The following is a 71,097-nucleotide window of genomic DNA, read 5'->3' as shown; positions in this document are numbered from 1 at the left end:
CGTTGAATCCAGCAATAAATATATTAAAAGGATATGACATCATGATCAAGTGAAGTTTGTCCCAGGGCTTCAGGGCTGAATTAACATGTGAAAATCCCTCAGTGTAATTCACCCACATGAGCAAACTGAAAAAGGAAAACCACATAATCATCTCAATAGATATAGAAAAAGCACTCAACAAAATTTGACATCCATTCCTTACAAAAACTCTCAGCAAATCAGGAATACAAGGGAACTTCTTCAATCTGATAAAAAAAAAAAAAAATCGGCTGGGTGCGGTGGCTCACGCCTGTAATCCTAGCACTCTGGGAGGCCGAGGCAGGAGGATCACTCGAGGTCAGGAGTCCGAGACCAGCCTGAGCAAGAGTGAGATCCTGTCTCTACTAAAAAAAAAATAAAAAAAAATAGAAATAAATTTGCTGGACAACTAAAATATATATAGAAAAAATTAGCCGGGCATGGTGGCACATGCCTGTAGTCCCAGCTACTCGGGAGGCTGAGGCAGTAGGATCGCTTGAGCCCAGGAGTTTGAGGTTGCTGTGAGCTAGGCTGATGCCACAGCACTCTAGCCCGGGCAACAGAGTGAGACTTTGTTTCCAAAGGAAAAAAAAAAAATCACAGAAACCCTATAGTTATCATTCTTAATGGCAAGAGACTAAAAATTTTCTCCTAAGAGCAGAAATAGGACAGGAGGTTCCCTCTCACCACTTGTATTCCCCATTTTACTGGAGGTTCCTAGCTGGAACAATCAGGCCAGAAGAAGCAATAAAAAGTATCTAGGTTGGATAGGAAGAAGTAAAAGTGACTTTATTTTTAGGTCATGTGATCATCTATGTAGAATACCTGATGCACTCTACAAAGAAAAGCTACTATAACATGTAACTGGTAACAGGCCGCAAGATCCAGATACAAAAATCAATCTTATTTTTCTATACTAGCAATAAATTATCAGAAATTGAAATTTATAAAACAATACCATTTATAATAGCATCAAAAAATAACAAACACCAAAATTAACCATAGGCTGGGCTGTAAATCAAGTCTCAATGACTTCCAAAAATTTAAATCATTCATAGAATGTTCTACAGATCAATAAAAAAGAGATCATTGGAAAATCCTCAACTGCCTAGGAAGCAAATAATGTACTTATAAATAACCCAAGGCACAGGAAATCAGAATGAAAATGTAAAATATTTTTAACCAAGTTATAGACATAACTAAACTTGTGGGATGTGACAAAAACAGTGACCAAAGGGAGACTTATAACCTTCAATACAGAGAGATGAAGAAAAGCTGAAAATCAATGATCTAAGTTGCTATGTCAAGGTGATTTTGAAAAAAGCAAATCAAACCTAAGGAAAGTAGAAGGAAGGATATGATAAACAGCAAAAGTTTATTAACAGAAAATATAAAATTTAAAAATAAAAAAGCTAAACATTGGCTTTTTAAAAAAGATTAATAAATTTGATAAAAATCTAGCAAGACTGATTAATAAAAAGAAAATATGAATTACTAATCCCAGGAATGAATGAAAAAAGCAACATTACTACAGACTCTGCAGATAATATAAAAAATGAAGTTGTGTTTTGAACAACTTCATAAAAATAAGGAAGCTATATTTTGAACAAAATTTAACAAAAATAAGAGAAGAAATAGAAAATTGGAACATTCTGACATCCATTAAAGAAATGGAATCTCTGCCTCCCAGATCTCTGCCAGGTTCCTTAGAGTCTCATCCTGTGTGTATGCACAATATCGAAGTCAGTTAAAGATTTAAGAGGAATGTACATGCAGATTTGGAGCTCCCTAGTCTGTAGCTTTCTTCCTCCTGAGATCTTTCCTTCTCAATTTCCAGCTGCTCTGGAAGCTCCAGACCCTGACCTCTGTCTGACTCAGTCCTTAGCCCAGTAAGACTCACCCTTGCGTGGAACTCTGGTTCCCCAAGTTCCCCATCCCCTTGAACTGGGATGAGCTCTTGGGGACCCAAGTTTGTTCTCTTCCTTTCAGGTAACATAACATGACCCTCCGGATGCTGTCTGCTTTTGCCTGTTCTCCATTGCCCTCAAAATAGTTGGATTTGTTTGCTTGTTTTTGCAGATTACATATATTTTTTTGGAAATGGTTTCAAACTTCCGGAAGGGTTGCAAGAATAATACAAAGAACTCCTGTATGTACTTTACATAGATTTATCAATTGCTAACACATTTCCACAATTACTTTCCCTTGCTGATAGATGATAGACGGATGATGTAGATGTGCGTGTATATATTTATATTTCAAATATTTATCTTTTAGAACAGTTTTAGATTTACAAAAAAATTGAGAGCATAGTGCAGAGAGTTCTCATACACCCTACATCCAGTTTCTCCTACCATTAACATCTTACATTAGTGTGGTGCATCTGTTACAGTTAATGAACTAATGTTGATACACTATCATTAACTAAAGTCCATACTTTATGAACATTTCCTTAGTTTTTACCTGATGTCCTTTTTCTGTTCCAGGATCCCATCCAGGGTATCATATTATAATTAGTTGCCATATCTCCTTAGGTTCTTCTTGGCTGTGACAGTTTCTCAGACTTTCCTTGTTTTTGATGACCTTGACAGTTTTAGGAGGTCTGGTCAGGTATTGTGTAGAATGACCCTCTACTGGAATTTGTTGGATGTTTTCCTCCTGGTGAGACTGGGGCTGTGTGTTCTGGAAGGACGGTTGCAGAGGTAAAGGGTCATTCTCGTTACATCATGTGAAGGGTACATGCTATCACCATGACTTGTCATTGTTTTGATCCTGATCACCTGGCTGAGGTAGTGTTCGTCAGGCTTCTCCACTATAGAGTTACTCTTCCCCCGACCCCTGCCACACTGTGTGCTCTTTGGAAGGACGCCACTCTGTACAGCCGCACTTAAGGAGTCGGGGACTTTGGCTCCCCCGACACCGCCACCCCAGCTTTGATGGCAGATTATCTATATAAGTTATTTAGAACTCTCGTACATGAGAGATTTGTCTCTTCTCCTAGTTGAGGTTTTTAATATTTTATTCAGAGTTTGTAACTGTTTTCAGCCAAAGGGTTATTCAGAAATAGCATGTATTAGAATAACCTTGGGCTGATAAACAGGTATAAACTCTAAACGCTTCTTGGACACTTAACTTGGTACCATACACTACTTTATGTAGTGTGTACTATTCTGCCCATTTCATGCATAAAGAAACTGGGACCCAGAGAGTCTCTCTACCTGTGAACTTCATTGTATTAATAATATTCCTGTGTGTGCCTTGCATGCCACACTTTAAACACTGCAGTGAATTTCCTTACCTTGTTTGTCTATGCAGGTTTTGTGTTGCGTGGGTGAGCCCAGCTCAGACTCCTTTTCTTCACACATTTCTCAATCTATCTCTGAGGTTGCCCCTCGTCCCTTCCCTGCTGGCCTTGGTCATGTAGCAACTGGGCACTCACTTGAGCTCGCTCCAGAGCCTACCCCAGAACTCAGCTCTGTGACTTCCCATGGGTGCCTGCACTCTGAGACACAGACTGCAAGACCCTGGCCACCATAGCTGTCCTGCACCTCCACTCACACATGAAGTGCTCGGCCACCCAAGGGCAAAACAACACCTCACACCCATGAGGACCTGACAGATCTAGAAGCCTGTTTCACACTCTGAGCAAAATCCCCCACCCAGATGTTAAAAGGTGAGAGGGCAGGGAGGAGGTTGAAGGCTCAAAAGCCACTAGGGTTGGAAAAGAAACCAAACAAGACAACGTCTGGACGTTTACACACCAGCCCCCGTAACGGCCCCTAGAGGAGGAACCGTGGGTATGGTGAGGCTGGGCCGGGTTCAGAGAGTGCAACCACTCAGCGCTCCAGGCTTTACCTCCTCACCACCCCGCTGGGCCTCGTGCTGGGCACCACAATGTGGTGAAAACAGGGCTTGGGTGCAGACTGTCATTTGATTTCTACAGAAGTCCTTGGAGGATACAGGCAGGCAATTACAGAAATTGAGGCATAGGGAGGTAAAGTGATTTGCCAGACATGAACTAGTAAGTTGGCGTGTTGTCTGACTCCACCTTGGGCTTTTACATGGAGAAGGATTTTTTTTTTTTTTTTTTTTTGATAGAAAAGACTGGAGCCACTCCCATTTTAAAAAATCAAGTAGAAGTACCTGATGATAGTGGCTGACAAAGAAAGATGTAGGTGAAAATTGTTGGTCAAAATCGTACGTACTTCCCAAAGTTGGAGCATTCAGGAAGATGAGAATGTCCAGTGTTAATCAAGCAGGGTTCTCTGTAAACAGGGTCGAATATTCTGCAGAAGGGAGAGGGAAGGAGGAAAGAAGCCCGGATGGCTCCACACTCCCAGGCCGTGTCCCCTGTCTCCAACTGTCATCTCCTGGAGAGCTGTGCCTGGCGTGGGGTCCACCAGGAACCACCTGGTGGCATGTGTTTGGGAACCCTTCCAGATCAAGCCCTGCAGGCCACAGAGCTGGGGTGGAGGAGAGGAAACCAGCAGCCCCAGGGTTCTGCTCCCACTCAGACATGTCTCTGAGCGCTGCCAGCACCTGACCGACCACCCAGCACACAGTGGGTCCACATTAACTGTTTGTTGACTGGAGCTAGATGTTAAATGTTTGTTGACTGAGGCACAGAGAGGTGAAGTCATTCTCCCAAGATCACACAGCCAGTAGCCAAAGTGAGATTCAACCCAGGTCAACAGACTATTCAACACTTAAGCCTTTGTGTTTTCCCCTCCACATACAGCCTCTTGACTCAAGGACCAGAGCAACATCCTTTTCTCATCCTAGCCCGCGTAACTGCCACCACAATGTGTGCCACACAGTAGGCTCTTAAGAACTTTGTGTTGACCAGAGCTTAGTGGCCTGCTCCCAACGCTGGGCTAGGGGAGTTTCCTTACTGGGCCACATGCCACTGTGGGTGGGAGGTTGAGGGATGGGCCTGAGTCGGGAGCAGGGAGGAAGGGGTCCTGGGCCACCCCGAGCCCTGCACAACTTGCCAGAGCCACTCATGCCCGGTTCTGCTGTCTGTCCCCTCTCCCTGGAACTCTCTCTTCCCTCTCTCTTCACCTGGTTGCCCCAACTCATCCCTCAGATTCCAACCCAGATGCTCCTCCTTGTGGAAGCTTTCTTGGGCCTTTGTCACGAGGTAATGCCCCAGTCACAGGCTCTCATGGCACTTACCGCAGGGGCAACTTTGCATTTTATCTGGGGGACTATTTGATTCCCATGATCTCCCCTTCTAAACTGCAAGCCCACGAGGGCTGTGCCTTGCTCACAGCGTGCTCCCAGCACCCGGCACACCGTCTGGTGCTGAGGAAATGCTCAATGTCGGATAGATGAACGATTGGATGAACATAGGGGTGAATGATGAAACTCAAGCACCCTCTGTGGTAGGATGGAAGTGGCTCCAGAAAAGATATTCACATCCTCATCCCTTGAACCTGTGAATGTTACCTTAGTTGGAAACAGTCTTTGCAGATGTGATTGAATTAAGGATCTTGAGGTGGTGCGATTACCCTGGATTATCAGGAGGAGCCCTAAATGCAATCACATGTAGGCTGTTAAGACATTTTTATCATAAGAGGGAGGCAGAGGGAAATTTCGCATATGCACACACATGCGCGAGCGCACACACACACACACACACACACACACACACACGAAGGCAAGCAAAGGAATCTGGCAGCTGCCTGGAACTGGAACAGGCAAGGAACGGACTCTCCCCTGGAGCGTCCAGAGGGAATGTGCTTCTGCCAGTACCTTGATTTCAGTCTAGTAAAACTGATTTCAGACCCTCCAGAGCCGGGGAGAATACCTTTCAGTTGTCTTAAGCCGCACAGTTTGTGATAATTTGTTACAGCAGCCACAGGAAACTAATATGCCTTGACCTTCCTCCGCAACCCGATCCCCAGACCTCCTGCCATCAACCTTCTCCATGTTCAGGTGCTTCGGATTTGGGGGACAGGGAAGAATCTAAAAAGAAAAGGAGGGGAGCAAGAAGGAGGAGAGGGTAAGAAGGGCTGGAGTACAGGTGCTTAGGAGGGTCATTTTCTCAGAAGCGGCAGGAAGAAGAGCCCCATGTCCATGCTTCCCCTCCTCACCCCATGAATATTCTTGAGGGGACCTGTCTCTCTTGAGGAGATACTGAGAGTTCTCAAGTTCCCTGTCTGCCTGTCTGTCTGCCAGCCACTAGCCATGGCCAAGTGAGCCCCCCTCGCTGGACCCCAGCCCCACACGGCCTTGCAGTTCCCACCATGCTCCCACTTGGGGCCTTGCACCTGCTGTTCCCGCTCCCTGGAATGCTCAGGATCCAGATGCCCACACTGCTCGTCCCGCGCTTCCTTCATGTCCTCGTTCAGATGTCACCTGCTGGGGGAGGCCTTCCCTGCTGCCCCTCCTATTTAAAATGGCAACGCCCCTCATTCTCTAGACCCCTTCCTTACTTTATCTTCTGTGGCACTTATCACTGCCTACATATTTATTGCATTTACTGATGACTGACGTCTGTCCCCTCCTACTTGAGTGGACATTCCATTCGGCAGGAGTTGTGTCTGCTTTGTCTAGAATGAAGCCTGGTATGTGGTAGGCAGTCAACAGCTATTGAACAACAAACATTCTCCGAGGGCCTTTCTTTGGGGAAATGGAGGTGCTGGGGTGAGAGCTCTCAGGTGGAAATGATGAGAGAGGATGATAAAGTCTTTGCTTCAGAAGTCGTTGGCCCAGTCACATCATCTGCAGGTCCTCAGTGCCAGAGACAAACCCTGGCAGGGAATTTCTTACGGTTTCTAGTCATTTTCATACCCACAGACCCCACCCCTGGCTGCCTGGGGCTCTGGGCCTCTCTCTGGAGGAAGCAGCAGCTCCCAAAGACCTGCCAGCAAGCCCCGTAGCTGGCTCTTCACCTGTAGCCTCCCAACCGGCCCACAGCTGCAACGGTCCCATCTGCATCTCGCCTGTGGCTGGTGCAGGTAAGAGCTGAGAGCAGGGGCAACATGGGGTAGTTAGAGTCAGACAGACCTGGGCTTAAAAAGCTGCACCACTCACTGACTAACCTTGGGAAAACCATGTAACTTCTCTGAGACTCAGTTTCCTTCTCCATAAAATAAGAAGAAAAGACCTATTTCATATAAGATCAGATGACATAATAGCAGCAAATTAACTCAGCACAATAATAAATGTTAGATTTCCTTCCCCTCCACAACCCTGCCCTTTCTAACTCAACACCCTTTAAAGCAAACTTAGTATCTTTTCTATTTTTGTACCCAGGTACTTAGCACAGTGCCTGACACCTAAGCGACTCCTCAAGGAATTATTTGCAGATTCGAGTTGTGGACCCAACATGGAGAAGGAGCAAAATGAGGAAGGGGTGGCAATTGTGGACTTTGTCATAAATTGGGACCGCAGAAGAGCTGTGTAACTGACTTATGCTTTAGTATGTGGTGACCAGAATCAGCCTAGGGAAAAAAATCAAGTGGAGTGGGGAAGGAATAGAGTCCACAGCTCAAGAATGTGGTGGAATAGGAACAGACTGAGCCCAGGAGCTGGAAGAAGAATCTCACTTTGTGGGGGGACAGGCGGTGTCTCCTGGGACCAGTGGATGGGCAAGCACCCAGCAGTCACACGGAAACTCTTGGTTAATTTCTAAATGTGGATACAAGTGGTGACCACGTATAAGAGTTTCATGAGTCTCAGAACATTTATTTACCTCAGCTTTCCATAATTAGGCTTAGAATTTCTACAATTTGTAACACTGAACATGAGTCACCTATTTGATACTTCATACTGTGCATCAAAGTGTTGATAAAAATTGTGTATATTTCTGAACATTTATTTGCTTAAAGAATTCGTGTGGGTTTTGAACACTTATTTACCAATAAAAGTTTTAAAAAATTTAAAAAGTAGAAAAATGACCTCACCCGCCATATCCAAGAACTCTAAAAATGTGCAGAAGAAATACTGATTTCTTTTCATGGGTCCTGGCAATTTTCCACTGGAGTTCCTTTGCTGTCCTGAGAAGAGGGGCTGGGGTAGGACAGAGGTGTAGGTTAGTGAAAACAGAAAGGGGTTGGCTACTGGCTGCCATAGATACCAACAGGTCCTCCCCAAAGAGTCACCCAAACGTTGGCTTGTTTAAAAGAGTTTGGAAAAAGGAGGTGAGAAGAGCATTGGCTGTCTTGTTCTTATGTCCCAAAAGGTCAGATCACCACAGAATGAACCTGGGGGTGGGGTGTGAACCCACCATTATCTAGAGACAGCTCTTCCTCTCTGACTTTCGTTTTCTTATAAATTCTAAGAACCTCCACTCCACCCCAGAGCTGTAGCGCTTCCCTCTTCCATGCCTCCTCCCACATGTTCATCTTCCGGGCACATGCACACGCTCGCCATTTGCGTCCCTGGCTGACCTCCAGTTACCATTTCTTGTATTTGTCATGAATTCTGTGAAAGGGGAAAGAGTGTACTTCCAACATGGCGGGGCCAGCGTGCTGGACCAGAAGCAGGAGGACGGATGAGGGGAGCGCCCTGCAGTGATTCCAGGATTCCAGGGGGACAGTGAGAGCTCCTGGAGCCTGGGGACAAGGAGAAGAGGTTGTCTATTTTGAGCTGCTCAAGATATGCCTAGCCTGGCAGTGAACAGAAAGGAGACCCAATCTATGGGAAAAATGATAACAATAGTACTAACATCCCACGCATGTATAACACCTTAGAGTTTACAAAACACGTTAGGTCTAAGTTGGTTCTTCTCATGTCACAACAAAGTTATTTATTACAGGTCTAAATCCCCTGAAAGTGTGTGAGCCTTATAAGACTTACTAATTCCTGGATCTTAACATGCGTAGGCAAGGGTACTTAACAAACGTTTGCTTACATTAGTCCTCTCAACAACGCTGAGAGGTTGGAGGAAGTGGTATTATCCTCCTTTTGCAGCTAAGAAATCTGAGACCTGGGGAATTCATGATTTGCCCAAATTCACAGAGGACAGACCTGGGGCTTGAAGCCCAGGCTTGGGTCTTCCCGTTGAGCACTCTTGCTGCTACCAGAGGTGTGGGAGAACAGAGACCTTGAAATCTTTGAAGCGAAGAAACTGTAATTCAAGGGTTTACAAGCCATTTCTGCCAGACAGATTAGTGATTAGGATTTGTCTTTATGTGGGGAGCCTCCCCTTCTGCTGGGGGAACGTTCTTGGGCATGTCAAGACAAAGGAAGTGCATGCCCATTGATTTGGAAAACGTGGTGAACATCCACGATGGGGCCAAAGCAATGCCTCAGACAGGGTGTTGCAGATTTCATTCAGCAGTGCTGAGTAGCTCCTTAGTAGAATCACGCCCCTGAGAAAGTAAATGGTTTCCCCACGTCTGAATTTTCACTGTCCCATGCCTGAAAATCACCGTCCTTTACCCAAGTATTGTTCACTGAAGATCAGGAACCCAAAAAGAGTAGGAGGAGCAGCAGACCTGGTCCCTTCCCCTTTGGGGAGAAATGGCTGAGGGGAGGCTCTGGGTGGGGCTGACAATGCCACAATCTGGGCCACATAGCCGCTGTCCCACCCGCACTGTTACTTAAGGCTACGGGACACTTAAGGCAACTAGCCCTGTGCTGTGTGGGCCTCTGGAGCCAGACTAGACCTTCAGGATGGGGCCAGAGATCTCCTTTGAAGGATATTGATGTGCATCTTGAGGTAAAACATTAAAAGAATAAGAAGAAGTCATCTTTGGGCAGGAAAAGGAAGTTGCCTTTGCCCCCTCTTCTCTATGTGGGCAAGAAAGGTGTGCAAAAAGGTCTGTGGATTTCCAAAGGCAGGGAGTTAGCTGGCTTCTTCCCTGCCCCCAACACTGCCAAGGAGGGTTTGCAGGATGAGGCTGGGTTTCTGGGTGCTGCGAGGCTACTTATCAAAGAAGTTGTAAGCGACCATCTCTTTGGTACTTTTGTTATCTGAGAGTCTCCAACAGCATTTTCAAAGGTGAGGGTCCTGTGTCCACACTTGAAGCAAACAGCTACAGCCCAGAGGCCACTGTCACGAGACACTCAGAGGTGAGCTGTGAGCCCTCCAGGACAGCTATGGAACTGGAAACCCATGAGCAGATGGGCTTCCTGCATTCATGGAATGGGGGTTCAGACTGTTGTTATTTTAGAATTAAGGGGAAATGACACCCTTAAAAACTGGAGAAGTCAAAGCCATCTGCACTACAGAAGGAAGACACAACTGTTTCTTGAAATGACACGGGATATTTCTGTCGATGTTCTATTCTTAACCTCTTGCATCCCAAGTTCACAAAGCAATGACAGGTCCACACTGTTCCTGACAAGATGATTTTCTTAAAAATCACTCTGATGGAGGGAGGTGTCCCAAGGACAGTGAAAGGCCCCCTTTGTCCAGGGGTGGCATGGTGGGGCACAGCCCGGAGAGAAGCCAAACAAGTCCAAGCAATGGGAGAGAGGGCCTAGCTCTTTCTAGCCACTCCCAGGTGCTATCTGCTGAACGTTTCTACTGACCACGCCCCCTCGCATTTGAGAAGCCTTCATTGGTTGTCAGGGCAAGTTTGTATCCAGCCTTACCACAGCCCAGAGGGAAGGTTACAAAGATTCTAATATTGCCCTAGGCTAATAGAGGTGAAGGGACTGGTCCAAGGGCACACAGCTGGCAGTGGCCAAGCTGGGGCTAGAAGTAGGTCTCCTGTCTTAGAAGCCCACGAGCTGCTCCCACCTGGGACATTGACTAGGAACAGTGGCCCAGGCAGGTCACAGGAATGAGAAGGCTCTTGGCCCCAGCTCTGCTGACTTGTGGGAATTAAAGGGGGTGGGATGGGGGGAGGTCCTTCACCTGGGAGATCAGTATTTCTTCCCCTTCCCTCTAAACTGATGGGCTCAACAACCTCACACAATCTTCACAGTTCCACAAGCTTAGCTGCTGTGGCAGGACAGGCAGAGAGCTGAGTTTCAGTGCAAAGACCAGGGTGTTCATTCTGCCACTAACGAGGCGCGTCACCCTGGCTAGTCACCTCCATGCTCTGGGTTTCCTCTTCTATTTAAAATGCAAATCTACATGTCTGGCTCCTATCCAAAAGCTTTCATTGATGTATGTCACCCACCTAGGTAAAGTTCTAGCAAGTCCCCATTCAAGCCTGAGCTGCCGTACACAAAGAGGAACATTCCGCGGGGGGTTTTGTCCCTTCCGAGCTCTTTGATACTCAGCTAGGAGGAAGAAGGGATGAGGACATTAGTTGGGCTCTGTAGACAACAGCCAGAGGCTCCTGGGGGGCTGAGCAGGCCCAGCCTGCCCCTTGGGGAGCCCCTCACCTTGCATCTACCATTCTCTCCGACTCACCGACTGCCAAGTTTCCCTAGACCACTTCCTTCTCTCTGTCTCCTTCTTGGGGTTGGTTCTCTCTGGTCTCCCTCCCCATTATGTGTAGCTCTGACACAGTGATCACAAGTCTTGGAACTTCCCTAATCATCAGTCCAGGGACAGAAACTGCAAGTTGTGCTTCTTACCACACTCGAGCACAGACTTCCTACCCACTCGGATGCCTGTCCTCTCCCCCAGCCAGGCCCGTTTACAAGCATCATCCTGAAGACCGAGATGAAGTAAAGTGAAAATGAGACAATGAACCATCCAGAGCTCAAAATTTGCCCAGAAAGTTTCCTTGTGGCAAGATGTTCACCGAGCTCTGCCCACAGGTTCCCTGGGGCTCAGCACACCCCTCTTTCCTCTGCAACACGCTCAGCCTGAGCCGTTCCTCCTCCCCGGGCCCTCACTGTCTCTCTTTCTCTCTCTCAACTCACTTGACATTTGTTTTGTGCAAAATTCTTCCAAGATTGGGAAGGGCATTGTTCTCATGGTAGTAAAAGCATGAGCTCTGGGCACAGCGGCTCATACCTGTAATCCTAGCATTCTAGGAGGCTGAGGCGGGAGGTTCACTTTAGCTCAGTAGTCTGAGGTTGCAGTGAGCTATGATGACGCCACTGCACCCTATCAAGGGCGACAGAGCGAGACTCTGTCTCAAAAAAAAGCAACAAAACCTATGAGCTCTGAAGTCAAACAGACCAAGGCTGAAATCTCAGCTGTGTCGCTTACTGACTGAGTGACGTAGGCAAGTGACTTAGTCTCGGACCTCACTTCCTCATCTGTGAAACATTGATAATAATGTTCGTCTCACTGGGCAGCTATAAGGACTAAATATTAAATGAGACAATGTTTGCAGATTAATCAGGATACTTAGCACTATCTGCTATCACAAAGATCGCAGAATCTCAGAGGCTTGATGTAGTAAGTGTTCACATCTCACTCGACTAATAGGCTGATGTAGACTGGGTGTCTTTCCTGCACAGTTCTCCAGGAGATGATTCAGGGACCCCACCTCCTTTCATCCCCCTGGAGTTGTGGCCAGGCCTGGGAGTGGCCCCCATCAACTCAACTTTACATTGGCCAAAACCCAGCCACTTATTCCACCTAGCTGCAAGGGAGACTGGGAAATACAGCTGCCCCATGTGCCCAGGAAGTGGAAATGGGATTGCTAAGCAGCTGGCCATTCTCTGCGACATTATGTAAAGTATTTAGCATAGTGCCTGATAAGTTGGAAGAGCTCAATAAACAGAAGCCACTAGTATGATTACTTCCTATCACCTGTCCCTATACTGGTGTGGCTACCGGAAATCACAGTCATAGGGTGGACTTTTCAGGACACTGAGAATGAATAACTGAATACGGACCAAACCAAACACGTGCATTTCTTTTGTCTTTTAAAGGTGAGGTAGTCATATGCCTGGCAGGACCCCTATCCTGGGCACACTCTGGAGGCAGCAGGGTGCATTGGAACAGGCTGCAGTCAGATGCTGGCTCTGCCCCGAGTGAGGTGTTCACCTATGCCGGCCATTGTGGTTTTCTCATCTTAAAACAGGAATTCCAATTTACCCACTTCACAGGGTTCTTAAAAAATGCCATATTCCCCCATCTCCAAGTATAAATTTCCCTCTGCCTGGAACACTCCTTATCCTCTCTTCACTTAGCAACCTCCTCCTCCTTCCTCAAGTCTCTGCTTAGATGTCACCTCTTCCAGGAAGCCTTTCCTATCCTCTCGCCCAGGTGTGGGGGAGTGCCTGTGCCCTGTGTCCCCACCTTAGCCTGCACTTCCCTTCCCAGAGCACTGACCACAGCACATTAGAATCCCTGTTCACTCTCTGTCTCTGGCTAGATTGTTTCTTGCAGGATGGAACCTTGCTTTGATCACCATTTTAGCCAGCACCAGCGGTGTCTGGCCCATAATGAGTGTGCTCTCAATGTTGCTCATATGAATAAAGAATCCTGATCCCCCTTTAAATGGTAATGGGGTAAGACTTTTAAGCTCTTATAAGTCAACAAAAAACTAAAAGTAAAAGACAAGTTCAGGAGGAAACTCACAGCTCCTTCCTCCTTAAAAACGTCAGGCAGAACGAAAAGTCATTTCAGAAGGCAGCCACGCCCCTTGGTACTCGTGTCAAAGTGGTCTGCGCAGCCTGGACATGTGTGTGTGGGGGGGGGGCACAGGTGGCGAGGGACAACCTTGCCCCTGCAGGTGTGGAAGGTGGGGTGAGGGCCCTCTGCTTCCTGACTTAACATTTTTGGAAGAGTGTCCACAACATCTTCCAGTCCCTTTTGGTTCCCCTCATTTGCCTGAAATCTTATGTTCAGAGCTATCTCTGCTGGGTGATAGCGCAGCTGGAGGCCTGACACTCACACCTGTGTGTCACTTGGCTCGTCTGAGACTTACCTCCAGGTGCCCCAAAGATGTAAGGGCATGGGAGACAAACTCTGTCCACCTCACTCTTTATTGGAGGTGACACCTGCTTCTGTGTGTGCGCGTGCGTGTGTGTGCACGCTCTTGTAGTCATATGTGATTTGCAACGGTGAGTCTGCTGGCGTTGGGTTCAATCATGCTGTTGAGCATGTGCTTATGAGTTTTTTTTTTTTCTGGTGCATATATGTGCTTGGGACTGTATGTGTCCCTGGAGTCCTGGCCTTGTGCTCAGAGGGCACAGGGGCCAAAGAAGGGTGGCTCAGGCATTTCCAGGCCAAGGCTAGGCTCACCAGTCTCTCCCTGCTCCTGGGAAGTTTCTCTGGCAGTGCCTGGTGTCAACCCGAGGCCTTAATTCACTGATGCTTTCGAGAAAGGGGCCCTAACTTGGGTGTGTTACATCAGCACTGGGTGTGTGGTGAAGGAGTTAGTGAGGCATTGTCCCTGTGGTTTGGGGAGCTCTAATCCCTCTTTACATGTTTTCAGAGTGGAAGTCTCTCTGCCCAGTGGCCTGGACTGAGAGGGTGCTAGGGTGGCTGGAGGGCGGGGGTGGGAGTTGGGGGATCGCAGCCTGTGTCTGAGGTCTACATTGGGACTAGAAAGGCCTCACTGTTGATGAGAGTCTGTGAAGGCAGAGTTGCCCCAGCTGCATGGATAGTGGAGACTGGTATCTGCAGGCTCACCAGGACACATGATCAGTCAGGGCCATCCTCAGGGGACAGCTTTTGTTGCCACACCCTCATATCGGCTGGGAGGACAAGTGCCAGGTTTTTAATGTGTGAAGATGTTTTTTATACTCTCTATTGCTTGACTGAGAAATTAAGATAGCAAATTGCTCAGGAGTACCTGTGCATGACCCAAGGGGTATGGCTGCCTTCTGAAATGACTTTTCGTTCTGCCTCACGTACTCGGGCATTGGTTTGACTCAGAGATCTACGCGGAGGTCCTCGGGCACCGCCAAGACTCACACACATGTGCTCGCACCCCCGCCCTCAGTGCCTGGGACAGTGTCCTTCCCCAGCTCAGAGCGCCCGGCCACAGCTCCAATGCCAAGCTTGCTCGCCCAGTAAAATCACCTCTGACACCCTCACCCCACCTTCCGCACCCACGGGGCAAGGCTGCCCCTCACCACCTGCGCCCCAACACACACACACACACACACACACACACACGTCCAGGCTGCTTGACCCGAGGACACTGAGAGCCTAGGGGCATGGGAAGGGAGAGTTGGTCGGAGTCCCGCCTTCGTCTCCGCCCTGGGACAGTCGTGCGTCTGTCCCCGGAGCCCGCGCGGCCAGCGCTGGCTGCGGGTACCCGTCTGTGCTCGGCCGGGACCCGGCGGCCCGGGGGCGGGGCGCCTCGAGGCCCTGCCCAGCCGACGTCACCCAGCCGGGCGCGGGGCGCGGGCCGGGTGCGCGGCCAAGGTCTCAGTCTCGGCCCTGGGAGCAGCAGCGGAGGCGCGCGGGCGGGCTCCGGCTCCGGACGATGCGGCGCTTACGATGCTGCGGCGCTTGGTAGTGCTGCTGGCCGCGCTCCTCAGCCTGCGCCTCGGCCTGGGCGCGCACGGTAAGGCTCCGGGACCGGCCTGCCCTCCCCGCGCCCGCCCCGGCCCGGTCCTCACCCCTCCGTTAAGGTCCTGCGCGCCGTGGAGAGCCCCTCTGGCTGGCCTCCCGGGGAGAGGGGCGCCCATTACCTCCCCGGCCCGCCCCGGCCCGGGGTGACCTCCCTCCCGCAGCACGGAGCCTCAGCCTCACCTGTTGTGGAGGTGGAAGAGGCTGAGATTGACGGGGGCTGGGGGTGGAGAGAGAAGTATGTGCAAGGCCAATACCCCCCTCCCCAACTCGTCGTCCCCACCTCGAGCCATACTTTTAGCCCTACCTTTTTTGTGTTAGGGTTCAAATAATGGATCTTCTTGTCCCCCTGGGGAGTGACTTTGATCTTCTGACTCTCCTTTCCCGTAGCCCTCTAATTAACCTCTTTCTGCCTTTGTCCCTTGTCACGTCGTCCCTCACTGATCACCCCCATCTGGTCCTCCCTGCCTCTTCTTTAGCCCCCAACTCATTCCCACCGCCACCTGCCTGCCGCCTCCCTCATCTCAGACCCCTAACCCAGCCGGCTGTCCGGGAAGGTTTCTGCAGCTGAGAAGAGTAAACCCAGGAGAGAGAATGAAAGGGCTTGGAGTTGGAGGGACCAAGAGCAGCGTCGGGGAGAGCAGGGCACAGAGAGGGCAGGGCAGCACGGGTCCCGAAACCGCTTCTACGTGAGGTGATGCCAAAATACAAAGTAAAACACGCAGTCAGCTGTTCACATGATCGAGAGCTCAGTCCGGGATGCGCAGCCCAAACACCACAAAGACTGACTGCGTTTTTCACTTGTTTTGAAACTGAGACACAGACTTGAGGATCAAAGACAGTATGTGAAAGAAAGAAAGCAAGAGACAGGGGCAGGTGTGTTTTCTGATGACAGAGTCGGGGTAAAAAAGGAGCCTAATGAGATGATGAGAAGTTAGAGAACAAGGGAAGCAGGAGCAGAGTCGCTGCCAAAGGGAGAGACCTTATGGGATCAAGAGGGAGAGAAGGGGAAGCACCAGCCTTGACCTTGCACGTACTGCACTCTGCTTGATTGGCGAGACGCTTAGGGTTCATGTGTTTGCTGCATTCTTAGAAATGAGAGACCAGGTTCAGTGCTGTGCTAGCTCTTTACAGAGATGTCCTCAGCCCAGCCTGTCTGTCCTCACCCAGCCAGAGGCTGGGCCTCTGGCTATAGGCAGTGCCCTTCCAGCAGCTAGGAAATGGGGCAGGCACTCAGCTTGGGGAGTCCAGGAGCCCTATGGAGAGAAACAGGCAGATGTCAACAAGCGGGCTGTCTGTGTACCCAAACAACCCCCAGGGGTGGCTCGGGCTTTAGCTAGGACAGGGGCCAGGGTGGAGACCAGGTGTGGGAATGCGGGGCTGGCCTGGGATGGTACTGGGATGGGGTTTGGGCAGAGCTAGGGACTAGCTGATCTGACAGCGCGTTGCCCACGTGCCTCAGCCCTCCGCCCCTGCCTTCTTGCCTGGGATGCCCTTCTCAGCCACCGCTGTGGCTTTTGATCACAGCACAGGGCAGTGATTTAAGGATACAGCGTTAGCTCTGGAATCAGACACAGCTGAATTCAAGTCCCCACTCTGTCCCTTGCCAGCTCTGTTGGCTCGGGCAATTCACTTAGCCTTTCTGAGCCTCCCTTTCTTCTTTGGTAAAACTGGGGTTATCTATGCCTACCGTACAGGGCTACATGATAATTAAATGGCATGTATGTAAAGGACTTAGCACTGGTGCTCAGCTTATAGTAAAGTGCTCAGTAAATGATAGCTGTTGTGTTCCTCGCCTTCCTCTCCACTCTCCTCCTCACCTCTGCAGGGAGTGGGGAGGGGACTTCTCCAAGCTCTGGAACTGACACTCTTCTCCCCAGGGACAGAATTGCCCAGCCCGCTGTCTGTGTGGTTTGAAGCAGAATTTTTCCTCCATGTCCTCCATTGGACACCCATCCCAAATCAGTCCAAAAGTATCTACTACGAAGTGGAGCTCCAGAGGTAAGGACAAGGGAGGATGGAGGGAGGAGGGAGGTGGATGAGGGGGTGGATGGCTAGCCCCCTCCTGCCTTGTTATTGAGGTGACACCAGGAGGGACCCTGATGTGCATCCACCAGCTGACAGGTACCCACTGAGACTCGTATGTGCTGAACAGTGTGCTAGGAGCTCTGGAATGAGAAGGCCAAAGTAGTGCCTTTGCCCTCCAGGCTTTTCCATCTTACCGGAAAAGCAGGAGAAGCATCCACAATATAGTTGGAGAACAGGGAAACGCTAACAACTGCAAATGCAGTTGGGGGAAGGGAGAGTCCAGGCTGTGTTGCAGGGGGTAGCAAGTCTTTCTGGAGGGCTAGGACTTGAGCTACTTATATTCCCATCTAAGAATCTTGTAGACCACCAGTCCCCAACCTTTTTGGCACCAGAAACCAGTTTCATGGAAGACAATTTTTCCATGGCGGGGCGGGGGGGGGGGGGGGAACCCCAGGGGGTGCTGTGGAGCTTATGTGGTGATGTGAGCAATGGGGAGGGGAGAGCTGTAAATACAGACGAAGCTTCGCTGGCTCCCTTGCCCACTGCTCACCTCCTGCTTAATGAAACACAATTTTTCCATGGAGCGGGGGGAGGGGTGGGGAGTGGGAGGGTGCAGCAGAGCTCTATGGCCTGGTCCCTAACAGGCCATGGACTGGTACTGTTCTGCAGCCTGGGGGCTGGGGACCGCAGTTCTAGACCGCAGAGAAATTGGTACAGGGTCTCAGAACCAAGAGAGACCCCCTCAAAATTAGATGTCCTGGACTTGAGGAAATACCCGGAGTCCTGTACCAGTTTCTGCTGTCATGGGAACTCTCTCCTCTGTCTTCTTGCTTCCCTCTTAAAGGTGGTAGGTTCGAGCACAAGTTCCTCTCCCAGCATCTACCCTGCTGTCTCCTTAGGTATGGAATAGAGCTCTGGAAGGTCATCCCCAGCTGTAGCCAGACCCTGGTGCTGTCCTGTGATCTCACCACGGTGACCCTGGACGTGTACCACAACAATGGTTACCGGGCCAAAGTCCGGGCAGTGGATGGCAGCCGGCACTCCAACTGGACCTTCGCCAGCACCCGCTTCACCGTGGATGAAGGTGCTTTTCCTCCCCAGGACCTAGAAAGTGGCTTTCAGGGTCCCTTCCAGCCAGAACCTCTAGTCTGGATCATTTCTCTCTATGCCCATAGCTCGCCATGTCGGCCAGGCGTCAGGGCCCTGGGACTAGTTGCCTGAACAGGTCTGGGACAGGACTTTGTAGAAAGTTAGATGAAAATAGCCAAAGTCATGTGAGATTTAAAAGGGAACTGGAGTTGTTTATCCTACAGAAAAGAGGTCTTGGGGTGGGTCTGGGCAGCTGAGTCACGAGGCCAGGCCCGTGAACTTGTAGGGTTTGGGGAGAGGAAGCGAATCCATAAACAGGACAACAGGCAGTAGGCAGCATTTGGATGAGGCCATCTCCCTTTAGGGGTGAACCGCTGGGGTTTATCACTTTGAAACAGGGAGGTGCTAATGAAGAAAAGTTGGGAATCTCTCTCTGGAGAGGTAAGAGGAAAGGGTGAGCCTTGAACTCAGTGGGATTCTTACATTCCACACGTTGGGACTGAGAGTGTTCGGTGTGCATGGTGAGCTTGCTCTGCAGGATTCAGAGTTAGGGCCAATGGTCTAGGAGGTCATTGGCTCCCAAATGCCTGCCCACAGGCCAGTGCTCAGCAGTTTTCCATTTGTGGTTTTAATTTGCGTTTCTTTGATGATGCTTAGCTTAGCAGGTTTTCATATATCTGTTGGCCATTTGTATGTCTTCTTTTGAGAAATGTCTATTCAAGTCCTTTGCCCATTTTTTAATAGGGTTATTTCTTTTCTTGTTATTAACGAGTTTGAGTTCCTTGTATATTTTGGATACTAGCCCCTTATCTGACGTATGATTTGCAAATATTTTCTCCCAATTCATGTGTTGTGTCTTCACTCTGTTAATTGTTTCCTTTGCTGTGCAGAAGCTTTTTAGTTTGATGCAACCCCATTTGTCTATTTTTGCTTTAGTTGCCTGTGCTTTGGGGGTCACTTCCAAGAAATCTCTGCCCAGATCAATGTCATGCAGCTTTTCCCCTCTGTTTTCTTCTAATGTTTTATAGTTTGGGGTCTTAATGTTTAAATCTTTAATGCATTTTGAGTTAGTTGTTGTGTAAGATGTGAGATAAGGGTCCATTTTCATTCTTTTCCATGTGGATATCCAATTTGCCCAGCACCATCTATTGAAGAGACTGTCCTTTCCCCATTGTGTGTTCTTGGCAACTTTGTGGGTATATGAGTTTCTTTCTGGACTCCCTATCCTATTCCATTGGTCGAGGCATCTGTTTTTAGGGCATCTGTATTTTTAATGTGCTCCCCAAGAAGTCCTTATGTTCTGCCGGGTTGGGAAACCTGTGGCCTAGGATTTAGGGTCGATAAAGCTTAACCCTGGAGGCACGGCACAAGCAGGATACCCAGGCCCCCCAGCCCTCAGGCCTCATGGTTTTGCCCCTCTTCCCCACTCAGTGACTCTGACAGTTGGCCGAGTGAAACTAGAGAGGTCCAACGGTTCCATCCTCGGGACCATCCAGCCCCCCAGGCCCAAGATGGCCCCGGCAGGTGACACGTACGAAAGCATCTTCAGTCACTTCCGCGAGTACGAGATTGCTATTCGCAAGGTGCCAGGGAAATACAAGGTATGGGGTTCCCCAGGGCCACAGGGCCAGGGCTTCTGGGGCTTTCCTGTCCCCTGGGCTGGAAGCACCTTTTCTTTGTCACCGGGGAAGTTTGCTGTAGAGCAGAGGGAGGGCCTGGGGGGGAAAGGGGGTAGCTGAAATGACCTCGGCCCTCAAAACTGTGCTCGTGTGAGATGGAGGGGGAGGCATTGCCTACTAGGTGCTGGGCACCATCAGAGACATTGTATAACCATTGCTTCTGATCCGTTGGTGGTGGACATTTTATTCCATTTTATAGATGAAATGAGACTCTGAGAGGCTGTGTAACTTACCCAGTGGCACCCCTGTTAGTGAGAGAGCTGCAATCTGCAAAATCCATCCCCTTTCCTCTCCACCACAGTTGATTCTAGCTCCTTCTGGAAAGATCTTCAGCTCCTATAAAACACTTCCTTTTCTTTTTTAATACAGAGTCAATAGAACAGCAGGAGCATTAAGAAAAAGAAAAAAAAAACAAAAAAAACAATAACACAGCCAATTATGGTGATTACACAGATCTTGGGCGGTGCTGACAATCTCAGAATTTGTTATCTTGGTTAAAACACTGGAGGGGGTTGGCAGCGACCACCTGTAAGGTCCCTCCAGCTCTCGGCTTCTGGGTGCCATGAAATACGAGAGTTTTGTTTATTGCTGCCGTTGTTTTTATTTCAGTTCACAAATAAGAAAGTCAAACATGAAAGCTTCAGCCTCCCCACTGCAGGAGAGGTGGGAGAGTTCTGTGTCAAGGTGAAACCGTCTGTCAGCTCCCGAACTAACAAAGGGATATGGTCCGAAGAGGAGTGCATCGTCCTCAGCAGGCAGTGTGAGTGGATCGGGGCTGCTGTTGGGGTGGGGGGAGACTGGGAAGGCCTCACACAATCCAAAATGCATCTGTTCATGGCTGCTGGTGCCAGGCACTGTGTTGGGCAGTGCCCCACATAGCTCTCCATCCTCACACAACTGATGAGAGAGGTTCTATTGTGCCCATTTTAGAGATGAGAGCACCAAGGTTTAGTATAAGCAGCTTCCTAGGGTTGCACAGCTAGGACTTGGCGGCAGAACCAAGGACCCTGATTCTGGGGGGCTTTCACTTGAGCACAGGTATGTTTCCCAGGAGCCAGCATCCCCCTACCAGGCCATCCTCAGTCAGCTCTTCCTCCTCTGAGCTGCGGGTACAAGGGGCTTCTCCTTATTACCTCCAGAGGAAGCAGAACTGAGCTGACTCCTCGCCTGAGCTGATAAAGTCGGCAAACACTGCTCCAGGCTCTCAGCCAGCTGCTGGGCGGTCGGGGACGGGAGGGGATATAGGACGTAGAGGCCATGGCCCTGCCCACGAGGACCTGGCAGCCTGGCTGGAGAGACAGAGTGTGCACAGAGGAAGCCGTGATGGGCAACTCAAGATAGCATATGTCAAGTGCCCGATGAATCATGCCAACAGTAAGTGCTCTGGGAGTGCCAGTCCTGTGTGAGCAGGGTCCAGCAAAGACAGAAGTGACTGCTTCTGGAGCTACAATAAATTTCAGTAGCTCACTGTCATTTAAGTCCCAATGCAGAGAAGGGCACTAACTGTATGTTAGGTGGCCTTAAGAACTTTTTATATATTTGTTCATTGATGTCACAAATAGTTTTGTTCAAATCTCAGCTATACAACTTATGAGGCATATGATCTTGGGCAAGTGACTTAACTTCTCTGTGCCTCAGGATCCTAATCTGGGAAAATGAGGGGATGGTGGTATTTACCTCCGAAGGTGGCTATAAAGATCTGATGATATAAGTACTTAATACACAATGAGTGCTGTGACCTTCACCACCACCTTATAATGTAGGCACTATAATGTCCCCCATTTTATAGATGAACAAACTGAGGCTCAGAGAGATTAAGTCATTTGTCCACATCCCATAGCTAGTAAGTGGTGAAGCTGGGATTTGAACCCCAGGTCTGCCTGTCCCCCAGAGCCTCTCTTCTTACCTGCTGCACCATCCTGCCACATTCATTGTTCCCTTTGCTGTAACGTGAGTCGTGTGCGGAGAGCTGGAAGTGGTCGGTGCGTCTAATGAAGGCATGGGTTGGAAGGCCAGGCAGGGATTTGCTGAAACCTAGACACAGCTAGAGCTGTGGCCTGGAGGGTGCCTGGGGTCACTCACCGAGTGGTTCCCAACAGTGGCCAAGGCATCTCTGGGGACTGTCCTTCCATGTCCCTTGGTGCCAGGCCACAAACACATCCCTCTGGCCTGCAGATTTCACCGTGACCCACCTCACTGTCTTCTCCGCCTTCGTCCTGCTGCTCTGCGCAGCCCTGGCCTACTGCCTGGCCCTCCACCTGTACGTGCGGCGCCGGGGGAAGCTGCCCTCTGTCCTGGTAAGTCTCGCATCTTCCCAGCCGCGCCCGCGCTCCCAGGAAAGCGGGGCGCTCTGTCCTCCCGCACAGTCCGTTCCCTCAGCCCTGGCATTCTCAGGAGATGCCATTGTCAAGCACTGTGGGGACAGAGGAAGGAAGGGGACACAAAGCCCCGTTCTGAGAACATCACCTTCTAGTGGTCCAAAGAAGACACGTGTTGAATAATCACAGACCTCAGTGACCACAAGTCATTTTGTTCTTCTCTATTAATAGTTGGCCATGGACAGACCTGTGCATGGTACCTCTGAGGCAGACACAGTTGTTGCCCTCATTTTATAAGTAGGGAAACTGAGGCACGGAGAGATTGTTGCATGCACAGGGCCACACACAGCCAGGAGTCAGGGGTGGAGCCCATTTTCTCCCTGGTGGCAGTGGGTGCTGCGCGGAGAGAGTGAACATGAAGTGCTGGCCCTGGGTTGCAGTCAGGGTGCGCGGGAGCAGAGCGGAGAGGGGCCCCTGGGGAGGAGTGTTCATGCAGGCCGCCAGGACCTGTCCCCTCCCAGGGTGTGTCCTCCTGCTGCACTGTACTGACAAGTGGTGTACCTGTTGCAAGCCACCTCCCAAACTCAGCTTGCAGGGATTGAGCAGCATTTTCTAAACCTCAGCCTGTCTCTGGCCTCGAGTTCAGGCTGCATCAGAGGCTGCCCTGCCCACCCTGGCCCTGCAGCTGGTGTAACTGGGTGATGGCCGAGCGCTCAGCTGGGGACCCAGCTCTGTCAGCGAGGCAGGGGCCCTAGAGAAGCTCACAACTGGAAGGGGAGCCTCTAGAAGGATCCTGGGATCGCTAAGAAAAGTAACAAGAGAGACAAAGGCTCTCTGAGATTATTTTGAGTACGAACTCCAGGAAGTGTGTGTTTGCAAAGGGTTGGTGGGTGGGAGGACGGGACTGCCTGGTCTAATTAGGGTCTTCGTCTAAGCAAAACAGAACTGTGTTCCCAGCTCCAGTAGCCTGGGTAGAAAAGTATGATGAGGAGGCTGAGAACAGACAGCCCTACAGCCTTAGGGGATTGTAAAGTTCTTCCTAGTGTCTAGCTGAAGTGTGCAACTCACTGTCCTTTCTCTGTGCTCTTGGGAGATCCAGTTTGACAAACAAGTATTCATTGGCCCATGTCACAAGCACTTAGAGCGCGTACTGTGTGCAGGGCCTGGAGCCGGGCTGGTGGTGGTTTAGGGATGAATGCGCCCTGGAGCCTGTCCTCAGGGATGGGAGGTGGGGACACGATAACTAGAAAGCAGACGGGTGGGGGAAGGGTGGTCCTGGTACACTGGATGGGAGAGTCTCAGTCAGGGATCAGGAGAAGCATCTAGAAAGAACGAGGTGGCAGTTGAGCTGCGGTCACTGAACACCTATTATCCGCACGTGCACAATGTTGTCTGGGAAGCAGCTGATCAGTGTGGCCCCTGGTCCCACAGGCTCGGTTACAGACAGTGTGTAAGCAGCTAGCGTCGATGCAAAACAGGGAGGTAGTCAGAGAGCAGTGTCCTTCGACTTCTGTTTTTTTCTTCCTTTCGGTGCATCAGAATCACAGAATTGACTGGTCTGTGAGGGTTTTTTCTCCTCAAGATAAATACAGCCCAATTCCCTTCCTTTAATGATCACAGTCATTACTAACTCTATTAATAAATTACGATGTACAGAGCACTTCCACATTCAGTAGTTTGCTCTCATTCGTTAGCCGGTTTGATCAGATCTTTCAACAACCCATTAAGTAAAAACAAGGTTAAGTGTTGTTGGCCAAGCAAGGCATTTCAAATGAGGACAGTTGAGTACAAATTCCGGGTTTGTTCTTTGCTTCTATGTGACTTTGGACGAGTCATTTAACTTCTCTGAGCTTCGGTGTTCTCCTCCAGGAAGCAGAGGTAATAACACTTCCCTTACAGAACCATTGGAGGGTAACATTTAATTCCGCATATATTTATTGAGTGCTTCCTCCATACCACAGTTTGTTCTAAGTACTTTACACGCATTAACTGCCACATAAGGAGGCAGGTACTGTCATTATTTCCATGTCACAGATGAGGAACTAAAGCACAGAGAAGGTAAGTCATTTGGCCAAGGTGACAAAACTGATAAGAGTCAGAGCTGGCATTTGAACTCATGAAGTCTGGCTCTTTAATTACCAAGAGATGTGATAGTAGTAGGGACTCAACCCATAGGAGTTGCATTTGAGTCATCACGTACCAAGGAAATGAGGGGAGATGTGCAACAGTGAGTCAGTAAGTCAATCAACAAACCTTATGAGTGCCTGCTGCATGCCAGTTCAGTTTAGGTTTGGGGGACAGAACAGTAAACAAGACTAAACAGTTCCTGCCTTCAAGGAGTTTATGTTGTTTTGCAAGTAGGGAGTGAGTAAGTTTATGGTGGGGGTGCAGAAAACAAATAAGTGAAATAATTCCAGGAACTAAGTATCATACTGGGAAGAAGTAAACAAGGTTAATGTGAAGAGGGGCTGGAGCACTGCTTTGGCCAAGGTGGTCATGAAGGCCTCTCTGAAGAAGTGACATTTGAGCTGACACCTGAACCGTGAGGACACAGCCATACAAAGTGCCAAAAGAAGAGTATCCCAAGCAGAAGGAGCAGCACGTGCAAAGGCCCTGCCACAGCACTGTGCTTGATGTGTTCTGGGACAGAAAGAACACAGTGTGCCTAGGAGAGAGGAGCAAAGGGGAGAGGGGTTACATGGCTTCTCTGGGACCCTTAGCAATTAATGGGGAGCAGGTCTTTGGCCGCTAGTTCTGTACCTGTTCCACCACCCCATACCGCGGCCACCCTGTCTGTGCGGGTCACAGCTCAGGGAATACAGGAATTAGCTTGATATCTCACAGCCAGAATTTTAAAAAATGAAATGGGTAGGATGGAATAGAATAGAATAAAACAGAACAGACAATACAGCATGGCACACAGGTCATAATGATAAGTATTATTTTGTGAAACTGGTTTCAGTTATTTATATATGAGTTATATATATGTTATATATATATGTAACATTTATTTCTTATTTTGGGTCATATTCAAAAAGCTTGAAACACATTTCTAGATGGGTCTAGCCTGCCCTCAGGTTTGAAGAGCACTGTGGAGGGAGCCACCTGGGAACTTTCACCATTCCCGGAAGGTTCCATGGTGCCTGCCATTCCTCCTGGGCTCCAAGAATACAAGCTTTATATGCATCTTTCCTGAACCAAACTGAGAATTGCATTAGAAAGAAAACTTGAGTCTAAAACCAAAAAAACAAAACAAAAAACCAGACTAAATCGCAGTGTAATGCAGGCTCTGCAGTCCCCTCTACTGAAGTTCTCCTCCTGGACTCGGGGCCTCACCTGGCAGCACTGGGGTGGGTGCCCGCAGGTGACTCCCGCCTCTCTCACTCTGCGCTCTTCTCCCCAGGTCTTCAAGAAGCCCAGCCCCTTCATCCTCGTCACCCAGCTTCCCCGCGCAGAGACCCAAGACACCATCCACCCCCTCGATGAGGAGGCCTTCCCGAAGGTGTCCCCGGAGCTGAAGAACTCGGACCTGCACGGCAGCACAGACAGTGGCTTTGGCAGCACCAAGCCATCCTTGCAGACTGAAGAACCCCAGTTCCTCCTCTCTGTCCCCCACCCCCAGGCTGGGGGGACTCTGGGAGACGGGGAGCCCCCGGGGCTGAAGGACAGCTGCAGTAGCAGCAGCAGCAACAGCACAGACAGTGGGATCTGCCTGCAGGAGCCCAGCCTGAACCCTGACATGGGGCCCACCTGGGAGCAGCAAGTGGGGGGCGACTGCAGGGGCCAGGACGACAGTGGCATTGGCCTAGTCCAAAACTCTGAGGGGCAGACTGGGGACACACAGCATGGCTTAGCCCTGGGCCACATCAGTCCCCTGCCACCTGAGGTACCTGGGGAAGAAGACCCAGCCTCAGTGGCATTCCAGGGCTACCTGAAGCAGACTAGAGGCACAGAGGAGAAGGCAACCAAGGCAGGCTGCCTGGAGGAAGAGTTTCCCTTGACAGAAGGACTTGGCCCTGAATTCAGGATGTGCCTGGATGCTGAGGCAGGCTGGCCTCCACCAGCCCTGGCCAAGGGCTATTTGAAACAGGATCCCCTAGGAATGACTCTGGACCCCTCAGAAGCCCCAACTGACCAACAGAACCAGCCAGCTGAGGAATGGCTACTGCTGGGCTTGGCCGGCTGCAGTGAATTGGGAGCATGTGACTGGAGCTTACCCCATGATCTGGCCCCTCTGGACTGTATGGCAGCCCCAGGCAGTCTCCTGGGCAGCTTCAACTCAGACCCGGTCACCCTACCACTGATCTCCAGCCTGTACTCGAGTGACTCAGGCTAAGCAGCTGCTTTGATTTCAGCCATGCCTGCCCCCTGCCTGGACCAGAAGGAGGGGCCCCAGGAGTCAGCAATGAAGCGTGAGACAGTCTGGCACTGTTCTGCAAGCCCACTGGGGCCAGCCCTAGCTAGGCCCTGCAGGGCTGGCCAGGGTGTCCGGGACAGAAAGAGGTCATCTCACTCCACCGGTACGGGGAGTGTGGGTGGCATTGGCTTGTTCTGCTGACTAGGGTGCCGCAGACAGGCAGAGCTGAGGCAAGGAGGGAGACCTCCCCCTCCTCTGGACTCCTTCCTTATTGCTCAGGGAAACCACGGGGTTTTCTGGAGTTGCGGTGAGGCCACCAGGCTGAAGTGAGCTTAGTGTTTGCCCTTCAGCCAGCCAAGTTCAGGGCCTCCAGCAGGAGGGTGGGCTGAGAGCATGGAAGCCTCGGGGCCTTGCTGCAGGAGTCATTTCTAGGGGCAAAAGGAGAAAGCAGAGGCCGAGTTTGATCTCTGGGATGGTCACATGGAGAAGCTCCCTACTGGCAGGCCTCTCAGGCAGGGAGCTTGTCACTGGAAGGTCTTAAGGTATATCTGCCCTGGACAGTCAGTCATCAGTGCATCATTATGGAACCACAGGGGGACACAGGGAGCTGAGATGCTGAATGGAGCATCCAGCTCAGAACCGTCCCTCTGGTGGGGTCTCTGGTGTCCGTCTGCAGACATCTCCCCTCTCTCCAGCAAGCAGGGCAGCATCCCCGTGGGACGCTTGCTGTGGCCAAGTCACTCACACCCCCACCCTGCTGCCTTACCCTCTTGCTGACAGTTCCAGCAGCTTCTGGGCTTGGGCACCAGCTCGGGTCAGCCTCAGAGAGCCAAGGTTGGGACCTGCACTTGCAGACCCGGAGAACCGGGCACTGGGCAGGGGTCACTGCTCTCTCAGTGTTCAGCTTGGACCATCTACTTGTCAGAGGCCTCAGTTTCCCCACCTGTGAAATATGGACTCCACCTATAGGGGGTCTTCCTTGCTGGATGTTAGCCACGCTGGCCTCTAGGGTAACATTCTGACCCTGCCTGACTCTGGACTGGGAGGCAGTGGACTCCAGAAGCCATCTTCCCAGAGCCAGCTTCTTTCTCATGCCGGGGGATGACAGATCTAGCAGGAGTCCGTGACATCACGCCGGGAGAGTACCAGTCCCTGGGCCCAGGAGGCGGGCAGGCGTGGGCCCTGCGTCCCAACTGTCCATTTGAAATCTGTCTTCAAGCAAAGGCAGTTCTCTGTGCACAGGCACGGGAGCTGAGAGGGGCCACCAGCCAGTGAGTGCCCTCCAGAGCCATCTCTTAGCCCTGCGTTTCTCAGTCACACTCTGCAAATGGACATCCTGGCCCAGGGAATCCAGCCATGACCCCCGCCCTACTGCCAAGACACCCTCACGTGCCAGTCTGATAGCTGAGCTCCCTCTGCAAGGGAGCAGTCCTCGGGGTCCCTTGAAGGCCTTATTTATTTATTTTGTGCTTTTATTTATTGAAGAGGTAGCGAAGTACAGTGAAAGAACTCTGGGTCTCTCGGGAGCCCTGGAGTTCTAGTTCTGACTCTGCTGTTTCTAGCTGTGTGACCTTGGGCAAGTCATTTTTCCTCTTGGAGCCTCAGTTTCCTCATCTGGAAAACAACGACTGACTTGTCTAATCCGTAGGGATGCGAGGTGCCACTGAGGAAATGGTTGTGAATGTGCCTTGAGCACAAAGCTCTGTAAATGAGTGATGTATGTTTTGTATTCTAATAAATTGTCAAAACTGCAGGAATCGTGTGAAACCAGTCAGGTTCCTGATGATTCAGTGGCTGGTGGAGGGCTCGGTTGTTGATAATTGAGGATGATAACGAATGGGATGTGTGACAATGCTTTAAGGAAACAGGACTGAGGACTCAGGTTCAAATCAGACAGACCCAGCTTCAAGTCCTCATGCCGACATGCGTTGTCTGCGACCTTGGTCAAATTGATTAACAGTTTCCCCATCTGTACATGGAGTCGACAGCTCCTCATGGGGATGTTGTGAGGTTTAAATGCAAGGCGAGATGGAGCGATTTTCTTGGAAACGGGCGAAAATGAAAGAGATGAGTATGCAGGGCCGGGCACGGTGGCTCATGCCTACAGTCCCAGCTACTTGGGAGGCTGAGCCAGGATGATTGCTTGAGCCCAGGAGTTGGAGGTTACAGTGAGCTGATTGTGCCACTGCACTCCAGTCTGGGTGACAGAGCAAGACTCTGTATCTAAAAAAAAAAAAAGCATTCAAAAGGGCTCTTTCAGAAGACCGAAAAGGAAACGGTGGCAAGTACAACGTGACGATTTGGATGTGAATTCTGACAACTTGGAAAGGAGAATCTGTAAGCTTCTCCCTTCCAGGAAGACAACAAATCAGCCCTCCCTGGAGCCCATCACCTGCCCCCCTCGCCCTGGAGGTGTGTCCTGGCCCGGTGCTCATCAGTGCGGAAGCCATCTGCATTTATTTACTCTAGAAGCAGCCTGCTCCTTCCACGAAAAGCCACATGTGGGTTTGAACCTCTCCCCAGGCTCAGCCCAGCGGGTGGAGCAAACCCAGGCCTGCGGCTGAGCCTCCCGTGTGCTTTACTCTTGGTCCCAACCTGGATCCCCAGGGAGGTGGCTGGGGACACCTCTTCTCTTTTCCTTGGTGTCATCTCCAGCCATGCCTCTCATTCTGAGAAAACGATGGTTCTGGGGAAGCACTGATCCTTATCACCTTCGGAGAACTTGACTGACATCACACAGATTTTGAACCTGCTCAGACTTTTGCCCTGTAGGCCTCCTTGGCAAGGTTGGAAGTAGAAGGGGGGGTTGGTCGCCTGTTCCGAGAAGTCAGGGGTTGGAGATGGCTGATTCATGGAAAAGGCCCCTGACGCAGGTTGGGTGAAGACTGACCAAGGGGTGGCTATAAAGATGCAGAGAATAAGAGGAAATATCTTCAAGAAGCTGGAGCCGCTTTTGCTGGAAGAGCAGGCTGCAGAGTGGCCTGCGGTGCAGAATGGAGTCAGAAGTCGCACTCAGTGCGTGCGGGCTGTGCTGTTCCTCTTCCAGGGCAGCCGGCCCCTGCGTTGTAGCTGCTCGCTGAGCCCCCGCGGCCGGGCCTGGGGAGGAATGGAGAGTGTTCTTCCAAGCAGCCGGGGCTCATAAGACACTTCCAGACTTCTTGGGAATTTGGATTAAAGTCCCCAACAGAAGGCCCCGATTGTTCTTCAATTGAGAAACCTCCTTCAAGGGCTTTTCCAGGCTGAAGAATGCGTGATTCTGTGTTTCTGTGAGCGAATGGAACTTCCTCTTAGTAAAGAGAGAGGGGAAATGGGCCGACATTGACTGAAGAGGAAATTCTATTGAACTGTGTTTTCCCAACTTTGTAAATAACTGTAGTCACAGAGTCTCCCTTGTCCTCCCGAAGTGTCGCTGTGCCCCTGCCCCCGTGCACACACTATCGCAGAACACACACATCCCCGGGAGATCGCGTCCCACCCACAGAGCCCGCACTGCACGGCCGGGTGGAAGCTCTCTGAGTCCCGCGTGTAGACAGATGGCAGAGAAAGGGAAGCTGTAGGCTGTGCCCACCCACAGCAGATCTGTAACCGTGAGAGGCAGGTCCAGGCAGTTCGGGCCGATTTTATCTTTTATCTTAAGGACACTAGGTGCTAGGGAGCTTGACTCATTCATTTCCTGTAGTGCTCATGGGTTTAAAGACGCAAGCCCAGTGTGGGGTTTGAAGTAAACCCACAATTTAGAATTCAATGCATTGTTATTAATGCCCTATGGCACCTTTCCTCACTGTCAGCTTGATCTGAACGTCACTTAATTTCCCATAAACCCCCAAAGGATTGTGGAACCCAGTAAGCAATGGATGAGAAAGGGTTGGGAGGGATGGAATCGGTGTCTGAAAGAGATGACTGTGGCCAAAGCATACGCTGTGAATCAGAGGGGAATGAGGCAGGGGGCAGGGAGCCCTGGTTGGAGGCTTTTATTGTAGTCAACATTCCATTCTTTCAACAAATGTATTGTGAAGCACCTACTATGTGCCAGGCATGGTGTCCATCCCTGGGTACAGAGTGGTGAACAAAAGAAGCCTGGCTTCACGGAGTGTGACATCTGGTTATGAAGAGAAAAGTTGAGCAGATAAACACACTAACAGATATATTGTTACAATCAGTGACAAGTGGTGTGAAAGAAACTACTATCCCACACGAGGAATGAGGCAAGAAGCAGAGAAAAGGGGTAGGAGGCTATCTTAGCTCGGGCTACTCTAACAAAATACCACAGACTGGGGGTCTGAAACAACAGACATTTATTTCTCACAGTTCTGGAGTCTGGAAGTCCAGGGTCAAGGTGCCAGCTGATTGAGTTCCTGGTGAGGGCTCCCTCCCTGGCTTGCAGACAGTTACCTTCCTGCCGTGTCCTTACCCGGTGCAGAGAGAACAAGCTCTGGCCTTTCTTCCTCTTCTTATAAGGGCACTAATCCCATCATGGGGGCCCCATCCTCATGACCTCATCAAAACCAATTACCTCCCGAAGGCCCCACCTCCAAATACCATCATACCAAGGGTTGGGGCTTCAACATGTGAATTTGGAGGGACACAAACATTCAGTTCATAACGGAGGCTTACACAATAGTCCAATCGAATGACAATATTGAGCAGGGGCAGTGAGAATGGAGAGAAAGGGACAGACGGAAAGGACATTTTAGAGGAAGAGTTGGCACAATGGAGTATCAGGCTGGAGAAAAAGAAGAAGATGGAATCAGAGGCGATAGTCACGCTTGAACCCAATGATGAGAAAAGTGAAATACGGACATGGAAGGGAGACACAGGATTGAGGGGAGAGGGGAGATGGCAAATTCTGGCTTCACAATGTCAAGTCATCCAACGAAACATCCCCAACCCCCCTGCAGCCAATATGCCGCTAGAATAGCCCTCTGATGGCTTCCTGCCTTGAGGAAAAGCTGGGTGCCATCCCTTTGGCTCATACAGTGACAAGAGCCATGCCTGTGCTTGGCTCTCAGAGAGCCCAGCTAGGAGCCTAGTTGGGGATCCTTACAGCAGTGGTCACCAACCTTTGTGGCACCAGGGACCAGTTTCATAGAAGACAATTTTTCCATGGTGGGGGTACGCAGGGGGCAGGGGAGAGGCAGGGTGGGGAGGCGGAGCTCAGGGGGTGGCGTGTGACCCTGTTTCCCTAACAGGCCATGGACTGGTACCTGGCCGTGGCCCGGGGGCTTGGGGGCCACAGGCTTAGACAATGACAGCCCATCCTTGAGGGTGCAGCTGAGGGTTCCCTCAGTAAATTATCTGATCTGCAGAGCTGAGAGGCTCTGGAGTGGGCAGGAGCAGAGGAGGGGTACAGGCTGGTGCGTACTCGGCAAACGCCTGGGTACAGAGTGCCACACCCGTATGCCCCCATCTGCACAGGGCAGGAGGGGATGGTGGAGCTTAAGGCCTCACAATGGCCCTGGAGAGAACAGGAACATTCTTCAGGATGCTGCTGCCTGGTCACCCCAGCCCCTGGCAGTATCCCTTGCCCTCCACTTCCCCACATCCCTCTAGCTACCCTCTAGGGCAGAGTTTCTCAAAGGATCCCTTGCATCAGAATCACTTAGGGGTTCCCAGGTTTGGGGCTGTCAATAAATAAATAAGAATCACTTGGGGTATTTGTCATCCTAAGTGTCCTCTCAAGGCCCAGAATTTCTGAATGCTAAGGAAACAGTTTACTGGCGATCACGCTGCAGATGATTCCGGCACACACAGAAGTTTGAGGGTCGCTCCTTCAGGGAGTAACCTGATGATTTGCTGTTTGTTCTGTTGAAATTGATCCTTCTCTCCCCATACCCCCTAAATGGTGTCACCAAGTCCGATGCTGATGGCTTCCAAATGTCCAAGCAGGGTTTCTCCCCTGAACTCTGCTCAGCTGCCGCCTCCGCAGCCCCCTTTGACTGTCTGGTGTGCGTTCCGAGGTCACAGTGTCTGCGATAGCACCCCCACAGTGTCCCTCCCCCCGTCTTCCCCACCTGAGCGAATGGCACCACCATTCCCCAGTTCAGGCTGCACACCCAGGAGTTAGCCCTTCCCGCCCCACATCTGATCCCTCAGGCGGGTCCCATCCGCTCTACCTTGCAGATAGGTGGTGAATGCAGTCACTTGTCAGCTCCCCCACTGTCGTCTGGCCAAACCATTGTCCTCTCTCCCTGGACCTCTGTGAGTCTCTATCCTGCTCCCTAAGTCTGATCTGCAGGTCATAGCCAGCCTGATGTGGGCACAGGGCTCGTGGACTGGAGGAGAGGGGCAGAAAGCAGGTAGTGGGCACTGGAGGCGGGACTTTGCCAGCACAAAGTGAGCTGGAGCCCACTCAGGACTGGCTATCACAGGTGGGGCTGAGAGGACGTGAGGTCGGTGTCAGAGGAGTCGGCTGTGCGTGCTGTGCTGCAGATGGGTGCAGGGTCGACAGTGTGTGCAGACGGGCACTGGGCCCAGCCCGAGTGCTCTGGGAGGGCTCCCCGGAGAAGACAAGCCAAGGGTCCTGAACACCTGGCCAGTGCCACCCTTCACAACCCTTTGAAAGGGCAGTGTCCCCTCACTGACGCTACCGTTGACGGCTTCTGCTGCAATGACTCCTCCAGGGACACCATGCACATTGGCGGCTGGATGGACTACCACTGCAAGGTTGTTGGTCTTGAAATGCCACAAGGGAAGATGACAGGAAGAGACTACAGCCTCAGGGGGTAGAAAGAATGCTGGACTGTCCCTCAGGAGATCTGGGTTCTAGGCTCACCCAGCTCAGTCACTGTCCTCTTGACACGAATGTCATGTCAGTTGTGGGCCCTCAGTCTTCCTATCTGTCAAACGGAAAGCGTAGTCTTCAAGCTGACTTCTCTCATTCATGCCTGGGCATGTCGCTGTCATTGAGGGTGCTACAGTCAGGGCTCATTGCACTGTAAGGAAGCTCTTTGAGAGCAGAAACCTCTCCCAATTTATCTCTGTATCCTTTGCACCAGACCAGTGCCTAACACGTAGTAATTTTGATGAATGAATGAATGCCTGAATGAATGAATGAATGAATCTCCTCCAGTTGCAGGAAAGAACTTGAAGAAGCATGATATCGAAACATGAAATGGCAATGGTGGTGATGGTAGTGTGAGGCTGAGACCTTACACTGAGCCTAAAATAAAGCAGGCGGTACAAAAATAGGAGTTTAAATTTTATTTTCAGGCTTGTCATCTTCTCAGCTTAGTCATATTATACCATGATAATTCCCTTCTCTGCTGTCTTCACCCTATACCTCTTGGGTTTTGTAGAGACTTCAGACCAAACAGGAAGACTAGAGCAAGGGGATGTGGTCGGGAGACGAGGCAAAGACCATGAAAACATTCAACACGCAGTCATTCACTCCTTGGGCAAACCTTCATTGAGCACCTGCCATGAGCAGGCCCTCTGGGAATACAACAGGCAGCCAGACACAGAGGTGTCTCCGCAGCCTCCTCCCCCAGCCCACCCCTGCCCCAGCACCGTGGAACTGAAGTTACTCAAGCTCTGAAATAGTCACACAGCTGGAAGGGACTCAGAGTCCTCAAGTTCAAGCCTTATACAAACACGGCACCTGGGGCCCAGAGAGCTTGAGCTCACCAGCTACAAGGGAGGAACTGGGAGTAGAATAGAAGATGAGGCTTCTTTTATTCTCCACCCATCTCTCTCCCAGGGTCTCCCTGCTAACATTGGAGAAACCTTGTCCTATGCTTTGGGAAGGCAGCGACAACCCCCATAGCTCTGCAGATAAAAATCCAGGAGACAGGGAGTCCTTGTCCAAGGCCTTGGCCTCCAGCACCGCCCCACCTGTTGTTTTGCTGGCCCGCTGCTACTCTGGGCAGGCAGAACATTTTCACTTCTTGTCCCCAAGTGTGAGAATTCACCAGGCCACTGACTTCCTGTTTTGCACCACCAGATCTATTCAAATATCACCGCTTCTAAATGGTTTTTGATCACTAAGCAGTTTTTAAAAGTACAGTAATGATCCTCCCATCTGCTCCCACTTTGAGTTTCTCAGACCCCCGGAGCAGAGAGAGGGCCACCGTAGACTCTGGCCTCCTGGCTCTGTCACCGGGCTCTCTCCACTGCCACTAGCATGGGGCAAGGTCATTAAGACTTGAAGGAGAACCAAGAGGAGAGGAGAGCCCCCTCCTCACTCCCAGCTTTGTCATGGTTTTGACCACTCCTTAGATAGAAAAGTCCCCATCCATGTGCTGTGTCTCCAGAAATGTAACTGATCATGCACACATGGTTGAACAGGGTCAAGGATTGGGAGAGGAGATGAAAAGTTTTGGTTTTCAGAGCCCTCAGGATTGGACTGGGGATGAAGCAATGCCCAAGATGCCAGGGAGAGACTGAGTGATCCTTCACCATAATTTCCTGAGAAGTTCTTGGCTGTGGCCAGAGCCATGCAAGGCACCGTACGGAACTCAGAAGAGGTGTAAAACCTGATTCTGCCTGTAAGAGGTACCCATGAAACAGGAGAAAGCAAGGTTAATCTCAAGAGAGACTGGATGCCTCCAGGGCATCTAGCACAGTTCCTGGCATATTACAAGCTGCACGAATGAGTGAATAAATGAATGCAAGGAAATCATCAGTCTCCAAGTTTTGGGAGCCAGAAAGTATTTGTAATTAAAATCAGAAGAGAACAAGATCTATACGTCTGAAGAAGACTCCCTGGAGAACTGAAATTTGAGCTGGCATGAAAAATGGGCAGAATTTGATGATTTGGAGGTCAAGGGGGGTATAACAAAATAAAAGAAAGAAAGAGGAGTGGGTCAGGGAGAAGCTCAGAGCTGAGGATGGGGCCTGGGGAGGCCTGGGCTGCTAGGAGCCCTTCTCACCACACCAAGGGAGCAGCAAAGGAGATTAGGCACCAACTGAAGGGAGGAGTCTGGTTTCTTGGGGGCCAAGGATCTCAGGGTAGCTGCCAGCTTGGACTGAGACTAGAAGTGGGTGACCAAGGATTATAAAGAAAATAAATTCTTGCCAGCCTTGAGCAAATCATTTCACCAGACTCTGACCTTCTGTTCTCTCACCTGTGAGGCTGCGGGGAGGACGGTAGGCTATGCATATGGAGCCCCTGTCCTGCACCAAGGTGTGCTTAGCAAACGTTAGTGAGTCACCCTCCAGGGAAAGAATGGTGGGACTGGTCCAGTCTTGGATCCTGGTCAGATATATGCAGGGTCAAGGAAAGGTTGAGTAATATTGAGAATCCTAGACCATTGGGGTCTAGAGGAACTTCAGCAGTCACCTTACAACTGCCACCTCCTTGCTCCCTGGTGGTCTAGTGACTAGGATTCAACTGCCACATATTAAATTAGAAAGTTATATTGACACTTTGTCCTTGCATCTAATTGTTTATTGAACACCTACTATGTGCCAGGCCATATGCTAAACACTGAGAATGCAGAGATATATATATTTTTAAAAAAACAGACAAGGTCCTTGTTTTCCTATAGGTAGGAGCGAGGAGAAGCCTTGGAGAAATAGTCCAATTTTTTGATTTCCAGATGCTGAAGTAGATGTCCAAAGAGGAGGAGTGAGTAGACCAGGGCCACACAGCATGGCAGGGCAGGGTCAGAACCAGACCTCATTCTTCAGTGTTCAGCCCTCACCCCTCTGGGCCCTGAGGTCGGCCTGCAGCTGGGAAGCCGCAGACTCTCCTCAGGCTTCAGTGCGGCCAGAAGCCAGCTGTGGAGCCTTGGGCAAAACACACCACCTATTTGAGCCTCAGTCTCCCCCTGTGTAAAATGGGGCCAATAACAATCCCTGTGTCACAGGGTTGTCACAGGCTCAAAATGCAGGGACATGCATGAAAAGTCTCTGTACTCTGCAGCCTGGGTACCGTGCAGGCAGCCTCTGCTCCTCCTTAGGCCACCCAGGAGTCTTTTTCCAGGATAAAGTAGCCTTCCGTGGCCACACTGGGTGTTTCTTCACTACTTAGCAAGCATTTATTGAGTGCCTCCTATGTGCTCCAGGGTTAGGGGTTGCTAAAGACCTGTGGGACATATAACCTTGCTCACAAAGGGCTCAGCCTGTCGAGGAACATTACAAGTGGAGGAAACATGGCCACCTGCACTTAGCTTCAGAATGGGTGGTATCAAGTCTCAAGCCCTGAGGGAAGCCACAGGAAAGATGCGACTTAAGACACACCGTGGAGACTTGATGTGGCCGGGAGGGGAGGCCCAGCAAAGGCACCAAAGAGGAATAGGGTGGCAGAGGAACTGGGTGTGGCCAGACTACAGAACTGCTGGCTCTCGTGCCTGTCTCCGGGGCCTTAGGGCCAGTGGAATGAAGAATGGTAAGAGGAGGGGAGGGAGGTGCCAGGAGAGGCCCTGGCATGGCCGCGGGTCTAGGGGCCCAGCCAGTGCGTAGCCCAACCAGACCTGTGGCTGGATTTCTAGACATCTGCTCCCTAATCATTTCTAAACAAGCTGGAATCTGCCCCTTTAGAGCCCTCAACAGAAACATGTAGAGTCCCAGGGTGGGGCCCGGGGCCCAGGGACGAAGAAGGCTGTGCCAGCCAGCGGCCTGCGGAAGTAAGGAAAACGAGGGGGAGGCAGAGAGGACAGCGAGCACGTCAGAGGGCCCTGAAAGAGGAAGTGGCCCAGTATCAGTTCTGCTCCCGAGGATGGGAAATACCCTCTGTTCTCCCAGCCCTTGGCAGCTGTCCCTGTCTCCTCACCTGAAGCCAATCAATAGACGTGGAGTCAGGGCCACCTGGGTCCTGCTCCGTCCTCCTTTCAAGTTTCCCCAAGGCCACTGAGTCCTGAACACTTCCAGGGCCCTGGGGTGGCCCTATGTGGACTGCAGACCCCGTCCCCATGCCGAGCAGGACATAGTTGAGAGTTTTACTGGGGCTGGACACCCCATGGGTTAAGAAACAGGGACCAGTCCTCAGAACGGAAATCCAAGGAAGAAGGAAACCAAAATCAACCCTCCTCCCCTCCACCCACCTCTTCCAAGAGGCCGTCAAGGAAGGGAGGGGATCCCAAGCCACTAAAGGCTCTTCCCCACTCCCACCTACTTGGGGGTTGAAGACCCAGTTGAAGACCTCCCATCCAGAGACTTGGTTTATTATTAAGCCAGAGCCTGACCATGCTGGGAGAATGGCTCTCAGAGGCTGGCAGGAAATGGGGTAGGAGCTGGTAAGGCTCCTCTCCTTCCTTCCTGTGCTGTCTGCCAGACCCAAAGCAGGAGAGAAACAGGGCCTCGGGGAAGGGGAGGATGGGCAGATGGATCATGACTTCACTTCTCCCCAGTCCCTGGCCTGGGTTCCTGCATCTGTTGGCCTTGCTGCTGGGATACTGGCAGCGGGACCGGTGGCTGGCCATTCTAACTGCAGGGTCCAGCAGCAGCAGGGCCCCTTGCATGCCTTCTCCATCCACAGCAGCCCTGGGAACTCAGCTCTCCGGATTGAACAGCTCTACATGAAGCACCTACTAAGCTGACACTCCAGCGCAAGCCCCGCCTCCAGTCCAGTAGGCACCGGCTGCAGGAAGGAGCAAGGACACACAAGGGAAACTGTACTGCTGTCACCAAGCTGCAGTCCACTCTTGGTTTCCCTTGTGCAGTATCTGGTTTGTTCAGCCTCGCCTGGGTTCCTGTCCCCACTCTTGCCATATCTGGCTTTGCACAGGAGATGCAGAGCATGGTGAGACAATACTCCCGCCAACCCCTCACCCGCCTCCCCCAGGAACAGGCACCCAGACACAATAATATGCCTGTTCTCAGCACCGCACATCAAGATTGGGAGCTGGCCATATATGGGAGGCACCAAGGTCTGTCGTCGCGTGGGGGATGGGGGCGAGGGGTGGGAGGCAGGAGGTGGGTGGGTTGGGGGCGGAGGGTTGAAAGTGCCAGAACCAAGCACAGGGCAGAGTAAAGGCCTAAGCTCAGCCTTCGGGGAAGTTGGCCTCTAGTGGGAAGCTTAAAACCACATCTGGAATTGCCTAAGATATGACTGGATTTCCGGCCCCTGGTGTCAACCCTCCGAGGGGAAGTGACTGGGGACACCCATGAAGAAGCTGCCCTCTGGTGTGTGGGGGCCTTGCCCACACTGGGCTGTCCTGGGCAGGGGTTGGCTCTCCAGGACACCTGTGACTCCTCCTGCAGGCTCAGGGCTTCCTGGGATCCAGTCCTGAGGAATGGCTGCCTCCTTTTTTCTTTCTAAGAAAGATGCTTCTGCCCGGCCAGACTCTGTCCCCAAAGGCTTGACTCTCCCCAGGACTGTCATGATGTCGGCTGGTGGTGAATCCAGAGAAGACCCCCTCATTCACCACAATCAGGGGCCAGGCCAGGCCTCTGAGACCCAAGGGGGTGACAGCAGCCCAGGGGGGCGGGGAAGGGACCGGTGCTGAGTCAGGAGCCTCCTCCTGCAGAAAAGGAAAAGGTGGGTGAGCAGAGAAGAGGCTTGGGAAGGATTCCTCTAAACCATCTCTTCAGCCCCTCCTGAGAGAGAGAGGAAGGGACAGAGGGGACACACACAGAGAGCTGGGGGTAGGGAGGGAACTAGGCAGAAACTCAGGGGCCCTAGGGGGTGCTGGAGGGAGAGAGGTTTGGATGGGAAAAAGCAACTAAGTCAGAGAGAGATGAGCTAGAAGGCAGGACAGGGAAGCTGTGGCCAAAGGGTTAACCAGCCATGAAGGGAAGGCTCCTGGGCTTAGAAAGTTCTGAAACTGAAACACTAGAGTGATGTTTCTTGGAGAGACTGGGCCTCTCTGCTATAGAAGCTTCCATCCGAATAGAAATAGAACCTCCCCAGGGAGGAAAGGCAGGGCATGGACTGGGTGGACAAGCAAAAATGGAGCAGGCCCGGTGCTTGAAGGGAGTGGGGACAACATTACCCCAGGCCTTTGTTCCTGAGATCAGCATGGGAGGCAGGGGATGGACTGAATAATCTCTTTGGTGCTAGGCCTGGGTGCCTGGACCCTCCTAGGACCTCACTTGGGCATCAGGCTCACCTGGAAACTCTCCAACCTCCCCACTCACCTCTCCGGGGCTCCAGAGCCCAACGCTGCCCCCATCAGACTAGCCCATTGGAGAACTTCATGTAGCCACCATCTGGGCTGATGATGTGGCCACTGATGGTGAAAGGTGGACCCATCTCCAGCTCCTTCAGGTTCCTGAGAAAGAGGACCCAATCAGGCTACCCAGAGGCTCCCTGGGACTCTGTCTCCCTAGACTAGAACATAGGAAGAAATTCCTGGTAGTGGGGGGATCTCCAGATCACCGACTCACTGACTTATCTTCAGAATAGGACTTAGCCCACCTCTCAAGGCCAAAGGAAGAGCAGGCCTGCCCTGTGGCAGAGAGTAGACGAGATAACTTACTCCAAGAGGATTTTCTGACTCCCACTCCCTGAACTTCTGACTTTTATTATGGGCTCTTCTTTTTTGACACCACACTGTGCCTGAGATTGCGTTGTTTGTAATCAGCCTTGTCTCCAGCATAGACAGTGAAATGCTTCAAGACAGAGACTATGTCCAGCCATCTTTGTACCCTTAGAAACTAAATGTGACAATACTGGCTACAATAGAACCTTTCTGAATAAATGATGAATGAATGAATGGATGGATGGATGGATGGATGAGTGGATGGGTAGATGGGTGGATGGATGGATAGATGGATGGATGGGTAGATGGATGGGTGGATGGATGGGTGGATGGGTGGATGGGTGCATGGATGGATGGGTGGAAGGGTGGACAGGTAGATGGGTGGATGGATGGATAGATGGATGGGTGGATGGGTGAATGGATGTTCCCTGCCTAAGTGTGAATGTTAAGAGGATCACAGTCATCAGGGTCTTACATGTGTCATCTATGTTCAAGTTTTTGTTCATGGGAATGCTCTAGATGGATTCTGAGTCTCCTCCCCTCCCCCATTTGCTTAGAGGCATGGAGAGGAGACAGGGAAAGGAGGCAGTACATTCTAACCCCCAGCCCCCACTGCACCCAGATCTGCCCTGGATCTACTCACCGAATTTGGTATAAGTTGAAGACAAAATTAGGCCCTAGGAAGACAATTTAAAAAGTTAGCACCAGGAAAAGCTGCCTATCACCCTTCCAAGAACATCTGGTTCTCCCTCACCCTTGTCTGGAGGAGTGGGATGGCTGGGCTGGGCCTTGGGATGCGGTGGGAGGGTCCTGAGCTCCTTCAGGGCCCTCCCATCGAGAGCCCTGGTTACCCTGGATGGAGGCAGCCCTAGCATGGAGCACAAAAGAACCAGACCTGGGCTTGAGTCTAGACTCCACCACTTTCCAACCCCATAACTTTAGCCTCATGTCCCGTCTATTAAAAATGAAGGCTATAATAACTTCTTCCTCATGTGGACATTTAAAGAAAATCACATTAGGTAAAAGTGTTTTGGCATATTGTAGGTGCTCAAGAAATATTCATGGAATCTGTTAAAGTTAACTGCAGATCTGGAAAATTTTCTCTACCTCTTGCATTCTAGTATGCCCTTCCACCTTCCCCAGGTCCCATGAAGAGTGCAACTATATCTTAGAGTTGAGAAATAGCAATTCTAGCAAATTCCAGGAGACCCCCAGTGAGGCTGAAACATCAGCAAGCTCAGGAGAGATCCCTCAGACCCACAGAAGGAGGGCACAAATGCACAAGGAGCCAGACTGGAGCCACCTGGAGCTTGCTCTTGGCCTTGGGGGCCCACACAGACCCCAGGGATAGACTCCTGTGGGCTGTGAGGGAAGAGGAAGCTGGCTGTTTGCTGGGGTGAGAGGAACCCCGATTCCCTCGATAAAGGCCCCACCACCCCACCCTTACCACCTCAACTGCTCAGCCACCCACTTATGTCTTCAACCACCATGGCCACCACAGAAAACATGTTTGCATCCCACCATGCTGAAGAGTTCACAGCCCCACCCGTCCTCACCAACTACTGAGGGAGAGGAGGGGCTGGGCAGAGCTGGTGACAGGGCCCAGTGCTCACTCACCCTCCCAGCAGTACCCTCGCTGGTACCATTTGGCCAGGCTGTAGCCGAGGATGGACACGAGCAGCAGTGACAGCCCCACGCCGAGGATCAGGCCCAAGGTGCTGATGGAGTCCTCACCTGCAGAGAGGCACACACCTCTGAGCCCTTCCACGGCCCCCAGTACTGACCCACCTGCGCCACGTTCCAGATTTCCTCTCTTCCCTCCCCGCTGCCCACGACGATAACTGTCCCCCAGGAGCCTTGATTTGAGCCAGCTGATTCTGCCCAGTCATAGGAAGATGAGAATGTCTGATATTTGAATTTTTAGAGTGAGCCTATCCAGTATTTGGAGCTTGTTAATCCAAAGGAATAGTCCTCTGATAACAGAAACAGTCTGGGTCTGGGAGGCCTTCCTGAGGCCACCGGCACACACTTGGCAAAGGCTCTTCCTGCCTGGGGAAGACCCCGGGAGGTCCAGCCTCAGCATGAAGCTGGTGGTCAGGAGAGACAGCCTGGAGAGTCCCAGGAACACAGACCCCAGCAGCCCTGGTCCCCTCCCCCTTTGCAAAGCCCATGTACCCAGTGGCAGCAGACTGTGAACCCCTGGGCTCATGTTTGCCGCTTGTACCTACCACTTCTTCCCTTTTTGTGGTATGAGCTCTTAGCTAAATTTATATTTTATATGTGAAGCCAAACCAAGAGAGAGAGAGAGATTGGAAACCTCAGGGAGATGAGATGGGCCAGAGCAGAAGCAGAGAGGTCCTAGGGACAATCCGCCTCTGCCAGGGCAGGGAAGGAAGGCCAGGAGTGTGGAACAATAGAACAGAATGATTCCCCATCGCCATGGCCTGGTGGCCTGGGGCTCCAGAGGTGTTGCCCAGAGGCCAGGAGGAGCAGTGGTTGAACTCAGACTTTGGATTCAGGCCAGCATCCGAGGCCCAGCTCCATCACTTGCAGACTGTGGGACCCATACAAGTCCCTTTATCTTGCTAAACTTCAACTGCTTAGATGGAAAATAAGACTAATAATAAAAACACATAGATGTGCTGTGATGATTAATGGAGAAGTCATATATAGAGAACACTTGGGAGAGGACCTGGCATACACTAAGTGCTCAATAGATGTTAATCTATTATTGTTGTTGTTATTGGTATTATTATTACCAAATGATATGATTGTATTTTTTTTAATATTTCACAATTCTCCCCATCCAAGCCTTGTCCTCTCCCACAACCCTGGGTTCTTCTTCCCACTAAAGCAACCAGATTATTCTCTACTCAGTGGAAAAGAATGTGACAACCAAATGCAGACAGAGGGGGTTTCTCTTCCCAGTTGTAAGTTTCAAAAGCCCACAGCCTCAGAGGAATGGAAAGGATTCAGGGCATAGGCAAGAGATGAGCAAGGGAAAGATCTACCCTCTTCATCATACCAAGAAACAAATCTCCAGCCTGGGGAGAGAAGAGATTTAAAGGAAAAGCACAGGTTATGAACACGTCAATGGGGCCAGAGAGAGGAGCTTTGTTCCCTGCTCCAAAGTTGAGTCCTAGAGAGGCAATAGAATTCCCAGATAGAGTTGTGGGATCTGAGAGCTGGGCTGAGCTCCAAGAAGGCAGCAAGAGCCCAGGTAGGAACAGTGCATGGAGTGCCCTCAGCAAATGGAGCCTCAGACAACTGTGAAGAGTTGCTGTGCCCTGTCAGGGCATGGGAGCAACCAAATGGCTTCTGTGTCCCCAAGAGAGGCAAGAAATCACAGACAGCCCCTCCAGACCTAGAAGAGCCATACAGCTGGGATCTAGGGATACCTCTGCAGCACCCCACGTAAATGATGCTCAAGGCCTAGTCCAGAGGATGCCCATGACCGTGGGTACCATGTGAGCAGATGACATCGGGGAATACTCATTCCTCCCTCACTTTTTAACGTCCCCAGAAAAGGGGGAATGATGACCCCCAAAGCTATGTAAATTAAAATTCTTCCATCTTGACAGACTGAGACTGAAAATAGAAATTAGATTTTAGAAATTACATTTCTGGCAAACATGAGTTTGTCAACTGATATTTATGCCTCCTACTGAGACCATGACAGTGAAGATGACAAATGCTACTCTGTGGAGGCAGCTAGCTGTCCACCGAAATCCGTTCTCCTCAGCCCCCTTTGCAGGTAACTGCCAACTGGAATGTCGATGGCACCTGCTGAAGATGACAAAACTCCCATCAGACTGGGTCCCTGAATGGCCATGTGAAGGAGAGCCGCCCACAGACACGAACATCTACTTGGACCAGAGGTCAGCAAGAAGTAAGCTCTGTCGTGTTTCACCCATGACAAGTTTGGATCTGTTATTACAGCAGTTTAGCCCACCTGACCAATGCAATTACTAATTTTATTTTGCTCCCCGGGATCCTCTTTAGACACATGCCCAGGGAAAAGGGAAATGCAGGAGATGACACAGTCCTGGGCTATGGAAAGAAAGGCCCATAGCTGACCCCAATCCTGGAGTCCAGCACAGAAGTGATCTATTGTCTCCTGACCCCAGAACACAAGAACAACTTAGGTGCTGGCAGAGAAGAGTATGCAGGCAGTGGCCCTGGGAACTGGAAGGTTCTTCACGAGAGGCAGCTATAGATGGTTGGAAGTGGGAGGGGAACAATGGAATAGCTTCGTGCAAGGCCAAGCAGCTTCCGGTCATTCTGCAAGGATTTAATTGCATCTTCTCTGTGCAAGAAACTGTTCCAGGCACCCGTATTACAGCAATAAATAAAACAGATAAAAATCCCTATCGTCATGGAGATTACATTCCAGTGGAGGGAGATAGGCGATAAACAAAATAAAGAAATTAAGTATATAGTATATTAGAAGGTGGTATATACTGGGGAAGAAAATTAAGCAGAGAGAGAAAGAGAAAGCCCTGTGCAGGGAGAGCACAGTTTTAAAGTGGTCAAGGAAGGCCTCATGAAGAATGAGACAATTCAGGAGCAAAGTCCTGAAGGAGGTGAGAGAAAAAACAAGACCTGCAGCTATCTAGAGTACAAACGTTCCAGGCAGAGGGAGCAGCGGGTACAGCTGAGGTTGGAGCATGACCGGCAGGTCCCAGGAGCTCAGGGAGCCCTGGATGACACTCAGGAGAGTGGCAGGGTGGTAGCAGTAGCCAGGGGATGTTGAACTTCAAAGGCGAGAGCGGAGTTGGGCTTTTCCTCTGAGGGAGATGGGGAGTCGCTACAGGGCTCTGAGCAGAGAAGGGACATGATCCGATGTTTTAAAAGGCTGTGTTGGCTGGCTGTTGGGTTAAGACTAGACGGTGTAGGGGATGATGATGGAGGAGGGGACCAGTCAGGAGGCCACTGCAGTATCGGAGCAAGAGATGGTCATCGGAGGAAAGTAGTGAAGGGAACTAAGAGGCAAAGGTCAAAGAAGGAGCATCTGTGTGGATGACAGAGAGAGACAGTGAACCAAGAGCCTAGTGGGTGGTGACCCACTGGTGGATGGATAGGTGACGCAACATGGTGTGGTGTTATAGTAGTATTGGTGGTATTTGTGGAATCTGGGGGATTGAGGGGTTTCATCAAAGAAAAGTCTGTCTAAGAGTAGAAAATACCGGTAGGAAAGCACCAGCCGGGAAATCGCAGGCCTTCGGAGATCCGGAGGTGAGGGAAGGAGATGCTATGTCTCTGCTTGTACTATTTTGCCGCCACCACCAATGGGAGAGACTTCTGGCTTAGGCAGCCTGCAGAAATAATTACTGTATTTTACCATTTGGTCTTTCTAGAATGTTCCTTTCATATTCTTTATTTAGTGTCCCTTGTTATACTTTTAAATTTTTATTACAAAACATTTCATACATACAAGAAATACATAAAATAGCATGATGAATAGCCACGTGCCTACACAAATCTTCAAAGAACTCTAAAATTTTGCTATTCTTAATTATAAAGTAGCTCAATTTCAGAGTAGTCCTCCCCTCTCTCTCCCTCTACTTTCAATTTCTGCTTTCATGACGTTACTGACATATTTAAAACCTAAAACCTTGCGATTTTCAACAATTTCTTTTCTGATATTTGAAAATAACGTATAGTCCTTGTTTACTAGTTAAAAAATTGTCTATGTGTCTATCCACATTCCTAGTTAATCTTTCCAGTGAAGTTATTTAACCTTGTTTATGTTCATATATTTGCTATATACAAAACCAAATGATTTTGTGAGTTTTAATGTCACCTAATATTAATTGTAAATGTGCCAATTTGTCACTCTTTTCTCTGAATCTCTGTGTTATATATTTAAAAGTATTAATTATTAAGGCTATATGTGTAAGTGGCTTGGAAAAAGAAATAATATGTTCTCTATACGTATTAACCACTCTGATTCATGAAATGACCAATCACTGATACCATTCTTCACTTACCAAGAAAAGTAACTACTTTCCCAAATTTTCTGTTTATCTTTTCTATGTACCTTTTTTATTCCATGACTTCATATTTTTCCATAAATAATATATATAAGCATTGTTTTACATGTTTTTAAATGTTATAAAAATGATATTATTATAGAACCACTTCTACTTCTAGCCATGGTGGAATAGTAGGGACTAGATTTACTCTCCCATCTTAAATAACTAGAAAACCAAACAAAATAAGTAAAACAATGGACAAGGGTAGTATAGAACAGTGATTCCTGAAGGAAGGAAGTAAAGTGAGGAGCACTCTATGATTGCCTGGCTTACTGCCTGGTGAGCTTCCCAGTACAGGGAGGGAGAAGCCAGAGAAGGCCCAGCAATCTAAGATGAGGAGTCAGAATTTAGACTTCATGGAAGTCAAGGCAGCTAGAATATATGGGACGAAACACCAGAGAGGAGGGAGCTGGACAGAGAGAAAGATTTCCAGAGATTGGCAAAGGGATCCCCCAATGTCTTTGGCTGTGGCCTGTCTTTTAATTTTGCTTAGGGTATCTTTTTTTGAGTGGAATTTTAACTTTTATTTTACTCAAATTTTATATCTGTGTTTTTTTTAAAAAAAAAATCTTGTTTAAGAAATTCATCTCTACTCCAAGATATATGCCTTAATTTTCTTTGAAAAGTTCTAAAGTTTTGTTTTTTACAGTTAGAACTTTAATTTCCCTGGAATTCATTTTTGTGTATGTCATTTCCATGATTTTATATGTCAAATTAATTTTCCATTCTCTCCCCGAGTGATCTTCATTGCTGCTGCTTTCATTTATCAAGTTTTACATTTGTGCCTGTTTCTTTTTCTGGGCTCTCTACTGTCTTCTATCGGTCTAAATGTCTATCACTAGACCACCGTTACATTGTCTTGATTACTCTGGCCTCATAATAAATCTTGGAAGCTGGTAAAAGAAACACTCTGCCTTATTCTACCTCATAAGCATATTAGTTATTCTACACACTTTGCTATTCCTTGTGAATTTTGGAATTCATTTTTCAAGGTCAGTGAAAATCCCTATTAGAATTTTGATTGGGATTACAGTGGATTTATAACTTTATTTGGGTAAAACTAATATATTTGTTATACTAAGCCCTCAAATTTATAAATATGGCATATGTTTTCATTTATTTTGGGTCATCTTTTATAGGCTATAATATGTTTTATAATTTCTCCCTTAAAGGTTTTACACTCCTCCTGTTAAATTTCTTCCTGGGTACCTTATAGTGTTGTTACAACTATGAATGGGAGGTTTTTTGTGTGTATATTGGTCTTACATGTAGCAACGTTGCTGAACTCTTTCATTCTAATAGTTTTTTTGTGATCTCCCTTGGATATGTAAGCTATTATGTTATCCACAAATAAAGGCAATTTGGTCTCTTACTCTCTGTTCTTACATGCCTGAGTTCATTTTTCTTGTCTTGTTTTATTGGTTAGAACTTCTAGCATAATGCATTTTGATATATGCATTTGATGCTCTACATTTACCCCTAAACATAACTTCAGCTTCATTCTGTAAGCTTTGATATGTAATATTTGTAATATTTTTACCTTTATCTAATCTAAATGTTTTGTAATTTCCACTAGCATTTTCTCTTTAACACATGAGTTTTTGGCAGTGTCTTTTTAGCTTCCAAATATATGGGGTAAGGTATTTGTCTTTTTACTATTTAAGACAGATGTTGATTATAGTGTTATGGCTGATAATCTTTATAAGAAAAGAGAGTAACAGTCAATTTAATTTCAATAATGGCTCAATGTTTTCAACTAATTCATGAAGTCAAAGTAGAGCTTTTGGAAGTTCATTTTGTAGAAGGTAAAGCATCTGAAATTATTGTGAATGTTATTAGAAATTCAGTTTAAAAGTTTAAAATTAATAATAAAATTATTTTTCCATTTTTCATATTTTTGTCATGGTAAGTTTCAGTCTTAGATATTTTTCTAATCTACCTTCTAGTTGGCTAATTCCCTCTTCAGCTGTGTTTAATCTGCTATTAAATCATCTTTTGTGTTTTAATTTCAATTTTTGTATTTTTATTTCCAGAATTACAATTTAATTCTTTTTCATAATTTCTAATTATTTGTCCATTATAACATTTAATTTTATATTATTTGCTATACTTCCTTCCTGTATTTTTATTGGTTGCTACATTGCTTATAGTATGTATCTTTAACTTATCACAGTCACATATAAGTTAAAAGTAAAAGTATAAATAAAGATATACCATGAAAAACTAATCAAAAGAAAACAGAAGTGGGTATATTTACATCAAAGTAGATTTTAAAACACTTATATTGCCAAGGATAAAGAGGATATTTCATAATGATAAGAGGACATTTCATTGTACAGCTTTAAAATATGAGATGGAAAAATGGATAGAACTGAAAGAAAAGCTAGAAAAATTCATAATTATCATTAGAGAATTCAACTACTCTCTCTCAGTAATCAATAGAACAGAATATCAATAAGGATACAGAAGACACCAATAATGCTACCAACCAACTAGATCTAGTAAAACACTACATCTGGCATGTGCTGAATACACATTGTTTTCAAGAACACATGGAACATTCATCTAGATAGATCACGTGTTAAACCACAAAACAAGTCTTAGTAAAGTTTTAAAAATTGAAATTATATACAGTACATTCTCTGGCCACAGAATTATATTGGAAATGAAAAACAAAAGGATATCTGGAAAATTTCTCAATATTTGGAAATTAAACAATACACTTCTAAATATATCATGGGGAAAAGAAGATATCACAAGGAAAATTAGAAAATACTTAGATTTGAATGATATTAAAAATACAAAATATCAAAAACTGTAAGTCCAAGGCAGGTAGAGTTCACGGGACAGAAGTGAGAGCTGTACAGAGTGAGAAACCCAGGGATGTGCAGAGGGGCCTCCTCAAGTATCCAGTAAAGTTATGGATCATTGCGTGTGTGTGTGTGTGTGTGTGTGTGTGTGTGTGAAGAAACTACTTGAGGCCAGAGAGGTAATCATCTGAAAGAAGTAGTCGGAAACAATGTCTAGCATTCAAATAGGGCTAAAAACAGCACCTATTCCCATAAGTCAGACTGAAAAAAATATAATTCACAGGTTGTTGAATAGGGAACTCAGGAATGTCTTGCGTCAGTGGTGGAGAACAATTAGACCTAGACTGAGCACTGCTCCGGACCCACCTAACAAATCATAAAAGCAAGATCAAAAGGGGTCAAGCTGTTTCCAAGAAACTTAACTGCTTTCCAAAATATTTATGGGCAAACAAAAATATCCAGGATGCAGCAAGGTAAAATTCACAATGTCTGCATCAAATCAAATGTTACCAGGCATGCAGAGAAATAGAGAAAAATGATCCATAATGGGGAAAATAATTAACCAATTAAAAGCAACCCAGGACTGACAAGGATGTTAGAATTAGAAAATGAGGAAAAGAAGAGCCTAAGAACAAAGTAAGATGAAGGGAGAAATTAGATGGTTGGGAAAGGAGAAGGAAGAAGAGGAAATTGAGGAGGAGAGGAAGGAGGAGGAGGAGGAGGGGAAGGAGAAGGAGGAGGAGGAAGAGGCAGAGAAGGAGAAGAAAGAAGAAGGAGAAAGAAGAAGAGAAGGAGGAGAGGAGAAAGAGTAGGAGGAGGAGGAGGGGAGGAGGAGAAATCAGAAGGAGAAGAAATTAGTGGATATGCAGTTTGGGGTGAAAATAGTGATTTCCCTTTCTGAAAATAGAATCAAGATACAGGAGAATAGTCAGTCATCCATATGTCAGAAAAAAATAGAATGTCTAGATTTAGCCACCCAAATAAATGACATAGCAACCACACAAGCAAAGTGTAGCATAAATAAGTAAATAAAACCAAACACAAAAAAGGGACTAAGATCCTGACCTAGAATAAAATATTACTCAAGAAATAGAACAAAATTTCTGAAAATTGCTTTACCCCCTAGAATCACTTAATAAAACATGCATTAAAACAAAAGACAGTTACAGGAAAAGAAAAATCAAAAAAACAAATTGAGGACAAAAAATATCATTATGGAGATAACACATTCAATAGAAATAGCAAGGATTAGGATAGAAGAGACATCATTAAAATCTAAATTACTGATAGAGAAAAAGCTTGAGAGAAGCACAGAGGATGGAGAAGAAAAACACAAAGAAAGTAAAGCAAATAGAGGAAAAGCTAAAGGTTATTAAAGACAGACAAAGATAATCCAACCTAAAGAAAATTAGTAACACTGAGGTAGAGAACCCCAAAATATTAAATATAAAATGTTTTCAAGACATATTACCAGAGAATTTCCCTGAGGGAGGAAACAGAATCCGCGGATTACGAGTGTACTAGGTTCTAGGAATTTGATTCAGAATACTCGAGATCAAGATATATTCTAGTAAAAGTGTTGTTCCAGTTATTAAGCTATTGTTTCTCATCTTCAAACTCACTCTCTATTCCTTGTTGTGATACTGCAGCTGGGACTCTGCAAACATTTCTTCCGCGTCGGCTGGGAGAAGTTCTGCCAATAGAGGGCAGTACGGCTGGAGGATGAGGAAGGAACTTACTCTTTCTTGCCTGCTTCCTGTTGCCTTCCTGTTGATTTCATATTACTATCGGCATCACCCAATGTTTCTTTTTCATCCCAGCCAATTCTTCTATATAGATGTAGTTGGGTCTAATTTGCAGTTTTTCAAATTCATAGAACCAGTCCCCCTCCTTCTGCCCCAGAAACACTAGCACCAGACTGCCAAAGCCTCCTCTTCCCAGAGGCCTATGGCTCTCCTCCAAGCTCTGTTTTAATATTTCTAAGTTCTTCCCTTCATTCCCCCAGTCTTAAGGCCAGTGACTGCTTCCTGCAATTGCTACCTCCAGATACTTAGTGTTCTCTATCTGCCATCTGAGCTATCTAGTTAACAATTCTCTATAATAAATTCTCTCTGTTAAAATAACAGTGATTTCTGTTTCCTTACTAGACTCTTGATTGCCCAAACAGAAATATAAAAATATCTTGGGGAATGGGCAGGAGAACACAACATAATTTAGGTTGGTTTGAGACTTTGTCACGGAAACTTAATGCCAGGAGACAATGGAGCAAAGTCTACAAGGTTCTAAGGGGGAAACAGTGAAATATGAAAATGTTTTACCAAGCCAAGATGTTCAGATACAAAGATGACAGGCAGGCATTCCCAAATATGAAAGAACTTAAAGAACAGAATATCTACGTGCTTTTCTTGGGCCCAACTGCCATTGGTGGGGGAGTGGCACCTTGGTGGTCCTGGCAGTGTGTGGGAGGGTGTCTGTGGAGGAGGGTGGATCAGTGCAGGGTGTCTGATCCCATATTGGCGGAGAAGGGGACCTATGAATGGGGCAGCCTGGTGTGGGAAGTCAGAGCTCATGTAGGGGACAAGGGAAGTTTATACTGGGGCATCAGAGCCCGAGCAGGGTGCAGAAGGTATACTGGAGGGTAGCCTGGCACGTGGAGTCAGAGCTGAATGGGGTGAGGAAGGCGTCCATGGCAGAGTTGAGGGGATGTCCCCAGCAAATGGAGTCAGAGCCCACACAGGGCGAGGAGAATGTGGTGTCAGAGCCCAAGCAGAGTGAGATGGGCATGCGTGCTGGAGGGGAGGTAGAGCAGAGGTAGGATACCAGATACATACAGGGGATTAATCAAATAAGTATATTAAGAATCATGGAAGCCAGATTCACACTGTTGGGAAAAGGAATTACAAACACAAAAAGAGAGACCTAGAATAAACCCTGTGGTGTTAGATCGGCGTGAACTAAAGTTTTCTATGCATATATATGGTTATAGAGATAAATGTAGCTGTGTATAGATGTATGTAGTTCTGTCCACTAAGAGGGCTTGGGAGCAGCAGTGTCCCAATATCAGTGGCACAGCTACCACCAAGATCTTGGCTTTCAAATGCCATTTTCCACTCAAAGGAACCAGGGCTCCTGAGAGAAATGGCTAATTTCAGGACCCGCAGGGAAAGTACAAGATAAACTTGAGTCATCTTCCTGTGCCAAAAATATAAGAAGGAAGGGCCTAAATAGCAATGGGGACATGCCAAAAGGCCCTGTAAGCCAGCTTCTATGGGACAAGAAGTGATTGTCTGGGCATCAGATAAATAGCGGCAGTAACCCATGGGATAAAATAGAAGCCATCGTCCATACAGACATTAATTAATGAATTAATTCATTAAACATTTAGAGAATAATGAGATATTTACATAGTTTCACATTCCTCCCCACAAAATACTTATTAATCACAAAGGGAAAAAAGAGCAACTTTACAGAGGCAAACACCAACCTAATCAGGTGATGACAGTGAACCTCACCAGACAGAAATGTGTGCCACCCAAGGTCAGGCAGCAAGAAGAGCCCAGCATCACTTCTGGGACATTCCTGCCAAAAAGCATGAAGAGACATCATACAAACCCAAACGGAGGAGCATTTTATGAAACAGCTGGCCTGTAATCTTCTAGTATAAAGATCATGAAAACCAAGAGAAGATTGAGGAAATGTTCCAGACCGAAGCAGACTAAAGACATGACAACTAAATCAACTTAGGATTCTGAACTGGATCCTTTTGGTATAAAAGCCATTATTGGGGCAATTGACAAAACTTGAATAATCCGAGAATTAGATGGAAGTAGTGTATTGATATTAATTTTCTGATTTTGATCACTGTATCATGGTTATGTAGGGAAATGCCTTTGTAGGAAATATATTCTAGAGTATTCAGGTGTGCTGGGGCATCAGGTAGGTAACTTACTCTCAAATTACTCAGGAAAAGAATTTTTTTGTTGTTTGTATATATACAGTAGTTCCAACTTTTCCGTAAGTTTGTAATCATCTCAAAATGAAAATAATAATTTTTTAAATGCGGTTGGTCTCTATTCACTGGTTTGTAAAATCTCCAGGATATTATATATGAAAAAGCAAAGTTTAAGTAGATATAATACAATTCTTTTAAAAGACTATATATTTTGTTATATGCATATATATGTATATATACACATACATTATTTTTCTGGGCAGATGTAGGAAAAAATAACGTGATGATCTGGAAGAGGAACCGATGGGAGGGGGAAAGAGCTTTTATTTTCCATTTTATATCTTCCTGCATGGTTTATATTTTTTTATCAGGGACATGTATTACTCTAATAAAAAAAAATACAGAGGTTTTCTGGAAAGTGGGATTATGCGCCATTTCTGTTTTTCTTGTTTTTCTGCATTAAAAAATGAATAAATAATAAACAATGTTAAACATTCACATGCACACACATTAAACATTTTTATTTTTCTCTCTATAGTTAGGGTAAAAGGTTAATAATGATCAGTGATCATCCTTTAAACCAGGCTTTGAACAATTTTGGTGGCAGAAAGTCTTTACCTGATGTTTTATTTAATTCAGGCTTTTTAATTTAAAGATCAATATGAGGGATTGTTCTTGTCTATCAATTAGCAAGTATTCTAGAAAACACGAGACTTTAAAGCAGTTCTCTCAAGACCACATAGCTGAGAAAAGCCTCTTGTTTATTATTTAGGCCTATGTTTCCATCAGATTTTTTTCCACCCAAACTTACCCTCTGGAGTATATTTTAAAATCTACTCTCCTGTTTAGGTCAAAGTCCTTTGACAAGTATTTTCTAAACTTAAATCTTTTGAAGGCAATAAGTTTAAATAGGATTTAGATTTAATAAACCTCTGTGTGTTTTCTTCCACACCTCTTTACCTACTGCCTTCTCAGTATAGTCAAGGGGCTTTTTCTGTTGTTGCTTTTGTTTTTGCTGCTTTAACTTCCTGAAAATGTCCTTGTAAAATCAAGAAAGTCTAGAGTAAGACCCACATGTATTCAAACATGGAATGGTTAACACAGATTTGGGTTTTCAATGATCTCTTTTCGATAAGAGATGAAAAGAGAAGTGCCTCACTCTCTCAGGGCACTTAAAGATGAAAGTTTCAAAAGGCACTTCAGGTGAGAGTTTACATGAAGGTTCAAAAAACCATCAGAGCAAGAAATCACTTACAGAATTCTAGTATCCCTTGGCAATATAGAACAAAAGTTAAGTGTTTGGGTGCTTGTGCCAGACAGACTTGAATTTGAATCTCAGCTTTACCATTTACTTACAACATGTCCTTGAGCAAGATACTTCATCTCTCCAAAACTCCATTCATTTATCTATGAAATGAAAATAATAAAAGTACCTACCACCTGGAATTATTGTAGATCTATTTGAAATAATACATGCCTGCCACAAAGAAAGCACTTAATAAATATTAGTTGTTGTTGACTACTTTCTTAAAAGTTGTCACTGTCTTAACCTATATTCCTAATCTCGCAAATCCAATTATGGGTTTGAACAGGCTCAAGAACTACAATGTCAAGGATAAAAGAGGGAGACGATCACTTTCTATATGCATCAAGATATTCATCATAAGAATTGCAAGTAGAAAGAGGAGCCAAAGACCTTATTACAACAGCAGCGCAAGGATGGAGCCATCGGGGAAACATCTTTGGAATATGTGTGCATCAGGCTGCCAGTTAGCAAGTGGTGAGAAGTTTTCTTCTGAAATTTATCCAACTTTTCCTCTAGCTTCACATCAGCTCTAAGTAGAGCACCAGGACCTCTCCTCTGCCTAACTCCCAAAACAGCACTGGAATTCTGTGCTCCAGACAGCATTCATTCCCATATTTGACAAGCATTTATGAAATTCCTACTGTGTGTCAGGTCCATGCTAGACACTGGGCATCAAGTGGTCAAGGCAGACAGGAGCCCTGCCTTCATGGAGTTCACGTTGTAATGGGAGGTATGTTGAACAGATAATCATCCTAGTAATCAGTTGCTCAAAAACATATGTTCTGTGAAGAAGAACAGGGGGTCAGGGTGTCATCAGAGCAGGGAGACCTGAACTAGTCTGGGAGAATAGGAAAGGCTTCCCTGAATCTTATATTTAAGCAAGACCTGAAGGATGTTAGCAATCAGAAAAGAAATTCGTAACAGCATTTTAGGCAAAGCAAACAACATGTGCAAAGGGCCTAAAACAGGGAAAGGGTAAGACTTGGACAAAAAAAATCTGAAAGATTAGTGTGACACTGGAGTATATGCTGGTGAGGAATGAGGAGAGGGGGTGGAGCAGGGAGTGGGGCACAGAGAGAAAGGGGTCTGAGATGAGGCTGAAGAGATAAGGGGGGTCTCAAAGTCTATGTTAAAAATTTAGGCCTTTGTGATAAAAACAATGGGAAACCACTCAAGGGTAATGTTATGATCAAATGTGCCCCTTCTACAAACCACTCTGGCTGCCATGTATTAGAAAAAATTAGAGCAGAGCAAAAATAGAGGAAGGGAGACCAGTTGGGAGGCAAGAGAAGATGGTGACTTGACCTTGAATCATTGTTATCTCTGCCATATGAAATACATACAGTAAGTACCAAACATCTAGATATCTGAACAAGTAGCTTTGGGGGAAGGATATAACATTAAGGCTTATTTTCAGCTAATTAGGGAACTGCATTGGGCCAAAATAGAATTTTATTGCCCTGGTCCAGGAGCTCTGTAACAGTCTCCTTAAATTTGTTTAAGAGTAAACAAGCCAGAAAACTAAGTATGGTGTCTTGTACCTGTAATCCCACTACTTGGGATTGCTGGAACTCAGGAGTTCAGGTCAAGCTTGTGAGACCCACATCTCTTAAAAAAAAGAAAAAAAATAAGCCAGAGATATAAGCAGTATAAGGAGCTTTACTGACCCACTTTCCAGCAAAACAGGTGAAACTTATTTTTTAAGACATTTAAATCCTCTATAAATGGCCCTAAGAGTAAACAGCAAATAAATAAACATCTATTCAAGAAAATCTAACAAAGGCAAGAACCTGCTATTTGAACCAGGATCCCTCCCTTCCTCCCTACTCCCATTTCAGAGAACTGAAGGCTCCATTCCAGACTGCTAAGCCAAGAACATAGGGTTCCCTGTGTCTACAATAAGTATTGGAAGGGAAGGAACCAGGACCCAGAATTGTTGCAGTATATCATCTAAAATGTTCAACTTCCAACAACAACAAAAAGCAGGCATGCAAAGAGATAGGAACATATAGTCCATACTCCTGCCTCAAAATCAGGCAACACAAACTGCCTGCAAGAGTGACCAAATGTTGGATTTAACAGAAAACAACTTCAAAATAGCCATTATAAGAAATGTTCACAGAACTAAAGGAAAGTATGATGAAAGAAGTGAAAGAAGGTATGATAACAATTTCACACAAATAGAAAATACCAATAAAGAGATAGAATTGTAAAAAGAAAAGGAATAAGAAGAACCAAATGGAAATTCTAGAGTTGAAAATTATATTAACTGAAATAAAAAATTCATTAAAAGGGCTCATCAGTAGATCCGAACAAGCAGAAGAAAGAATTAAAGACCTTAAAGCAAGCTTAAGAAGAGAGAGAAGAAAGAAGAAAGACAAGTGAACAGAGCCCAGAGAAATTAGGATGCCATCAAGTGCACCAACATATGTGTAATGGGAGTATTAGAATGAGAAGAGAGAGAGAAAAGATCAGAGAAAATATTTGTTTAAATAATGGCAGAAAAGCTCCCAAATTTATTGAAAAACAATAACCTACGCATCCAGAAGCTCAACAATCTCCAAATAGGACAAACTTAAAGAGAGTCAGAAACAGACACATAGTAGTAAAAAATGCTGAAAGTCAAAAACAAGGAGAAAATCTTAAAAGCAGCAAGAGAAAAACAACTCATCACTTATAGGGAACCCCAATAAGATTAGTAGCTGGCTTCTCAGCAGAAACAATGGAGGCCAGAGACAGTGGTGCTCAAAGAAAAAAAAAAATCTGTCAACCAAGAACCCTATATTTAGCAAAGCAGTCTTGCAAAAATGAAGGCAAAATAAGGATTCCCAGATAAATAAAAGTTGAGAGAATTTGTTGCTGGCAGCAGACTCACCTTACAAGAAATATCAGACAACATTCTTCAGGCTGAAAGAAAATGACCCCTAATGATAATTCAAATCCACACACAAGGCCGGGCGTGGTGGCTCACACCTGTAATCCTAGCACTCTGGGAGGCCGAGGCGGGAGGATTGCTTGAGCTCAGGAGTTCGAGACCAGCCTGAGCAAGAGCGAGACCCTGTCTCTACTGAAAATAGAAAGAAATTAGCCAAACAACTAAAAATAGAAAAAAAAAAATTAGCCGGGCATGGTGGCATGTGCCTGTAGTCTCAGCTACCTGGGAGGCTGAGGCAGGAGGATGGCTTGAGCCCAGGAGTTTGAAGTTGCTGTGAGCTAGCCTGACACCATGGCACTCTAGCGCAGGCAAGAGAGTGAGACTCTGTCTAAAAAAAAAAACAAACAAACCACACACCAAAAAATACAGCACTAGTAAAGATAATTTTTAAAAGGTATAAATGTATATTTTCTCCTTCTCATGACATTTGCAAAGCAATTATGTAAAATAATATGTATATAATATAATCTTGGGTCTATACATATAGAAATGTAGTATTTTTGTCAATAATAACACATAGGAGGTGAATGGGAGCAAGCCAGTATAGGGCTAAGGAAATGACCACAATTGGTAAAGTAATAATTATAACAATATATTGTTGAGTATGTGATATGTAAGCTAATACATAAAAGGGGGGAAAGAATAGCACTACATAGGAGTAACATTTCTATACATTACTGGAATTAAGCTATCTGGAGCTAATTCTGGTATGCTAAGATATATATGATAAACCCTAGAGCAACTATTGAAAAAAATAGTGAAAATAATTAAAGAAATTAAAAGCTAAATTAGAAAATATCTACTTAATGCAAAAGAAAGCAGAAGAGGAATGGGAGAATAAGAAAAAGACATGAGACATACAGAAAACAAATAATAAAATGACATATGTAAATCTAATTAATCCAACACTAAATATGAATGGATTAAATAATCCTATTAAAAGACAGAGATTACCAGACTTGATTTTAAAAAACAACAACAACATGAACCAACAATATGCTACCTACAGGAAATACATTTTAGATTCAAAGATACAAATAGATTTAATGTAAAAGGATGGCAAAAGACATATCAAGTAAATAGTAATCACAAGAAAGCTGAAGTACTAATATCAGGCTGTACTAATATCAGACGAAATAGACTTTAAAACAAAAAAAATTGCTAGAGATGAAGAGGGACATTTCATGATGAGAAAATGATCAATCTATCAGGAAAGTATAATAATTATAAACATATATGTACCTAACAACAGAGGATCAAAATACATGAAGCAAAAACTGGCAGAAATGGAGAAACAGATAATTCAACAATAATAATTGAAAACTTCAAAATCTCACTTTTAATATTGGATAGAATAACTAGACAGAAGATCAAAAAGGAAATGGAAGATTTGAACAACACTATTTATATACCAATTACACCTAACAGACATCTGTAGTACACTCCACCCAACAAAATATACAGTCTTTTCAAGAGTACCTAGAACATTTCCAGGATAGACTACATGCTAGGCCATAAAACAAAACTCAATAAAGTTTAAAGGATAAAAATAACATAAAGTTATTCTTTGACCACAGTAGAATGAAATTAGAAATTGAGAGCAGAAAAAAATTTGAATAATTCAGAAATATGTGGAAATTAAACAACACACACCTAAATATGATCAATAACCAATGGGTCAAAGAAGAAATCAAAAGAGAAATCAAAAAATGCTTTGAGATGAATGAAAATAAAGATACGACATACCAAAACTTGTGGGGTGTAGTTAAAACAATGACTAGAGGAAAATTTATATTTACAAATGCCTACTTTAGGAAAGAACAAAGATCTCAAATCAATGGTCTAATCTTCCACCTTAAGACACTAGAGAAAGAAGGACAAATTAAATACAGGGCAAGCAGAAAGAAGAAAATAATAAAGATTAGAGTGGAAATTAATAATAGAAAAAAAATAGAGAACATCAGTAAACCCCAAAATTGGTTCTTTAAAAAGATCAACAAAATTGATAAACCATTAGCTAGATTAACCAAGAAAAAAAGAAGACTCGAATTACTAGAATCAGAAATGAAAGAAGGAACATTAATATCAACCTTACCAAAATAAAAAGGATTATGAAGTAATACTATGAACAGCTGTATACCAACAAAATAGACAACTTAGATGAAATGGACAGATTTCAAGAAACACAAAAACTACCAAAATAGACTCAAGAAGAAATAGACAATCTGAATAAACATAACAAGTGAAGAGATTGAATTAGTAATTGAAAAACTACCCACAAAGAAATGCCCAAGCCCAGATATTAATAGCTTTTCCACTGATTCTGCTAAACATTTAGGAAGAATACCAATTCTTTATAAACTTTCCCAAAAAATAGAAGAGGAGAGACCACTCCCCAACTCATTTTATAGGGCCAGTATTAGCCTGATTCCAAAACGAGTCAAAGACATCACAAGAAAAAAAAAAAAAAAAAACTAGAGACAATGAATATGGATGCAAAAGTCCTCAACAAAATACTAGCAAACCAAATCCAGCAACAACTAAGAATAATTATACACCAAAACCAAGATGAATTTCTCCCAGGAGTGTAAGGTTGGTTCAGCATCTGAAAATCAATTAATATAATACATCGTATCAATAGAATATTTTAAATCACATGATGATCTCAATATATGCAGAAAAAGCATTTGACAAAATCAAACACCCTTCCATGATTAAAAAAAAAAAGAAGCCAACAAACTAGGAATAGAAGAGAACTTCCTCAACTCCATAAAGAGACTTTCTGAGAGACCCGCAGCTAACATCATCCTTAATGATAAAAGACTGATGCTTTCCTCCTAGGATCAGGAACAAGACAAGGATGTCTGTTTGTACCACTTCTATTCAACTGCAAGTTCTCACCAGGGATGTAGGCGAGAAAAAGAAATAAAAGGCAAGAAGATTGGAAAAGAAGAAATGAAAATATGTCTATTCACAGATGAAATGATCTTACATCTAGAAAATCCTAAGGAATCCAAAGACGAATGGATAAACAAAATGTGGTATATCCATACAGTAGAATATTATTTGGCTATGAAAAGTAATGAAATATTAACACATGCTATAGCTTGGATAAACCTTGGAAACATTGTGCTAAATGGAAGAAGCCAGACACAAAAGCTCACATATTATATGATTAAATTACGTGAAATGTCCAGAATAGGGAAATCTAGAGAGAAAGAAAGTAAGTTATTGGGGGTGTGGGTGGAATGTGAAAATAAGAAGTGTTATAGCTAAAGGGTATGGGGTTTTCTTTGAGGTGATGAAAATGTTCTAGAATTGACTGTGATGATGGTTGCAGATATGTGTGAATATATTAATACTAAAAAACATTTGAACTATATACTTCAAATGGGTGAATTGTATGCTATGTGAATTATATCTAAATAGGGCTATTAAACAGTAAAATGTCAGCCTATATCTATCTCTGTCTAAATTGTCCCCTCTTGCAGCTGGAAATCCTTACATTTGAAGGGATGCACTGAAATGCATTTTCTATATTCCAGGTTTCCTGCAGATACATAACATTTAAAATCCATGCAAAGAGCAGAGGTATCAAGATCTTTACAGATAGGGTAAGGATCTACCCTAACTGTACTCTCTATCTACCCATCTACTCACATTCCAGAAAAAAGAATCTCAGTCACTGAGAAATCTAGCAGGATTGAGAAAATGTAGCTATTTCCTTTATACAGCTTAGTGTTTACTAAGCCATTTGGATAAACTGTTCTAAAGCCAGGAGGTCTTGCAAATGGTCAGTCCACCACCTACCTAGATCATGATTTCTCTCCAGATGCCCCTCTGACTCCCATTTAAAAGTTTATTCTTAAAAAAAAAAAAAATCCTAGTTTGATCACTTGGAAGAAACCTCCAACAAATGACTGGATCTCTCCAGCTTTTACTAATAGCTTCATACTGCCAAGGAGCTTTAAAACAAAACAAAACAAAAAACAAAAACAAACAAACAAAAATCCCTACAACATTAGCAAGCACATCAAACAAAATCAGAAGAAAGTGCTAAAATTCAAGATCTGGCTATAACAAACCCTTGTAGGAGGCCCTCGGCTTTGCTATGAGGATCAGTGGTGAAGGCAGACAGGGAGATATTTCCCGAGCTCCAACTCTGGCAAGGGGAACTGGGCATTTTAATCTCCATGGGCTTCTGGGCCCCCAGCCTCCCAACACATCAGGTTTTACAGAGCCTGCACGCCTCTCCAGCTGGAATCCAGAATCCCTCCTTCTATCGCTCATTTGATCGAATGATGCAAACTTCATGTCTTTCCTCCACCCCAAAAAACTGTTTAAACGTGTTCTGAATTGTAGTCTCTAACTTTTTTTTTTTTTTTACTTCAAGGAACTCCTAATTTATAAGCCGAATTCAAAATGTAATCAATTTTATTTTTAAAAGATCAATCCAAGTTGCAGAAGAAGAGATACCATGTGACCCCACTTATGGTATACACACATGCACACACACACACAGAAAGGGCACCATAACAATACAGCAAGCTGTGTGGGAGTGGAGTAGGGGTAGGAGTAAAGAGAGACTTTCAAGTTCTGCCTTAGTATTAGATTGAACCATATAAAATTGTCATTTTTTTAAAAGTCAAGAGCAGATACCATTTTCACCTTTTGCAACAGAAATATTTGTGTAAAAAAAAAAAAAAGTACTCAAGAAAACTAACCGATCACAGAACAATACAAGATGAAGTATCTCCTTTTTTGAAACTAGGCACATTAGTTTGCTTACTGCCCTCTAAACCTGAACCTTGCTTTCTCCTTGATCAAGTGCAGCTCTAAGTCTTTCAATCCGGTATAATGAATGAACAGACAGCAGATTTCAGGCAGATTTTTCTAACTCTTGGTCATCAGAATTCTTGCTTTAGTGGTGTGTGATCATTGAAAGAGACTTGGAGTCAGGCCATCTGGAGGGTAAAATATCATTACTTTGGACAAGATTAAGTTTCAATCCTCTCCCATGTCAAAATGGAGATTAGAATATTAACTTCACAAGATTATTGTGAAGATTAAGTGTGATGTGTATGTGTGAAGAAGAGAATTGTTTGGTTCCTGGCACATGGCAGATATTCAATAGGTTACTTCCCTTCAGTTAGAGTGACATTTCCTAGAATGACTGAAGAGTGTTGGCAGTTTTGCACTGATCTATCAGTAGCTTTTGCCTGCCCAGCTCCAGGACAGAAACCAGCTAGGCGCCAAGCCACACGAGCCCACACAAACCTCCACCTACCAACGCTCAAAAATCTGCCTTTGGTCCCTAATGCAGAAATAAGGGTGAGCAGAAACAGCCAGATTGCAGAAACCCTGCCAGAATGCGGTCTTCCATGACATAAAGTGAGGCTCAGGCTTGGGCTCCTTTCTCTCTGAGCGATGCCACAGTGGTCTGATACCAGTTTTAGATTAGATGGATATGTGGTCTCCTTCCAAGCACACAGGAAGATATGCATCAACCTTTACACTGATAATAGAGTTTATAAAGAACCAGGAGGAGGCTTTGAGAAACTTTAAGTTCTGGTGCCTGGCTGTGCCAGAAATGCAATCTTAACATCAGGTAGTTCCCTGCCAACTCATACCCCTGTGTATTGAGAACCTCAGCTTGAGTCTGAGCCAAGTTCCAGCTACGATTTAGGCAAGTCAGGGCAGGTGTAGAGCAAGTGTTCCCAAATGCTTCAGAGTCTCCTAAAGATCTTCCAAAGAATGAAGCTACGTTGGGACCCACTCCAGACCTATCCAACCCAACCCGCCAGAGGTGGGCCGAGGAATCTGTAATAAGCTTCCCAGGGGATTCTTTTGCAGACAGACTGACACCATTTGGGTCTGAAGAACAGAGGAATGATTCCATCCAAGTCCATTTACACAAGAGTCAGTTTAGGGAGTTTCCCAAGGAAAATAGTTCTGCTTATCTCACATTGAGGAAGAAGAAGGTGAGAGTCATAATGAATATACTTAAGTTTAGACAGAAAGATGTTTAGGTTTGAAAATGTATTGTTTTGAGTAAAGGAATTCAAGATAAATAAACACGTTATTAATAGATTTCTTTGTAGCTGCCAGTCCCAAGAATACTTAGTTTTACTACTTCCCGAAGCGTGATAAAGTCAATGAGTAGACATGAGCCCCCTCTCATAAATGAGCTTTAGGAGTAAATCGATACTGAGAGTTTGCCCCAACCCCTAACATGGTGATCTTGAGAAGAATGACCCAGTGAGTATGTGACAATAGAGAGAAAAGAAAGACATGGAAAATATACAAAGGCTGAGCCCTGGCCCCAATCAGGGCTACCGAGGTTGGCATTCTAGGTCTTTCTTGACAGATAACACCCTGAAGCTCAGCTCCTACCCCCGGCTCTTCCTGAACCAAGTCTTGGTGGTGTCTCAGCACAGCCACGATGTCGCCCAGGAGCAGGCACGTGTGGTACAGCACGGTCAGCCATGGCCATCTTGGAGCACCCCAGACCCTAGACTGTCCTGCCCAGAGACCAAGGGTGGGGGGAGATGGAGAAGATAGTGCTTCTGTTTGAAGAGTCTACCCCCATGGGCGAGACTGCTCCAGTCTGAGTATAATCTGTAGTCACCACCAAAGATCCCTTTGCCTCAGCTTAAGCAAATGACTTCTGTGGGCTGCAGATCACTGAGACCCTCCACCTCTGCCCCACTCTTAGTGCCTTGGGAAGTATGGGATGCAGAAAGCACCCCAGAGTGTTTCAAGTGGCTTGTCGACAGTCTCTGAGGGTGTGCCTCTGGGGCTCAGATGGAACCTAGTCGGGGACTCTCTCTCCATGCCTCACATCAACACCCCCAGAATGGGGCACCCCCTTTGGTGATACAGGAGGTGATTATGGCGGTACTGGGGCCATTTTTGTTTTAATAGTTATGCATTTATTTTGAAGAAATATAATTAGAGTATCAAATCTTGATTTAGTGGGTTTTTTTCCTTAGGACAAGGTTAAAGGAAGTATTTAATTTTTTTAAATGAGTCAGATTAAGAAAGATACTAAGTAAATAATGGTACAGGTGGCTCAGAGATGAGGCAAAAGTCATAAAGTGGTTGGAAAAGACACAGCTCTAGGCTGACCACAGGAGTAAGAGTCAAACACCAGGCCCCCCGGAAGAGATGGAAATGCCTTCTGGGAAGGACACGTCCTAAAGGAACGCAGTGTCATAGGTCCCACGCAGGAGAAGGAAGGAGGAAACCGACCCCTTCACACTTCCTTCCACTTGCAGCCTCGTGCCTACGGCCCAGGTTGACGAGCTGTGCAAAAAAGCAAACGAAAACCACAATGATCTTGTCAATAACCATAATGTACTACTTTTGTAACCAAAAAAATATATATATTTTCTTAACTAAAAGTGTTATTTCACCAAACTTCCCAGGGACATTGCAAGCAGGAGCTTTAGCAGCAACAGGAGACTGACCACGGGCCCTGGGCACCAGCCGTGGGCAGGGACCAGGGCTCCTTACGAGGCCCCAGCAGGGTAGCTGCTGCCTTGACACGGGCAGAGACAGTGCCACACTGAGCTGGAGAAGGGAAATGACATTTGCCAAAGAGCGGCCAGGATGCTGGTCCCAACACTGAACTAGAGACACTTTCTGGGGACTCCCAGATGACTTGAAGGGAAGCTGAAATTTTTGCAAGTTTGTTCCATCTTTATCATTCTTAATTTATATTTGTGAGTGTGTGTGTTTGGCAGTGGTCATTACGTTAGGGCATAAGTACAAATATCATTTATGAATCCATAAATATCAGTGTGCACACTCAGAGTTGTTTGCCGATGGGAGGCATGATCAAAAAGCCTGGTGACTATACATCCATGTTACTTCCTAACTGCACCTGCCTGGGATAGTTGTCTACCCTTCTGCCATGTAAACATGCCTCCCACACTAAATGCTGGGGGAGAACAGTTGGGGAGTTTTTTGGGGAACCTGTGCCACCGAGTTCAAACTGCTCCATGTTGTAGTGGGTTCACCAGGGCCTGGAGGGTGGGTACAAAGGGGTCCGGGCTCCTTGTGGGGAGCGGATATAGAGAGCTTCCATAACGTCTCCTGGGGTACTGGAATGAGCGTAGGGCTGGCCTTCAGAGGGGCATGTGCTGGAGCCCCAGCCCTAGCACATGTCAGGTGCACAATCTCAGGTGAGCCACTTCAAGTTCATCTTCTACAAAAGGAAGACACCTGAGAGTGATGTACTTCATGGCATTGCTGCAAGGCTCACATGAGTTTACAGAAGAGGGAAAGAGCTTTGGGGAATCCTAGAGCATTTTCTTTCACCCAGGCAGGGTCCCAGGCATGGGGTAGCCCCACAGACCCCCTGAGCTCCAAGGCCTGCAAGGAGGGGGTGCCAGCCAGGGGAGCCCATGCTGAGGTCTCTGCTCAGACAAAGACAGATCTCTGCTCAGGTGAGCCAGAGTCATGAACAGCTCGGGTGAGCTGGGGCACTAGCATGCAGCCACCCACACCAACCATCAGCCACCACTGCCACCTGCAGCCTCCTACAGCTGCTGAGGAGTTCAAAGGCAAGGTGGCTTTTGCTCTTTGACTCTTCTATTGATCCCTGCCAGACCGTGGGGAGGAGAGTGGGAAGCAGAAACGACTGACATACACAGGTGGCAGGCACCCCTTTCTGAGTGGCCCAGGGCTCCTCCTGCCTTGCAGCCTCCATGTCACCAAACTCCTCCAGCCCCTGCCCTGTGCTCCCGTGAGACAAATGCAGGTTGAGTGAGGCAGGTTGCAGAAAACAGGATAAGTAGGACTGCTTTGATCAGTTGCACATTCAGAAGCCTTGGGGTTTTTGTATCTGTCCTTGAAGCATCTAGAAACACCTGACTGCTTGGATGGCTCCCCTCTCTCTCCTTCCTGTCACCCAGGCACCTGGATGCGTACTGGACCCCCAGACCAGAGGCTCCCAAACCTTTGTGCACCCTTTGGAGGAAAGGGCTCCACTGACCTCCCCCAACCTATCCCCACCCGTCTGCTTCCTCCCATCCTCTGTAAAAGATCTCTGGGGGCAGGAAAGACGCTTTGACTCATTCCATTCTCCCATTACTGATTCTTGCCATGTCGTGAGGCAGGAGAGAGGGAAGAGTTTTCTCTGTGCTTCTGTGGGGATGTGTGAGGGAGGGACAGGCAGGCTCATCTCTGCCTGCATCCGGGGCCAAGAAAGGACCCACGGAGGTCAGAGGCTCTGCCTTTCACTCCAGCTGGTGGCACAAGAAGCAGAGCAGGTGCCCTACCCAATTTTGTGACTTTGCACTGCACAGAGGGCACTCTGGGGGTTCGTAGGGAGGCGGACATCCCAAACAGATTGGGACTTTCTCAGGCTCAGGCACATGGCTCAGGCACCCACCCTGGAGCTCCCACAGCCCAGCTCAGTGCCTGGCACACAGGAGCCACTTGTGGGTGCTCAAGTGAGCCGAGAGCACAAAGCCACACCAGACTCGGCTCTACCCTCCCGGAGCCAGCACAGTGTCTACCACAAGTGGATGCTCAGTACTCCTTATTTGATTAAAGGCTGCTGGAATTAGCAGTCACCCCTCTTCTCCCTCTGCCCTGGCTGAGACCCACAATCTGAACACCCAGAAGATGTTGCAGATCAGCGTGGAGCCTCAGAGATCCATTGCACAAGTGACAGCCTGAATTCGAGGTTTTACCCAGATGAGAGCTCTCCCAACAGCCCAGGAAGCAGGTAAAGGGGGAATTCTCACCACAGTACAGACAGACAGGGTCACAAGGACTGCTGGTTCCAAGCCTCCCGTGCATACCCTTTACCATCAAAACACACTGCAGGAAGCGGAGAATGCCAGAGCCAGCTGTATCACCTCTACAGTGACTCATTTCCCCACACAGGTGCCCAAGCAAGGCCATCTTGGGTTTCAATATTGTTGGGCCAATTGTGAACAAGAGGCACAGAGTGAAGCAGGGAAAGCACTGGGTGTGAGGCGCCACCTGCCAGGTGTCCACACGCCAATCACGAACCTTCCACAGCATTGCCTGCCTCGCTGGGATGTTGGTGATGTTGGTGCAGATGACATGAGAGGTGTGAAAATGCTCGCAAATGGGAAAACCCTCCACACTTCTGCATTGTTTAAGGCGTTAACAGGAGATGCTGGTCAGATTCAAAGGCATCTCTTGGAACAATTGGGGGACGGTGCTATTTGCATAGACTCAATATAAGAGGTCATGGCCACCCACCTCCCCACGCCCAGCCATGCAGCTCTGCCTCGCTTTCTTCTAAAAGAAACCCCAGACTCCGGTGTCCTGAGTCCAGCCTTCCATAGCTGCATGGAGGGCCAGGGGACCCAGAAGAGAGAGACAGGAGCTAGAGGAAAAGCAGTTTGGTGCCCGTGGGGAGCCCTAAAGGGAAGCAGAGCAGTTGTGAACGATGTGTCTCCCACGCAAGCAAGGATTCATCAGGAAGCTAATACACTAAGGTTCAGGCCCCTTCCTTGCACGGACCCTCCCAAGCCCCTCTGTCTAATTTTGTATTGTTTTTCTAAGAAGGCCTCAAAACCACATAAACTTCAGGCCCCACAAAACCTGAATCTTCCACGGCTCCCAAGTAGAACTCCTCTCTCCTCAGAGATAAGCCCCCAGCAGTCCCCAATCCCATGGCCCACGCTCTCCACCTTCCAGCCTCCTTCCCCAAGTCCTGCGTAGGCATTCCCCTGTCTGGCCAAACTTGGACAGGCCAAGCGCATTCCTGCCTCCAGGCCTTGGCTTGTGACTTCCCCTGCCTGCCTTTCCCCTAACCTTTCAGCCCAGTGAACTCCTACTCACCCTTCAAGACCCACAGCAAATACTTGCAGCAGTAGGCTTTCCCCAAGTCCCAGCCAGAATGAGCACTCCCTCCTGGGCGGCCCCACCACGCTCAGCATGTCCCTCTGTCACAGCACAAATATCCCGCACGGAACCGCGCGGCGTTGAGGGTGCGTCCGCCTCCCAGCCCAAGCTGTGGCTCCTCCAGGGTTCAGATGGGCCAGAGCTCACTAGCTCAGGGCTGGCCCCTCCCAGGTACAGGGCAAATATTTCTTGATAAATGAATCTATGAATGACAGAGTGATTTAAAAGGTCAGAGTTCAGTCCTGGCGTCTCACCTCTGGCCACCCTTCCTAAATACGTTATTCTACCCCTCCCAGGAGCGGGCCTGAGAAACCATTCCTGGGGCCTCTGCGCCCCCTGGTGGCTGAAATGGTGCCTTCCCCAAGAACTAGAGGCAACAGGCAAGGCCATGGCTCTTCGACCTTCCCCCACCCCCAGTGTGCTTACCAGGGTCTTACTCGCTTGGAGGCTGTGTCCTCCAATTTCTGTACTTCCTTGGCCGGGAAGGCGCTAGGAGGACTCATCTCACTGTTGGTCCCAAAGACCCCCAGCCCAGGCCCTGTTCCCCTGACAGTGCTGTTGGTCTCCGTATCTGCCTACAGGGTCTTAGAGAGGAAAAGTGGGGTTTGGATCATAATCCTGAAAAGCACAATCCCAAATGCCATAATCCCAAATGTTGAAATCCAGAAAGATCCTGAAAATATGATTCAGAAAAAAATAATTTTAAAATTCTTTAAAAGATATTTGCTTATTTTTTTAAAATGGATTCATTTGAGAAACATATGAAAGCATGAAGGAATTCGGGATTACGATCAGCTCCCAACAAGAGAAGGCCAGCCCTGCTTGCTGTGTGTCTGGTCCGACATTCCTGTCTGCGGCTTCCAAGGCCAGTCTGGCAGCCTCGGAATGGGCACCTCAAATCCCAGGGCCTCCGAGACACCTGGACCTGTGCAGGGCCAGGATGAACTCTAGAGACCCAAACCCACAGGGGGCAGCATGGCAAAGTCACAGTTTATTCCTGGTTTCTTAAGGACCCCGCCAGCTTCTCCATTCCAACAGCCTCACTCCCTCTGCATCCTGCACGGCCACCACCACCCCAGCCCTGCCACCTCCACTGGGAACAGTGCTTTGTTGTGCTTTGTTCTGCTGTGTTCATGCTTGAATGTGCTGCCTTTTGGTGGGGCATGCCTTCTGCTGGTGTCCCCACCTCCATTAAATATATGTCATCATGTCCCTCCGTTTCTCCTGCTCCTGAAGAACTGAGTCAGACAGCCCCTCCCCTCTGCACAATTCATTTTCATCCTCCTTTTCACACCATTTCATGTCTGCCCATAAAACACCACCTAATGATTGCCTCTTCTAGAAAGTCCTCCTTGATTAATTATTAATGTTCATTCAATAATCATACACAGCTATTTTGCCACACAAGCCAGGCATGTGGACATTAGAGATACAGTCACAGACCTCTAGGGCAGGGAGACCACTACAGTGACAGGCAACATAGGAGGTCAGCACTGGGGCTTAAAGAGTGCTGGGGGCTGGCATGGAACCCAGATTTGGGGGCGGTGGCAAGGAAGCGATCCTGGGTGTTGCATTGAAGGATGATTCACAGCCAGCTGCCAAGCAGAGGAGGTGGTGAAGGGGGAAGGGGCTCTGGGCCAGAGGTGGAGAGGCAGGAGAGATCGTGGGCACCAAAAGCTCCATGTGGCCGGGTGGCGGCTGGGGGGGGGGTCATGTTGGAGGGGGCAGGTCATGGGGGGCATTGTTGCTCTATCAAGGAGAGGCGTGACTATGTTGGCTCCTTAGACGGCTCACTTCAGCCCCAGCATGGGGAGGGACAGTTGAGGAACAAGACCAGGATAAGAGAGGTACTATGAGGCTGACCCAGGGAGGGCATGGGGGAGAGGTGGACAGGACATAGGGAAAGGGGGGTCAGCAGAGTTGGGTGATCAATTGGATGTAGTGAGTTGGGAAGAGAGAGGACTCCCAATAACTCACAGGGTACTGATGAAGCAACAGGGCTGATGGCAGTGCCACTGATCAAAATGGGGACGGGGGGAAGGCAATTCCATTTGTCCTGTTGGGCTGGAGGTATCTGCCAGCCCCCTAAGAAGAGATGTCCACTGGGCAATGGAAAGAGAGATTTAGAGCTTAGGAGAGTTCTCTGGGCTAGAAAGTTTAACCTGTGAGGTGGCAGTGCCCAGGTGATAGGTACAATCTCGGAAGTGGGTGCGATTCCCAGGGAGAGAGCATAAGCAAGCAAAAGAGGGGGCACAGAGGGGGTTCCGAGGAACGCTGACACGCTGCGTGGAGGAGATGGAGAAGATCCAGCCAGAAGGAGGAGGGCAGTCACAGTGGGACAAAGGTGCCAGGAAGACAAGCCAGCTCTGCAGAGAAGTCAAGTGATGACATTGAACACTGTACCAACAGAGGTGACCTCGGGAATAGCAGTTCCAGTGGCACAAAGGGGGCAGGGGCCAAACCACCAAAGGTTGTAGAGTGAACACCAGTGGAAGGGGGTGGTGGAGAAAGGAGCAAAATAGGAAGGTCATGCATTTCTATGGTAAGTGTAGGTGACGAGAGCTGGCCACTCTCTCCCCACGGTGAGTGGCGAAGGGAAGCGGTGGCCGCAGAGCATGAGATAGGCATGCTGGGAAGAAGGGAGACTTGGACATACCTGCCAAGTGTGCTCAAGAAAGGGAGGCATCAAAGGCACAGAAGCACCTGCCAACTGGCGTGCTCTTTTTTTTTTTTTTTTTTGAGACAGAGTCTCACTCTGTTGCCCGGGCTAGAGTGCATGGCGTCAGCCTAGCTCACAGCAACCTCACACTCCTGGGCTCAAGCCATCCTCCTGCCTCAGCCTCCCCAGTAGCTGGGACTACAGGCACATGCCACCATGCCCAGCTAATTTTTTGTATTTATTTTCAGTTGTCCAGCTAATTTCTTTCTATTTTTTTAGTAGAGACGGGGTCTCACTCTTGCTCTGGCTGGTCTCGAACTCCTGAG

At 47.4% G+C, this 71,097-nt stretch overlaps 2 protein-coding genes across 2 annotated transcripts; one reads left to right on the top strand and one right to left on the bottom strand.

The window, feature by feature from the left end:
• Positions 1-15,245: 15,245 nt before the first annotated feature.
• Positions 15,246-28,552, top strand: IL10RA (interleukin 10 receptor subunit alpha). The gene is made up of 7 exons (XM_069468883.1): positions 15,246-15,347; positions 17,233-17,353; positions 18,280-18,464; positions 19,901-20,070; positions 20,758-20,908; positions 22,324-22,445; positions 25,870-28,552. Exons 1-7 carry the CDS (start codon positions 15,281-15,283, stop codon positions 26,800-26,802), a joined length of 1,749 nt encoding a protein of 582 aa, XP_069324984.1. The 5' UTR covers positions 15,246-15,280; the 3' UTR covers positions 26,803-28,552.
• An 11,307-nt stretch (positions 28,553-39,859) lies between these two features.
• On the bottom strand, positions 39,860-42,393 carry SMIM35 (small integral membrane protein 35). Its single transcript, XM_069470464.1, has 4 exons — positions 42,360-42,393; positions 41,802-41,918; positions 40,828-40,861; positions 39,860-39,974 (listed from the first exon to the last, which is right to left on the bottom strand). Exons 1-4 carry the CDS (start codon positions 42,391-42,393, stop codon positions 39,875-39,877), a joined length of 285 nt encoding a protein of 94 aa, XP_069326565.1. The 3' UTR covers positions 39,860-39,874.
• Between the last annotated feature and the right edge of the window lie 28,704 nt (positions 42,394-71,097).

The sequence above is a fragment of the Eulemur rufifrons genome, chromosome 6, assembly GCF_041146395.1.
Source record: "Eulemur rufifrons isolate Redbay chromosome 6, OSU_ERuf_1, whole genome shotgun sequence".
Lineage (NCBI taxonomy): Eukaryota > Metazoa > Chordata > Mammalia > Primates > Lemuridae > Eulemur > Eulemur rufifrons.
Note: the sequence above shows the minus strand (reverse complement) of the source record. Positions and strands in the feature narration are given on the sequence as shown.

Excerpts from the sequence above, each read along its gene's own strand:
- IL10RA (XM_069468883.1), top strand. The coding sequence starts at position 15,281 with ATGCTGCGGCGCTTGGTAGTGCTGCTGGCCGCGCTCCTCAGCCTGCGC. Across the intron at positions 18,465-19,900 it reads CCGCTTCACCGTGGATGAAG|TGACTCTGACAGTTGGCCGA; the intron begins GTGCTTTTCCTC and ends TTCCCCACTCAG. Across the intron at positions 20,071-20,757 it reads AGGTGCCAGGGAAATACAAG|TTCACAAATAAGAAAGTCAA; the intron begins GTATGGGGTTCC and ends TTTTTATTTCAG.
- SMIM35 (XM_069470464.1), bottom strand. The coding sequence starts at position 42,393 with ATGAGCCCAGGGGTTCACAGTCTGCTGCCACTGG. Across the intron at positions 40,862-41,801 it reads GCGAGGGTACTGCTGGGAGG|GGCCTAATTTTGTCTTCAAC; the intron begins GTGAGTGAGCAC and ends TTGTCTTCCTAG. Across the intron at positions 39,975-40,827 it reads TTCAACTTATACCAAATTCG|GAACCTGAAGGAGCTGGAGA; the intron begins GTGAGTAGATCC and ends CCTCTTTCTCAG.